Source organism: Onychostoma macrolepis, chromosome 19 (assembly GCF_012432095.1).
Source record: "Onychostoma macrolepis isolate SWU-2019 chromosome 19, ASM1243209v1, whole genome shotgun sequence".
Lineage (NCBI taxonomy): Eukaryota > Metazoa > Chordata > Actinopteri > Cypriniformes > Cyprinidae > Onychostoma > Onychostoma macrolepis.
The window spans coordinates 19,978,135-20,032,490 of NC_081173.1; the positions used below are offsets into that span (position 1 = coordinate 19,978,135).

General features: G+C 37.7%; 2 protein-coding genes and 1 non-coding gene across 12 annotated transcripts; 2 read left to right on the plus strand and 1 right to left on the minus strand.

Annotated features, from left to right (window-relative positions):
• Positions 1-10,359: 10,359 nt before the first annotated feature.
• Positions 10,360-10,431, minus strand: trnap-agg (transfer RNA proline (anticodon AGG)). The gene has a single exon. It is a non-coding gene; the product is annotated as a tRNA-Pro (tRNA).
• Positions 10,432-14,324: 3,893 nt separating this feature from the next.
• topaz1 (testis and ovary specific TOPAZ 1) lies at positions 14,325-33,506 on the plus strand. Of its 5 annotated transcripts, none has more exons than XM_058754135.1 (20): positions 14,325-14,445; positions 14,811-15,516; positions 16,324-18,715; positions 18,905-18,975; positions 19,194-19,243; positions 21,088-21,190; positions 21,357-21,409; positions 21,542-21,628; positions 25,118-25,181; positions 25,263-25,414; positions 25,506-25,598; positions 25,722-25,837; positions 25,930-25,996; positions 26,156-26,327; positions 27,401-27,501; positions 27,593-27,758; positions 27,837-27,989; positions 28,525-28,728; positions 31,948-32,125; positions 32,210-33,504. In XM_058754135.1, the coding sequence occupies exons 2-20, from the start codon at positions 15,090-15,092 to the stop codon at positions 32,418-32,420; spliced, it is 4,860 nt and encodes a 1,619-aa protein (XP_058610118.1). In that variant the 5' UTR covers positions 14,325-14,445; positions 14,811-15,089; the 3' UTR covers positions 32,421-33,504. The 5 variants fall into 5 exon arrangements, with proteins under 5 accessions (XP_058610118.1, XP_058610115.1, XP_058610116.1 ...); XM_058754133.1 differs by having other exon boundaries at positions 14,340-15,516; positions 16,324-16,749; positions 16,816-18,715; positions 32,210-33,506; XM_058754132.1 differs by having other exon boundaries at positions 14,335-15,516; positions 32,210-33,506.
• An 813-nt stretch (positions 33,507-34,319) lies between these two features.
• On the plus strand, positions 34,320-45,062 carry si:ch1073-376c22.1 (uncharacterized protein LOC100000126 homolog). Of its 6 annotated transcripts, XM_058754140.1 has the most exons (8): positions 36,407-36,531; positions 36,634-36,691; positions 38,236-38,348; positions 38,488-38,574; positions 42,769-43,051; positions 43,143-43,288; positions 43,370-43,694; positions 44,682-45,062. In XM_058754140.1, exons 4-8 carry the CDS (start codon positions 38,490-38,492, stop codon positions 44,833-44,835), a joined length of 993 nt encoding a protein of 330 aa, XP_058610123.1. In that variant the 5' UTR covers positions 36,407-36,531; positions 36,634-36,691; positions 38,236-38,348; positions 38,488-38,489; the 3' UTR covers positions 44,836-45,062. The 6 variants fall into 6 exon arrangements, with proteins under 6 accessions (XP_058610128.1, XP_058610123.1, XP_058610124.1 ...); XM_058754141.1 differs by having other exon boundaries at positions 36,432-36,691; XM_058754144.1 differs by lacking the exon at positions 38,236-38,348 and having other exon boundaries at positions 36,462-36,531.
• Positions 45,063-54,356: the final 9,294 nt, after the last annotated feature.

Here is a 54,356-nt window from a genome sequence, read left to right on the forward strand (position 1 = left end):
CTGATTTATTAATTTTACAGACTGATAAACAAAATATTTTCATAATCTGTTCAAATATAGCATGCAACTCTAAGCCTTCTGCTTGATGGCAAAAATGTATACAGGTGCTGGCCATATAATTAGAATATCATCAAAAAGTTGATTCATTTCACTAATTCCATTCAAAAAGTGAAACTTGTATATTATATTCATTCATTACACACAGACTGATATATTTCAAATGTTTATTTCTTTTAATTTTGATGATTAGAGCTTACAGCTCATGAAAGTAAAAAATCAGTATCTCAAAATATTAGAATATTACTTAAGACCGATACAAAGAAAGGATTTTTAGAAATCTTGGCCAAATGAAAAGTATGAAAATGAAAAGTATGAGCATGTACAGCACTCAATACTTAGTTGGGGCTCCTTTTGCCTGAATTACTGCAGCAATGCGGCGTGGCATGGAGTCGATCAGTCTGTGGCACTGCTCAGGTGTTATGAGAGCCCAGGTTGCTCTGATAGTGGCCTTCAGCTCATCTGCATTGTTGGGTCTGGTGTCTCTCATCTTCCTCTTGACAATACCCCATAGATTCTCTATGGGGTTCAGGTCAGGCGAGTTTGCTGGCCAATCAAGCACAGTAACACTATGGTCATTGAACCAGCTTTTGGTACCTTTGGCAGTGTGGGCAGGTGCCAAGTCCTGCTGGAAAATGAAAGCAGCATCTCCATAAAGCTTGTCAACAGAAGGAAGCATGAAGTGCTCTAAAATTTCCTGGTAGATGGCTGCGTTGACTGTGGACATCAGAAAACACAGTGGACCAGCAGATGACATGGCAGCCCAAATCATCACTGACTGTGGAAACTTTACACTGGACTTCAAGCAACATGGATTCTATGCCTCTCCACTCTTTCTTCAGACTCTGGGACCTTGATTTCCAAATGAAATGTAAAATTTACTTTCATCTGAAAAGAGGACTTTGGACCACTGAGCAACAGTCCAGTTCTTTTTCTCCACAGCCCAGTTAAGATGCTTCTGACGTTGTCTCTGGTTCAGAAGTGGCTTGGTAGCCCTTTTCCTGAAGACGTCTGAGCGTGGTGACTCTTGATGCACTGACTCCAGCTTCAGTTCTCTCCTTGTGAAGCTCTCCCAAGTGTTTGAATCGGCTTTGCTTGACTGTATTCTCAAGCTTGCGGTCATCCCTGTTGCTTGTGCACCTTTTCCTACCCAAATTCTTCATTCCAGTCAACTTTGCATTTAATATGCTTTGATACAGCACTCTGTAAACAGCCATAGCTTTCAGTAATGACCTTCTGTGACTTACCCTCTTTGTGGAGGGTGTCAATGTTCGTCTTCTGGATCATTGCCAAGTCAGCAGTCTTCCCCATTATTGTGGTTTCAAAGAACAAGAGATACCCAGAATTTATACTGTAGGGATGGTCATTTATTCAAACTCAAATGTAAATATTCTAATATTTTGAGATACTGATTTTTGACTTTCATGAGCTGTAAGCTCTAATCATCAAAATTAAAAGAAAAACATTTGAAATATATCAGTCTGTGTGTAATGAATGAATATAATTTACATTTACATTTAGTCATTTAGCAGACGCTTTTATCCAAAGCGACTTACAATTGGGGAATACATAGAGCGATTAATCTTGAAGAGGCAATCAGACATACGAAGTGCTTGCAACACCAAGTCTCAGGCATTGTTCAAATAAATACAAACTACCAAAGGAAGGAATAAGTAAAGATAATTTTTTTTTTTTTTTTTTTTAAGTTTAGGATGAAGTCAAGTGCTGTCGAAAGAGATGAGTTTTCAGTTGTTGCTTGAAGATTGACAGGGATCCAGCATTCCGGATAGAGGTGGGAAGATCGTTCCACCAGCCAGGAATGGTGAATGAGAATGATCTAGAGAGTGATTTTGCGCCTCTCTGTGATGGTATCACGAGGCGTCGCTCACTAGCAGATCTCAGATTTCTGTATAAATATACAAGTTTCACTTTTTGAATGGAATTAGTGAAATAAATCAACTTTTTGATGATATTCTAATTATATGACCAGCACCTGTATTCCTCATACAAAATGTGAGAAGAGTCAGGCATAATTTTTCCTGACAAGGTCAGCATTTTTTTTTTTTTCGTATGCTGATCTTGAAAACTTGGCTCAAGCACTTGGCCCACAATTTAACAACAACAAAAAATTAGAAACAAATAGATAGCAATCTAGCCTGCTTATTTAGATAGACAGCAATCTAGCCTGCTTACAGCCTGCTCAAGATCTGCTTATTTGCTCCAAATGACCTTAGTCTCTTAAGAAAATAAATACATTGTTGTACCTTACTACAAAGATAGTCTATATGTGCACTCCGTGATAAAGCAGCATCCACATACAGTAGACACCCAAAATGTTATACTTATAAGACACTTGTCTTTTTACATTTTAGGATTATACAGTGCATGTCACTGTGTTTTGGTGAAGCAATACCACTTTTACAGATAAGGAAAATAAACTTTGCAAGTTATTTCCTTGAACATGGAAATAGACATGAGACATGTTCAGTTGCGAAATTATGATTTTGACCTCAACTGATGAAATAGAGGTGGGCGTTATTTTCTAACTTGTTTAGAACAGAAGTGAGTCTTTTGAAATCATTTATCTGATTTTGCAACACAACCTCCACATGTACAAACACGAACACAGAGGAAACCACATATTCAATTACACTTTATTGTTGGAATTTTGTCTTGCATCTCACAGCGTCTACTGTCTCACATCAATTCACTTTCACACCAATTGCTAACCAAACAATACATTAAACACACCTTAATACAAAAAAGTATACTTGTTCAATCTGTATGTATATAACACAAGTACATACATGACGCGGGTGTCACAAACACTAGTGATTATCTGGAAAGGTCTTTTTAAAGCATTATCCCTCACTTTCAACTCAGGAAGTCCCTAAGTGACATACAATGAACACCCAGGTTCAGTCATGTGACAATGTGCGCATTTTTTGGAGCTCTGTATGCTCCATTAGCCCTGCACCTGTTACTCGTACTCCAGTCTATGCCTTCTCTCTGTGTCGGTATGTCATCTTGTGTTACGTCTTACCTTGCATATGTGGAGATCTCCTCTCTTCTAATCTTTTTGTACTGTGTCCAGGATCCTCAGGCGAGGATTAATTAACCCACTGGATAGCGTGTCCGGATTGGGAGCACTAGACTGAACTCCTTTCGGTCATTAATCCCAGCCCTGCGTCCTGTGGTGTGGGCACTGGGAGCCCAGTTTTTCTCCTGAACTTTGTGTTTCTGTTTTGGATGTGATCATCCAAAGTTTCTAATAAACTTCATTCCTCTGTTTTGCACAGCACTTGAGTCCTCCTGTCTTTTACACACAGAGCAGCGTGTCAGAACATACCGACCAGACATGGACTCAGCTGGAGACCTTGAGATCTGCCACACTCTCGCACAACAGGAGATCCTCCTCGGATGCCAACAGGAGATACAGGTGTCTCATCAAGCCTTGACCAGTCTATCTCAACAACTCACCGTTATTTCTCAATGACTCGACCAGATTCGGAGCGGTCCATCTATGGATCCCGCCGCTGCGGCACCTGATTTGGAGGAGACATCTCCTCCACGCCGATCCGAACCCCGCCTGAATCCGCCGGCTCCTTATTCTGGTGAACCCATATCATGTCGCTCATTTTTGTCACAGTGCTCCCTAACTTTCTCGTTACAGCCTTGTACAACAGGGTGATTGCGACGGTCACCTGGGAGGTGGAATCCAGGGTCCACGAGGCACTCGACGGCATTACCATCCCCGCGAGATGCCCAGAGGGTCTGTTATTTGTACCCGAGTCGGTTTGAACCAGCATCCTTCAGTGGGGCCACTCTTCTAAGCTAGCTTGCCACCCAGGAGTGGCTCAGACACTTGCAGCGATTCTGGTGGCCGTCGGTAACGCGGGACGTTGCGGGAGTTCGTGTTGGCCTGCCCGGTGTGCACGGTGGGTAAGGGCTCTAATCGACCCCCAGTAGGGCTTCTCCAACCGCTGCCTATCCCTTCGAGACCCTGGTCCCACATCGCCATGGACTTTGTCACAGGCCTACCCCCATCTAGTGGCAATACCGTGGTCCTCACTGTGGTAGACAGGTTCTCAAAGGCGGTTCATTTCATTCCCCTCCCCAAACTACCCTCAGCGAGGGAGACAGCAGTCATTGTCTTTGATCACGTCTTCCGCATCCATGGCCTCCCAGTAGACGTGGTTTCTGACAGGGGTCCCCAATTTACATCTAGATTTTGGACAGAGTTCTGTCGATTACTGGGGGCGACAGCGAGCCTATCCTCCGGTTACCATCCGCAGACTAACGGTCAGTCCGAGCTGGCCAATCAGGACTTAGAGAGGGTTCTGCGTTGCATGGCGTCAGCAGAGCCTTTGACTTGGAGTTCCAAATTAGTCATGGTTGAGTATGCGCTTAACTCCCCCCCCGGTCTTGTCTACGGGATTGTCACCCTTCCAGTGCTGTTTTGGCTACCAGCCCCCTTTATTTCCCTCACAAGAATTCGACGCCATTGTTCCATCTGCGCATGCATTTATTCAAAGATGCCTCCGGACATGGAGACTCGCCAGACAAGCCCTTATCCGGACTGGCGAGAGGAACAAAACGTCGGCGAACTGTCACCGTTCTAAGCCCCCACTTTATGTTTGTGGTCAGAAAGTTTGGTTGTCTACCCAAGACATCCCTCTCAAGCTGCCCGCACGTAAACTAGGACCTAAATTCATTGGACCGCACGTTATGGCTAAAGTGCTTAACCCGGTGATGCTTTCGACTCAACCTACCCACTATGCTTAAAAGAATTAATCCGGTATTTCATGTATCTAGAATCAAGCCCGTCATTCTCTCCCTCCTCCAACCCCAGACCTCGGCCCCTCCGCCTCCCAGACTCATCAAGGGGTTGCATGCCTACACTGTACGACGGCTCCTTGATGTGAGGCGAAGGGGTAGGGGTCAGCAATATCTGGTAGACTGGGAGGGTTATGGCCCAGAGGAGAGATAATGGATTCCAGCTCGTGACATACTGGATCGCGCTCTCATAGACCAATTCCATCGGTGTCATGGTGAGTCTTATGGAAATGCCAGGAGGCATCCCTGAGAGGAGGGATTCTGTCATGGTCGGCACCTCTATCCAACTCATTCCTGCTGTTCACCCGTGTTCTGTCTCTGTCAGCTACACGTGGTGGTTTGTTTTCATCCTGTCATCTGCTGCTGCACGTGGGGGAGCAATCAGCACTAACTCGCAGCGCTGTATGCTCCATTAGCCCCGCACCTGTTACTCGTTTCCCCCTTCCTATTTATTCTCGTCTATGCCTTCTCTCTGTGTCGGTATGTCATCTTGTGTTACATCTTACCTTGCATATGTGGAGATCTCCTCTCTTCTAATCTTTTTGTACTGTGTCCAGGATCCTCAGGCGAGGATTAATTAACCCACTGGATAGCGTGTCCGGATTGGGAGCGTTAGACTGAACTCCTTTCGGTCATTAATCCCAGCCCTGCGTCCTGTGGTGTGGGCACTGGGAGCCCAGTTTTTCTCATGAACTTTGTGTTTCTGTTTTGGATGTGATCATCCGAAGTTTCTAATAAACTTCATTCCTCTGTTTTGCACAGCACTTGAGTCCTCCTGTCTTTTACAAACAGCGCAGCGTGTCAATATATGTCACATCGGGCTATTAACCTTATAAAAGTAGGTGGAATTTTGATGTGACGTATTTGTCACATTAAGAAAAATGGTAAGAATGGTAATGAGCTGCTCAATTAATTTAGCTGATTCAATTATTTTAGTGTTATATATATTCTGCTGCTCATTTAAGTTATTTATTTTTATTCAGTTTGCACATTTTCGAGTTGTGAAAAAAATTAATCAAATAAATAAATCAAAATATGTATTTCTGGTTAAACCGTATACCAGATATGGAATTTTTATATGTTTCAAAAGAGTTGTTGTAAAATTTAATGGTCACAGTTATGTGGTTTTGAAATATGTTGTGGCAAAGCAAATAAAATGCAAAAACTGTATTACTTCTGAAAAAGGTTTTTGTTTTATCTTCTCAGAAAAGTAATCATTTTGATATATGTTGTGGAAAAGCAAATAAACAGAAAAAAAAATTATTTAGCAAAAAAAAATTATAAAATGTATTTTTTTCAATTGAGAAATAAACGCCCAATGTAACATACATGTAACATGAAACATTTATCATAAACGCCCAATGTCAAATATATGCAGTGTTGGGCAAGCTACTTGGAAAATGTAGTAAGCTAAGCTAACAGTTACTCTTCTTTAAATGAAGCTTAACTACACTAAAGCTACAGCCCTGAGAAATGTAGCAAGCTAAGCTACGGCAACATGGCAAAAGTAGTTTACTACATCCAAGCTATTTAAAAAAAAATTTAAAAAATTATATTGAACCAACATCATACCAAGTCAATGCTCTCTCAGTGATCAATAAAACTGTCAGTCAAGCTGATAGACAGGCATCAGTTTAATTGTTTATTCAACAGCTGTTCCAAACCAATTTGGCAACATAATCAGTATCAAATACAGGGCCGGATTGACCTCAAATTGTGACATAGGCAAAATAAATTTTTGCTGTCGGCCGAAAACCTCCTATTGGTAGTTGGTATTGTGGCTTTATTGTATGCAGATACATTTATATAAATGGTAATACTTCACAATAAGGTTCAGTAGTTAACATTAGTTAACTAGTTAACATTAGTTAACTAGTGTAGTTAACATGAACTAAGAATGAACAATACTTCTGCAGCATTTATCTTAATGTTAATTTCAACATTTACTAACGCATTATTAAAATCAAAAGTTAACATTTGTTAATGCACTGTGAACTAACATGAACTACCAATGAACGACTGTATTTTCATTAACTAACATTAACAAAGATTAATAAATACTGTAACAAATGTATTTTAATGAAATCGTATTGTATAGTGTTACCATATAGATGTTTAGGCCTACAGATAGGCTGTTTATTTGCATCGTTGCATGTTCCATTAGATATTAATATAAACATTTCACCAAAATCAAGCTCAAATACCAAGCTTTTGACCAGCGAAGTGTTTTTTCTTTTTCTTTCCTGACTCGTGTCCCGTTTTCCCGTTTTCTGTCATTATGTGGGCGTTCAGTTTTTTTCTGTTATTTGGCCAAAGTATCATATTATGAAAGATTCAGCGCTTCGCACGAGATAATTGACTGTGACTCGACAACAAATGCTAGAGAAACTCTTCTCCGCTCCTCAAACAAACAAACAAAAAAGCATTAGCCTTTATAAATAGTGTTTTTTGAGTAAAGAAACCGCTGTACTTATTCAATCAACAGTTCTTTATTTACCTTCAGACTGCAAACAAGCTGAGATGCTCTAAACTGCGCGTGACGAATGAGGCGGGAGAAATAATGCGGTTTGACTGACAGTTTGAGGAGCCAATGGCGTTACGAGCTTCAGTGTCTGTGGCGTCACTTACTGATCCAGGATCAGTGATCCGTATAGCTGTTATATTTCTCATTTGAGCTCGAGTTTCAGAATGCTTTCTTTGGAAATTGTAACGTTAGCTTTTGTTGACGCTACCGCGCTACTTGATCAAAAAAAGAGCTTAACTTACCGAAAAGCTATTTGATTCAGAAAGCAGTGACGCTACCGACACGCTACTGAGAAATGTAGTTAAACTAGTAGCGTCACTACTTGTAGCGACGCTACTGCCCATCACTGAATATATGTAACATTACAGATCTTTCACAAGGAGGGGTTGTATTTCAAAAACAACTGCAGAAACATGTTATAAGTGGTCCATTTCGTCCGTTTTATATGCCCCATAATTTTCCTATAAGGAGAAATTGGTCTGGGTTCTTATGGGTTAAATGACTACATGAGGATGAGAAACACAGTTAAACAATTCCTAAACGGTATGTCGTATTGTTATGTCTTAGATCATGATGGGTGCACTTGTGGGTCATTTTAACCACTTTAACGACTTTGTGGAGCCCCCCTACAGTTAAGTGAAATTCACTGTTATAAATATATCACTGTCAGATGTGTGCTATAAATAAGTAAATAAATTACTTAAATTAGCATGCCCTTGTAAGAAATATATAATATGCATTTTTGAATTTTCTTTTTCGGTCTCTGTGTGTATACCAATATTGCAAAAAAAATAATAATAATTACAATTTACATTTTGAATGTTCTCTGAACATTCTGACACAAGTAGTAACATTACGAAGGGGTCCTACTGACAAGACCATATCAATAGGAAAACAAAGCCAAAACCTGGGCATTTTAGTTAATTTAGAAATCCCGACCAGGACATTTCCAGCAAAAAGAGGATGTATGGTCACTATTTAAACATTTTATGTCTGGATGCAGAGGCAGCTCCACTTTCCCCAGTGAGAGTCCACTAGAAGCTTGAGCAAATTATATTTATAATAATACTGAATTTAGCAAAGCTTTTTGTACATGTAGGATGGCAACTATAATTGTTTATATAATCTTGAACAGGGAATCTTGCATCTGCAGGCAGAGCTGCGCAGCCCTTCACCTTCACTCAGTAAGAATGCAGTAGATGGCAGCAGAGAGCTATTTTGAGGACTCCGGCACTCACACTGCAGCTAAAAAGAACAGTGGATCTTACCGAAGTTCACAAAGTAACATTGGTTGCCATTACTAACTGCATGAAATTTTTTATAAATTTAAATAAATCTATCCATCATAATTAAAATATATTTTAGGGTGTATATTATCAATAATAATAATAATAATAATAACATTAATATCATTAATATTAACAACATGTACTATATCATATTTAATATTTTTTATTTATATATATATATATATATATATATATATATATATATATATATACACACATATGTAAAATATATTTTAGTTATGTTGAAAGCTTCTTATTTATAATATTTAACTTTGCAATGTATCATATTTAATAACTACAATATATTTTAGTTACTTTTAATTTTAAGGTATCCTTTTTACAGTGTAATTAGGCTATATATTGAGTAGTATTGAGTAATATTAATATTAACATTAATATTGGTAATATTAATATTATCAACATGTACTTATAGTGTTAGAATTAGTATTAGGATTTGATTTAGAGTTAATTGCATGTAATTATGCATTATTTACTGTTATTACTACCATAAGTACAGGTAACATGTAACTGTCACGTTACGCTGGGGACAAAGGGAATGAGGAGACGAGGAGTTCTTCTACAACACAGTCTTTATCAATCCAATAACACAAGGGAACGTAGGAGACACAGAACGACATTAACAACAGCGGATGCTGGAGAAAGGGAAACACAGGGCTTATAAACAGGGAACGTAATCCGGAAGAACTGAAACAGGTGGAGTAATTAATCAAAAACCATGGAAACTAATAAACACTAAACGAGGATAGGAACAGGAAAACCCAAATAAGGACATGAGGAAACACACAGACAGTCCATACTCCTGACAGTAACAAGGACACAGTAAAAAAATAATAATAATAATAAAAAGTGTTACTATATCTATTTGGCTGTATTAATTTTTTATTGTGTTGAATTTATATGTATGTATATAAATAATATTCAAAAGTTTGGATAAATTAAAAACAATGAGTGAAATTAATCTGTTTCTCATGACTGACAAAGAAACGGTATTTCTTATTTCTTATTTTGGGTGAATCAACAGAATCAACTTTTATACTTTTCAAATATACTGTTAAAATACAATTATATAAACAATGCCTTCAGGATTCAGTCATGTTTGACATTACATTATATGTGTTTATTAACAGGCAATATTTGCACCAGTTTATTTTAAGGGGCATTTTGTCTTCTCGTGTAAAAAAAAACACAGTATGCCAACCAATAATTTTAAATACTTTAAATGAATGAATCAGTGGAAGTATATTTTCACTATTAACAATTATGGTGGTCAATTGTTACAATACATGTGTTAAATACTAAATTATCTGCAAATAATACCAGATGTCTTAACACAAATTTTGCTCTACTGCTCTCTTTTAAAATTTTTATAGAATATAATTAGTTTTTGTTATCAAACAGGAAGAAAATGTTTAGAAGACAAACCAATTAATTAAACAAAGTAGCTAATACTGCTAATACTGCAAAGTAATATTGAGGATACAGCACAAACCTGATTACCAATTAAACCAGGTTTCTAAATATAACATGTTTTCAGGTTTCAGGCAATATTTTCGTCTATGATTACATTTGAGACAACTTATTCTGTGCCATTGTTGTGACAGTGATAAGCATTTGAAGCATCTGAAAAAGAAAGGGCTCGTCCGGGATTTGAACCCGGGACCTCTCGCACCCTAAGCGAGAATCATACCCCTAGACCAACGAGCCTCCTATCAGGAACTCTAGAACTATTTTCTTTCAGCACAAACATGCCACGTTTAATGTAAAAAGTGTATTTACGTGTGACTGTGAGACTCCGCCGTGTGCTTGTTACTGCCACCCAGCGGTCACACAGTAAACTGCGTGGAGCTTTTATTTTTTACAATTTGTGAATTGTATAGTGAATTATTTAGAAATACTGGAATTGTTCCTAAATAAAATACATGTTAACTTTTTTCGTTTATTTCATATAGCAGATGCATAACATATTTATTTGGTTAAGCACATTTGTAGAAAGCTATAATGTTTTTTTGTTTTTTTTTACCTCATTCCTTTCCTTCATAATTCTTTTCCAAGATATTTAAAATATCAGATACATTCTTATAAACCCTCACCCCCAATTCAACATTTAGATTCTACATCTTGAGCCAGCTCAAATAAAAGCAAATAATGGAATCCTGTTCATTTTAACCAATGCCCCACACTGATAATACTATTTAACCAGTTCTTATGAAACTTTTTTTTACATGTATTGAACCAATGGCAGATCCCTAAGAAAGTGAAAGTAAAGTAAAAACTTTTTCACTTTCCTAACTTTACTTTAAACGTGGTGCAACACATAACAAATGTGTTGCAATAATCGGATCAATTGTTTGCTTGGACCACTGCTGTTACAACACCTGTGATGAAATTGTAACCAAATAGACTGTTTTATAGCCTTTTAGCTTTGCTTGCACTATTTGTATATTAGGCCAGTTAACTGCAGCTAAAACAGACAAACAGAAACAATAATAAAGAAACATGCAACCTCATCGAATGTTATTCTAATACATGTTTAGTGCCACAACTAAGGAAATGCTAGATATGTTGTATTAAGTTTTCACTTTAAGAAAAATACAGTGCACTTACCCTGCTTTTTTTTTTTTTTTGGGGTTTGCTTCAGGGATGAGTGGACTGAGGCGTAACTTCATCTCGTTGCTCATCACTTAATCTGCCAATAAAATAGGAACATCATCAAGGCATCATTATTAATAACCAGTGTTGGGAAGGTTACTTTGGAAATGTAATAGGTTACAGATTACAAGTTACCCTACTTAAAATGTAATAAGTAGTGTAACTTTTCAATTACTTTATTAAAGTAATGTAACTGATTACATTTGATTACGTTTTGATTACTTTTCTAAATTTCTAATGTTTTCAACTGTTAATCGTTTTCAAACATGTAAACCAGGCAGGGTTAACCTTACAGTAGTACTCAACACTGATTGCTGTCAGACTTTGAAATCCTTCATCACTTGAACTAAGATTATAGTATTTTAATTTGAAAGGAGACATTGGATCTTCATTTGCATATAAATGTGTCAGCAGTGTGTGGGCGCAACCACCCTACAATGGTAAAAATTCACTCCTTTTTTTAATCCCCAAAAACCTAAACAGTCTCAATTATCAAGCCATTTTGATTTTGGAGTGAATACCAGCACTCTCTTCCACCTTCAATACTACGACCGAGGTGAGACCCTTGAGCAAGGCACCAAACTCCCAACTGGCTCACCACTCCTCAGTGTGTGTGTGTGTGTGCGCGCGGTGTGTGTGTTCACTGCTGTGTTTGTGCACTTGGATGGGTTAAATGCTGAGCACAAATTCTGAGTATGGGTCACCATACTTGGCCACATGTCACTTCCACTAAATTTGTTTATGTCTGGCTGCGCAAATCATGCTTTCTGAATGAGGGACAATTCAAGGCAGGTTTTGTTAAAAAGTTAAAACTCAAGGATGGATCAGCACCCGTTGTTCATGATCCAGCTGCACCTCCAGAAGAAGTAAGTCTCGCTTTTTATTTTTTATGATTATTTGCGAATCACCTTTGCTCTTCCGCAGAAGAGAGGGGCGGGGTGAGCAGAGCTCATTAGCATGTTAAGAGATATGCACCGAAACGAGTCGCTGTGAACAGAGCTGTTTTTGACAAGGGAAAAAGGGTGTTGTTTTTCAGGACCACTGAGAGCATTTCGAGAAAACACTAAAGAATCATACCAACTTGTGGAAAATGGGCATCCGATATCCCCTTTGAAGCACAGCCACCACAAAATCAGACTTACTTTAAAATCATGCTGAGGTTAAATACAGATTTAAAATCATAACAAGATATATTTTAATAGCTATGATACTGTTTTTGAAATCAAATCTTTGCATAGCTATGACAGGAAACATTGGAATATAACAATGCCTTAGAAAAAAAACAGTTAATCTTAAAAAAAATAAAGCATATAAACCCACATATAAAAGTTATCGGATAAGCATGTTATAAACTTCTGAAACATTGGTGTTTCATATTTTAGAGCAGTCACTGCAATTTATGAAAGAACTCAATTAAATCTGTATGAGGGAGTGTGTGTGAAAAAATCAGATGTAACCCCCTTTGTAATCATTAACATTTTCATAAGTAACTGTTTTTTTTATTTAATTACACATTTTTTCTTAGTAATTGTAACTGATTACAATTGCTTTTATTTTGTAATCAAATTACGTAATTCCGTTACATGTAGCTACTCCCCAACACTGATAATAACACATGCAGTAAACATGTGCATAAACAAACCACCTTCTATCTCCTTTTATCTCTCACCTGCAAACACCTCGACTTCACACAGAGTGAGTTTTTCCTGTTCCCAGGTAGAAAAATGTTGACATATCTCCCTTTAACAGGCTTAGAATCAAATGTTTTTTTGCCTCCAGATGGAATGAGCCCAACAGTTGCAGCATGAAGGGGAAAAGAAATAGAGATCACATGAGACATAGCAATCAAAAAGGCATGTAGCAAATTAAACATTCAAATTTGCATTCAGATGCATTCGGAATTATTTTCCAGGCTGTTGCCGATACAGACAAAAAATAAAATAAAAAACAAAACAGTTTTTAAAACAAAAAACAGTTATGCACAAATGAATAAGTACTTAAATACATTTTATTACAGATTCGTCTTTTCTCTCTTTCCTTTACCTGCAAATACCTGAACCTCACACAAGTAAGGTATTTCCCGTGCCCAGGCAGAAAAATGTTGACATATAGCCCTCTAAAGGCCTTAAACTCAAAGGTTCCTGTGACTCCAGCTGGAATGAGCTCAATGGTGTTAAAAAATTATGTCCCTGTTAAAAAACACAGGGTCAGAGCAATACAGAGAGACAGCAATCAAAAAGGCAAATAGCATACTACATACCGAATACTTTTGTCAAAGTGTGTGAAGATCAAAGATGTTGCATATCTTTTAAATATGCAGTTTCCACTATGTTCTTTCGTGAACTTGGGTGTTTCTACAGAAGAATGTTACAAAAATCAGATAAACTGTCTGTCTGTACCACTGCTGTTACAACACATGAGAAATAGTAATAGTAAAAATAGTACAGTTGTGGAATAATAACAAAATCGAATGTTTTCTTTGCTGAAAAGTAAGCTTTGTGTATTGTTAGGAATGTTTATTCCTAAATTCACACATAGAATTTAAATTGTACTTTTAAATTTAGTTCTACTTTTTAGGATGTTTGAGCTGTTTTGTGCCACATTGGTGTGTGTCGTTGCCTATGTTTGTTGTAGCATCATAGCCTATTTGTTCTTACATAGCACTGATTACAAATATGTCAATTTAGCCACGTGCATGTTTCGGAAATTTAAAAAGGTTTATTTGTTTTTATGGTTTGCCCAAACACCAGCCACGCGGCGGCAGTATTCATCGAACACTCTAAAATCAATTCTTCTTCTTCTTTTATTGGCAACCGCACTTAATAGTGCATTACCGCCATCCTCGGGTAAGTTAGCTTCGTTCAGAAACGTTTCCTAATTACGTCGAAATTGGAAGTGGGAGGGAGGTTTTTTTTGAATATTTTAGTAATAATCGGTCGGTGGCACGGACAGGTATTGAGGAGCTCATGTTTCATTAATACTGTCTTTAAAAAAAAAAAAAAAAAAAGGTTTCTAACATGTGTTATACAGTTTGTCGTGTTACGTTCTACCAGCTTTATCTCGGTTGATGTAAGTTACGTTGGATTCTAAGTTACGCGTTAAATGCGTTTGCTCTTGTGAATATTTTAATTAACAGTTTTTCTTAAATCAACAATTTGTGATCAGTATAAACTGCAATATGCTTATTTTCCAGTGCGTTGAGGAGAACTGAGCTCATTTATGAGGGATGCAAGTTTAGTTAACACACACATGCACGTTTTTGCTAACGTTAATCGCGGTTGGCTTCAGTAATGCTTCCGTGCAGCGGCGTATCGAGGATCAAATTGAAGAGGGATTCGTTTAAGCGCAATAACAAATTAGAGCCGAATAAACGCAGATGGACTGGACCTAAAACTGTGTCTGGTTTAAATCCACTTGCCGATCGTGGCATACAGGTACAAGACCAAGCCAGTTCTCCAGCTCCGGAGGCAGCAGGTGTCGTTTCCCCAGAAAGAAACGCCAAGGAAATCTGCGCCACAGCCGACCGCGAACCACCGTCCCAATTTGACGGGCAAGCGAGCTCCAAACAAGACGCTCATGCGGAACATGACGGCTGTGGAGAGGGTTATAATCCAGGTACTTTCCCATCCACAGTCAGTGGCTTTAGTAACTGTCAAGGGGGAGGAACTAAAGCTCAAAGTACCTGTTCTAGGAGTCAGCCACCGTCCAAAAAGATGCCGAAACGGTTGTCCGAACATAGAAAAGAGTTTTTCTACCGTTTGCGTTTAGCTTTATGCTTAAAGCGTCGAAATGGCGGGAAGCGTGTGCTACAGGGGCCGACAGAAGTGCAGTGCCACGCTGTGTCGTATATAAACAGTAACGTGTCGGTTGAGTCAGATAATATTTCTATTAAATCCACGATCTGTGGGGAATCAGTGGAACAAACTCCACCTGCCCAACTAGATCCGAAGCACGATCAAAACACTGGCGGCCCAGATTATTTGGGGCAAGAAAAGCCTCGTGCAGGAAGGGGAAGACCGAGGAAACTGTTTATTGATCATTTTGGTGGCCCTGATGGACGGGTGAAAACTACCATCAAGACGGACGCTCGGCGAGCCCGTGCAAGTAAAGCCAGGCGTGCTATTGCTGGACGAACACCAAGTAAGGGTCAAGACGTTTCTATACTTATAAATACTGGGGGTGATTTAGTGGAAAAACATGTTTACGTGGTATTTATTTCCAGACCTCATGTTTCACAGGCAGCGAAAAGTCAGTACAGGCCCTTCAAGAGGTAGAAGAGATAAGCAAGAGTTTATCATAAGGACATTTGCAAAATTGTATTGATATACTTTCCTAAAGTGATATTCCACCCAAATAAATGAAAGTTATCTTATCTTTAACCTTACCCTTATGTGACTTTCTTCAGATGAATATTTATAGAAAAACAATCCATGTCTGTGAGTCTAGGCTATATAATGCAAGTGGATTGAAACCCAAAAGTTGATGCTTGGAAAAACCACACAATGTGATTGTAATGGTAATCCATCTGACACCAATGAATGAATCAGTGGGCCAGAAGTGATGGTTCATAGTTTAAAATTAAGTGTATTCAAGCATTTTTCATTTGCCAATCATTTCAATTCAAAAGACGGTTCAATTCATTCACTGACATCATATAAGCAACATTGTGAACAAGGTTGGTGTTGTTTTTGAAGCATCAACTTTTGGGTCACTGTCCACTTGTATTGCCTCAGAGAGATGGATTTTCCTTCTAAAAATCTTCATTTGTGTTCATCTGAACAAAAAGGTGTATATCCAGACACATGAGAGACATCTTATCCCTTTAAGATAAGGTCACACTATTTAATGGAAATATCATGGTTTTGGGAGATAGTTATAGTGAGGCTCTTTATATTAGTATTGCATTTTTGCTCTCACCCTTCTCACCTTCTTTGTCTCTGATTGCAGATATCAGTTCAAAACTTGAGCTGAGACGACAACTTAGGTCAGACACAAGGAAAGACCGCAAACGATTGGTGAAAAATTCATGCTGTGCTTTGTGTGGTGATGTAAAATATACTCCTCCCCCTAGTAAGAATCTGGCCCCTTTACTCAGTCACAGATCTAGAGCTGACCACCCCAGCCAGACTGTGTGCCAGAAAGATGCTGGTCATATCGCAGAGTCCCCGACCGCGATGAATTTCTGCTTCGAGAAATACCCCATGGTGAATCTGTGCGATGTAGCCAGAGTGTTTGACCTAGCCTCTCGTGATTTCTCATGTGTCTTACCAGCAGTACTAAGACAAAAGAGGAAGTGCAAAAGAGTGCAGTGCTTAAGGAAAGAATTTGATTTTCTTGTGCATCCTCATCTCCACGGCATCAAGGAGTGTAAAAGTAAGATTGCCAACCAGTCCTGGGAAGTTTCCACACCAACCCATAGCTGTGCTTCTTTTTCATCAGGTGATCCATCATCTGGAGCTACAGGCAGCACGTACGTTTCAGACACAACTGAGACTCCTGATGGATCTGCCAAAGAATGGGATGCTTGTCTCACAAGGAATCCAGACTGCGAGAGTATGAGACAGACCGACGTCGAAGGAACTGACTCTGTACTCCCAGGGTGTGATGACAATGGTCCTGTTTTGCATTTCTGTGAGAAAGACAAGGCCTGTCCAATGACAAACCTCTCTGAAAGTCCTACCAGCCCAGCGCGTCGTATACCACCTCTAATACTCAGACGGGTTGCGGTAAATGGTTTTGGTTTCAGAGGTGGTGATGGGGAGAACAGTGGTCATTCACTGGATGAAGAGAAAGAGGAGGACAGTAGTAATGAGGATCCTGACGGCGAAGTGAACTCGCCTGAGAGCTTCTCCTGCCAGCGAGTGCAAGCCTACATATTTTTCCCTCAATCATCATGCGCTCGCACATACAAGACCTGGCCCTTCCCTAGAACCGGCCCTCCTAACCAACTCGGGTCACTGCTGGACACTGGACCCCGCTGGATTGTGACCACTTCATTTCCTGCCATCGTTCAAACTTCTCTCAGTGGAGCACCTGTATGCTTATCAGATAAAGACATTCAGAACGAACTGTCCAAACCCACAAAGCAAAGCAAAAGCAGTGATGAAACAAGAGAGGTACTGGAGGGGCAACCACTTTGTTCATTTGTGCCGGGTGAGACCACATTAGCAGTGTTGAAAAGAACTCAGAAAGGTCGAGCACAAAGTCTTAATCCAAGTTGTACTATGACACAGGATAGTTTTATTTCGAGACTTGCAGACCACGACAGTTGCAGTTTAGAAAGTAGAGACGTACTGGAGCAGCAGCCTTCTGCATCAGGCGAAATGCTGCCCACTTGCACACTTGAAAGGACTCCAAGGGGTTTAGTGCACAGTCCAAAAGTCATATTGACTCATGTTTCCAAACCTGCAGAGCCTGAGTCAAACCAAAGTCTGAAGAAAGCTTTGGAGGACGTTATCGAGTCCTCTGTACCTGTAGTGACTGAACAAGTTAACATCTGCAAATTGAATGGTCTTGGCTATGCAACATCATTAGATGAGTGTGGTCTTTTAAAAAATCATTGCCTGCTCAAGAAGTCCAATCAGAAAGTGATCTCAAGTGGGTCTGAAATTCAGGCTGATTTCATAAGGGAAGAAGATCAAAAATTGTCCAAAGATCTTTCGGATCTCGAGATCAGTACCCATCCTGTTAGCCAAACCTCAAGAGCTCAGTCAGTTGAGGATCAAGAGTGGGACGATAATAGTGACGGACAAACTCTCTATAACCCTGGGTCACTTTCGGAAATATGTCTTAAAGTAGAAATGCTAAAAGCACGGCATCCTTCTTTAGTGACCACAATTTCCGCAGTGGACCAGGATGCTGATAGTGATGCTCCAAATCCTGCCACACTGCATACAGCCGGAAGCAGTCCTGACTGTCCAGGAGAAGAGAAGCAAAAGCAAGAATTTGACAGCTGTGCAATCACAGACTCCTCTTCTGAAGATGAAAACGAACATGTCACTAGTCTGTTGTCAGATGACTCCCTGGAACACGATGCTGCTGTGAGCTCACAGTCTGATGGTGATGGGACAAGCCCGATGAATGATGAAGAACAAGGCTCCACCCCTCAACAATTTCCAGAAGATGCCGACAGCTTCCTGGATGTTTCTCGAGCATATGAAGAAGATGTCCTTGTACTGGATGTGATACAAGATGATCCAGAGTTGTTTGGGGCTGTTGTCAATGAAACTGTGAGTAAACAGGACATATCAGCAGAGGAGAATGGAAAGACACCGCCGAAGACAGAGAAACTACAAACGGGGAACCATTGCAAGATTGTCTGGGACCTAAATGCAGATGGGTAAGTCAATTAATATATAATAATTGCACATAATAATAGATCTTTTTAAATGCCTGAAGAAGGCCGTATGACCGAAAGATTGCTCTTTGCATGAATTTCTTCTTTTTTTTTTTTTTAATGATACGTGTAGCTTTAGCATTTGTTCTATTTCTTCAATTTGCCTTCATGTCATTTTTTTTTTTTTTAAAGCTCCAGTGAATCTTGCCCAACTGCTGCAGACATCAAGACTGATAGTGTGAAAGATGGCGGTTCTCTGACAGGTCTGACTGAAATCTTTTAAACCATGTTAATTAGATTTTTGTTTCTGTCCCAATGCTGATTTATTAGTTTAAATGGTGTGTGTGTGTGTGTGTGTGTGTGTGTGTGTGTGTGTGTGCAAAGTCCCATTGTCTTAGTGGATAATTTTTTTGTCCTTCAAATATTTGGAATATCTTATTTTTACAAAAAAAGTGAGACAATTTCTGTTTCTCACCTACAGTTAAGGAGACAGAGAATTACAGCGCTCAGCCTGTCCAGGAAAATTCAGAGGTCAGTTTGTATGTCTCTGAAACATTTTGTATTTGTAATATTGCTGACAATTTAACAGCATTGTGATAATTTGATGTGCTTTTTGTTTGGCCATTATGTTCCCAAAGGGTGTGTCGTTAGAGTAATTGTGTGGTTTCTCCTCAGGCAAAAGAGGCAGTAAGATTTCATGGGAAATCTGTTTGTTGCTGCTATAGAGTGGGGGAACTATGACGTCACTTTGTAGGCGGATCACCTGTTAGTATGAAACTGGTTCCCTCAATAAAAAGCCAATAGGATTTTTCCAAAGGCTTTTGGATTATCGCAAAAAATAAGCTCCGTGTTCAATCATAGTTCGTGAAACTTGCATGGTTCGTCCATCAAGATAATCTTCACAAAATAATGTAACTTTGAATTTTGAAGCCTAAATAAAAGCACCAGAACTTTAAAAGCTAAACTTAGGCTATAAAGGAACTACAGCGTGTTCAGTGAAAAGTATTTACTCTATATATGAATTTTAATCCACGCTACACCAACCTTTCCATATAAACTGGAATAAATGCAAAACTAGAGCCTAACTAAAACTGAAATGAGACATTAGTAATAAATAGTATAGTGAATAAATGAAATAATCATAACTAAAGGACATTTGAAAGCATGTAACGTTATTTCTGTACATTTTCTAAATAAGGTGAATTAAGTCAATAAATCCTTGATTAATATGAATATTTGGTAACACTTTAGAATAGGGAACACTTATTCGCTTTTAACTACAACTTTTCCCTCAATAAATTCCTAATTTGCTGCTTATTAATAGTTAGTAAGGTAGTTAAGTTTAGGTATTGGGTAGGATTAGGGATGTAGAATAAGGTCATGTAGAATAAGGCATTAATTAGTACTAATAAATGGCTAATATTCAAGTAATATGCATGCTAATAAGCAACTAGATCCTAAAATAAAGTGTTACAGAATATTTTAATTAAAAACGTATCCCCACGAACTATTCAATAAAATTCTAGTGCATTTCATCTATTAAATAACAGCGAGTTTTGGGATATGGTAAGAATAAACTTATTTTAGTGAATAAAGTACCACATTTGAGCTATAATTTTGTTAGGGTGGGTACACAAAATGTTATTTTATCCTTGCTTCTAGGAAATCCTCAATCTACATGCTTTCTAACAGCTTCATGTAGTATTTAATTTCAACGTGGCTTTAAGCACTATGCATCAAAGTTTCACTTTAACCACGTAAAGCCGGTAAATGTGGTGTTTACGTGTAATAATCGTAATATGAGTTTACCTTATGGTCCGAACCCAGAGTCTCTGTATCAGTAGGAAAGTGATAAAATGAGCATCTTCCATCCGAAAACTTGTTGCATTGCAGGGGAATGCAAAGCAAAAAAACATTGTTGAACAAAAATATAAAATGCGGGAAACTATTAATTGGTTATTCTACAATTAATTGTATTACAAATTATACAACAATTGGAAAATACTGTAAATTGATCAACTGTTCAGCGTGATGACGTTGAATGTCTCCGTAACAGTTTTAAAAAATCACGAGTGGGGTGTAACTGGTGTGTTTTATGTCGTAGAATAAAACGTGAAAGTATCTTGAGCCTGTCTGAACCACGGACCTTATTTAAGGGATTTAACCAAAATCCCGTTCAGAAAAAACATTGACTCTGGGACGATGGAAGCGGAAGTGCTAAAATGCTAACTCTCTTCCGGGTTTTTGCCTACAAAGTGACATAGTTCCACCACTCTATTAGCACAGAAATTAAACTGTACTTTTTTAACAATTATATGATTTGTTCTGAACTCATTGTCATGAGCTGAGGGTTGATATTTGATATCTTCTTGCAGAATGCCTCAGACTGCAATAACAATCAAGAGATGAGACAAACAAATGGAATTGCAGTAATAAACACAACAGCAGCAAGACTCATGATGGACACATGCAGTAACGGTAGGTCAAAAACAAACATCAGCTGGTTCTGTGGCACTTTAAATACAGAAAATCTGAGATTAATCTACCTGAAATATTCATAATTTCACTTAAGAATTGAGTGTATCTGTATATATGTGGTCAAATTAATCTAAGCAAAACTGTCACATTCTGTTTTATGTCCAAGGGTATGAAGTAACACCAAAAGAGACTTCCACTTTGAGAACTTTAAACAGTAATGTGAGTATACTCCATCTGTGACATGGATGGATGAGAGAGCTATTCTATTCATTCTTCCATGACTTTACTGTTTTTGAATGCATTATCTACATATTAGCACATTTCCAACCAAACTTCTCTCTGTGTCTTCAGTATTGTTGGTTCTACTTTAGTGAATACAACTCCTGCATGCGAAGTGTCTGTTGGTTCCTGCACGTACCAAGAGATGGAGATGAAAAGGTGTGTGTGTTAACTTCATTCTGGTTCAGTGTTTTTTGATACAAGTGCTAGGGCTGTGACGGTCGCCATAACAACCGCGTCCACTGCCACTGGCGGTAATGCGTGTGAAGTCACACACTATAACAAGCATAAAATACAAAGTTTTGGACACAAGTGCAATAATAGTAACAGTTGCAATAGAATTTGGTATTTATAGCATATACCATTTAGCTGTAAATTTGCTTTTAGACTGTTAATCCACAAAATTCACAATTACCTCAAACGCCATGGCTTTTCGTTCTACACCGGACACGAGAGGCGTTGCGCGGCACGACAAAATACAATGAATTATAATCGATACATTATAATAACAATACATTATAATCAGTGATGCTGTCTATACAGGATGCGGTGCGGCACGACTGCCTCGTTTTATGACGTGCTGACACAGTTCAGATGATTTTTAATGCTCGCTTTGTCATGTTAAGTGTTAAATGGGCGAACACTTCATATCTCAAGAGCCATTTCCAGTTGCTATTTGTGAGAGGAGCGAAGACCTGCTTGCTTGGTGGTGGAATAATGAGACAAGATACCTGGCCACGGTTGCTTAAAATGCATTTGCGCAACAAGCACACCATTCAGTGCGGCTTGAAACATCGTAACATCAATGAGGTCCTCCCTTAAACCGGACAATATCAACATGTTTGTTTTTCTGTCAAAGAATTTTAAATCTAACATTATCCTACATAAAAGCCAAGGTAGGCTTAAGCATTAGTGTTTACATTCTAATTGTTATTAAGCCAACGCAGATTTTCCAGGATGTGATTGAAGTTAAGAATTATTTAGGCTACTTTCTTATTTAACTGTATTATTTCTTTGATTGCCTAGAGTTTTGCAGGCTGCGTGTTGCTGTGTTCACTGACGGAAGTGCTAAAATAAACACGTACATTTAACCCTATAAAACCGACGGGAGCGCCCGCGCTCCGGTTTGCGTGTCTCTGTTTAAAAGTCAATAGAAACCGAAACCAAAAGGGTAGCGCAATAATTCTTTTTGCATTCAAAATCAGAGACGTTACACAGTCAGATCAAGTCTACAACATGCTCCTGTTGCATTGTTTTCACCCTCTAACGAGTACACAAATTGCATAAAATGCCTATACAACAAAATACACTAAAAATAACATTGCACGTCTTTGCACACGTTCTATAGATCTGAGGTTGCTAGCGGTTGCTAGATACCTTTTACTACGTCTACTATGACGTAATCACGTTCTGTGCACTATGACCCCAAGGTGTGTCTCATGTGGTGACGTCACAAGCCGCGACATTTGACTTTCATTTGCTGTACGTATGTATTACTGCTGCTGCTGCGTTCTATTCATCACTCTTATTTATTTATCATTGCAATCTGTTGCTTTTTTTCTTTTTCACACATGCACACAAATGCACCTTTACAAATGCAAGCACAATCACACACTCATGTGCATAATGTTACGACTGCATGAAAACATAAGTACATGCACGCGGAGGTTTTGGCGCTACTAACGTTACTCGCGTGCGATGACAAGTAACTCTCCGACTGCTCATCTGCTCCAGAATCTGTTTCTAGTGGGGTTTATTTTATGTCTCAGAACCTTTCACACTTCCACCAGGTTCTGTTTCCTTAAACTAGTTTGTCATGCATTTATTTTTCAACACATTTACAGGTAAATCCTAGTATTTTAAATTTGTGATTTAATCATGATTAATCGCAGTCCACGACTGTGATTTAACACGATTTTAAATTGTTTAATCGATTGACAGCACTTATATACAGTGGCGTGCACAAGGGGCGGGCCAGGGGGGCTCGAGCCCCTGCCCCTTTGAGGTCCGACGGTAAAGTGCCCTTGCGGTCCGGTGCCCCCAGTCTGCGATTTAGGTGTTCGATATGACGATTTTTGATCGTGGACTATAAAAATGTCTCCACAATCTGCTTTTTTGAAGAAATATCGTAGTATTGTACTTCAGCGCGCATTCTATCAGCTGCAGTTCTGGCGCCGCCGTCTCTATATACTGTACAACGCCACATACATTCACATCAGTGTTAACTCGGCGGTAGAGTTACTCTCACGGGACACTGCACTTATTCGCAGTCACCAAAAGTACATTATCTGCATCTGCTTCAAAGACTTATTGGTTAAATGTTTCACTCAGTGTGCTGTTCTGACGAGCGCCTTTTCTGAGCACATACACCCAAAGCGCGTGCTCTAAAAAGCCCGTCAAACAGCGCCTGATTACTGAACTAAGTTATGTTTTGTGCTAATACTGTCGAAACACACCAGGTTTATGTATAGACTCAGTTGGTTATGTCTAAAATGAAGGTAAACAGCTGAGAGAAACGCATGCGTGCCTGTATATTAGATGCGTGCAGGTCTTAAAGGGACAGTACTAAACATGCTACCGACTGTAATTAAAGGGATAGTTCACCCTAAAATTGTAATTCTGTCATTATTTACTCACTCACATGTTGTCCCAAAACTGTATTAATTTCTTTCTTGTGCTGAACACAAAAGATATTTTGAAGAATGCGGGTAACCAAACAGTTGCTGGTTCACATTGGCTTTCACAGTAGGAAAAAAAAAATACTATGGAAGTCACTGTAGACCAGCAACTGTTTGGTTTTCCACATTCTTCAAAATAGCATTTATTTTCAGCAGAAGAAACTCGTTCAGGTTTAAAACAACTTTTGAGTGAGTAAATGAAGGTATAAAAATCAAACACTAGTCTATTTTAATTTTGGGGTGAATCATTCCTTTAATGTTAATAAAACACCAAACACAAAGAGAAAAATCACTCACTACTCTTGACTGAAAAACTTTAATACAGTTGCTTTAATAGGAATCAATCTATATAGTGTTTTATTTTTATATTTGTTCATTCAATTTCTTGAATGCTGCTGCTAAATACACCTATTGTAGACTACCTGAAAATAAAACGGTTTATTTTATTTGTATATTATGTGTATTTGTAATGTGTATCTTTGCTCTCAACGATTTTTATCTTCACCCACTTTGGCCTAAATATCCGCCATACTTTTTAATATTTTGTTACCTTGAAAGGCTTTGTCTTTATAATAGGGAAATTAGTCTGGCTGTACTGCTCAAACAGCTTGCAAAATTGAAAATCCAACATGACAAACAATCGTGATAATATTGTGAATCGTGATATTTCTAAAAAAAAAAAAAATTGTGATATTTTTGCCATATTGCCCACCCCTAGCTGAGGGGGACCAAACCCATACAAACACATTTTGCCCCTGCCCCTCCGGAGGTCTGTGCACGCCACTGCTTATATATATAAATAAACACTGCGTCACCGCCGGTAGTTGGTCCATTACCACCGCGGTGGTAAAAATCTGCCACCGTCACAGCCCTAACGAGTGCCCCCTTCTGGTTAAATTCAGATTAAGTTGCGCCTGAGTCATGTGTTTGTAGGCAATGATTGTCTTAAAGCTTGTTTTTTATGTTTCAGTTCTGCATGGATACAGTGAAGAAGTTCTGTCATACTGGGAAACACGCTCTTATTCTACGAGCAGGTAAAAGGACTTTATTAAAGCAATTATGCTGATGAATAATCCCAGGTTGACTGAATGGCTTTTCTGTCTTCCTATGTGAAGTGGAGGTGTTTATGGGATATTACAGCAGTTGTTCTCCCAGTGTGAGTTTCAGCCAGGAGATTGTCAATTCTCTGCTGTCGTCTCTCCTTAATTTTTGTTTGCTGGGAGAATTTGAGGCAGTAATAAACTTGCTTCTCAAACACAAGAGGCTGGTGAGTGTGGTTGCTTGGATTAATTTGCTTTTTTGGAATATAATTTTAGATATATTGATATAATATTTTTTTTTTTTTCCCCTTATGTCAGCCTCCACCTGAGATTATATTAGCCGTTTTTAAACTTGTGATGGAAAGAGGGCTGATTAACTCTGTACCTGAGCTCATTCACCTCACCTCAAAGGTAATGCTCCCATTCAAAGCATCGGATCTTAGTATTATATATATGGAGTTAAGAGATGGTGCCCTATTGCATCTTATTTAAGATTACCTTCAATGTCCATTTAATGTGTGTTTGTATGTTCAGATTGTTGAGGCAGGATGTGTATTCAGTGTGGATCAGTGTGAGGTCATGCAGAGTCATCTCCAAATGATGCAGGTTCCTAGACAGCAGATGGACATTTTCCTTGCTGTTAAATGCAGGTATGCACCCTCCCACAGCAGATCACTTGCATTATTGGACTCTGATGTTTTATCATATTACATGATGTCACACAAACATGTTATATTTGTAGAGCTCTGGTAACTAATCCCCATACCTCCGAGCTGTCAGATCTGGCCCAGGCTGTTGTTAGAGTTGAGGTAAGATCACTACTTCATTTTCCATAATACTTCTGCAGACGTATACACACTTTTTGCTCCATTTTCATTTCTATATACTGCCATTAACATAAAAATGCAATTTTTTTTGGTATAATTCATTTGCGCAGAGGTTTTACGTTTGTGTGTGTGTGTGGCCAGATTCTGAAGTATCAGGAAGACTGGGCTGGACTGGCTCTAGTATTCTGCAATGTTTGTGTGGGGTCACACAGTCAAATGGAACTTCTCAGGTTTTGCTGCTGCGTTACCATGGCACTGCTGAAGGAGCCCAAAGGCAAACTCACCCTACCGTATGAGCTGTTTGCTGAATCAGGTACACATTGTGAAGTAATTCATATATACAGTAGCACTCAAAAAGTTTGGAGTTAGAAAGATTTTTAAAAATCTTTTTTGAATGAATGAATGATTTTTCTGTATTTAAACAAAAAAACATTAACAACATTTTTGAAATGTTATTATAATTTAAAATAGTTGCATTTAAAATATACACTATACTCAACATTTGAAGTGGATCAAAACCTGGGTTTCTGCTGTGTGCATGTACGTGTGTGTGTATATATATATATATATATATATGTATATATTAGTAGAAACTTAATTCCCTGTAAAGTTGCTTTGCAATGATTGTATCGTAAAAAGCGCTATACACAACTTGAATTGAATTGAAAAAACCCAACTCATCTCATTGGTTCTTGTCTTAGGACAACTTTGATTAACTTATTAGATCCACTTCAAATGTTGACTACTGTATTTTAAAAATGTGATTTATTCAGTATAACGTGGTCAATGTTGAAAAGTTTTACATACTTTTTGTGTGTGGAAACTGAAATTTTTTCAGGATTTGTTGATGAATGGAAAGCTCAAAAGAACAGCATTTATTTAAAAGAAAAATCTTTTTTAACTTTATAAATGTCTAATACTGTCACTTTTGAACTATTAATTACAGTCCTACTGAATAAGTGTTAAATTTATTAAAAAAAATAAAAAAACGTACTGACCCCAAACTTTTGAATGGTACTGTAGGCTTTAATTTGTCTACCATACTACTTTTTTTTATTTTTGTTTGTTTTAAGTATAGGCCTTTACATCAGAGTGTGCCACGGTTATTAATAAATAATAATAGATAAAAATGATTAAAATAAATAAAATCTAAAGTCGTTTAAATATAGACAGTTTCTATTACATGAAATGTCCTAGGTTTGCTATGTTTTTAAACCATTCATCAATTGGAAATTGAGTATTCAGTTTCTGAATGATCTGCTAAATCTTGTCTCTGAATAAATTCAGTTATCTGAATGAAATCCTGACGGGATTCTTAAAATGAATTGTTTGAAAGGTTCGGGAACCCTCATGTTATAAGTGGATTGTCATGTCTGTTTCTGTCAGTATGTCAGCAAGTCTTGTCCAATGACATGATAAAAACCATCCTGGGGAGAATTGGAGTCTCTCTGATCTTCAGGTACCACAGGACACGAGATTGGAATAAGGTGGGAGTTTGTCCTGTTTGTGGAAGTGTTCTGTACAGCAGTGAACCTTTGACTGACTGCTGTGTGTACTGTATGTCTTGCATGTGCTCAGGGAGTGAAGCTGGTCAGTGTGATGTTCAGACTGCACATTGAGTTCATCACTCTGAAAGGGCTTATGGGAAATGAGAACAGGGTGTCTCGCTGTCAGCTGGTCACTATGGCAATGGAGTTCTTCCTCCATAGCGGGAGTATTGAGGGAGCTTTGAAAATGCTGAGAGGTAAAGGGGAGATTTTGTGTGTGCTGTTCAGAATCCGTAAATAAGGGATCATTTGTGTATGGGTTTCTGTTCCTTCAGCTGATGGTTGGTTTGTGAGCTCCAGCATGTGGCCTTGTGAGCAGGCTGACATCGAAAATCGAAAACATGTCCTGACGCTCTTAGCCGAGAAGACATCACACAGAGACACCTATGAGATTCTTACCAACTTACCTGGAATCAGACAACCGATAAGTGAGTTATTGGTAATCATCATCTCTCATTGCGATATACTACCGTTTGAGATCAGTAAGATATTTTTTATTTTTAAGAATTTTCTTATGCTAGCCAAGGTTGCATTTAGTTACAGTAAAATGTTTTAAAATGTATAAACCTTTTTTTTTTTTCTATCCTATTTCTAACAGTATTTATTTGAAATGTATATAAATACAATTTTTTTTAATGTTACTTTTGGTCAATTTAATGCATGTTTACTGAAAAAAAAAGTATTAATTTCTTACAAAACACCACAGACTTTTCCACAAACAAAAATATATGCACTACCATTTAAAAGTAAGATTTTTTTTTTTTTTTTTTCAGAGAAATTAACTTATTCAGCAAGGATGTTCTATGCATGTATGTTTTTACCTCAGAAACATTATTCATTGTAGTTTAGTCTATTATAATTAGGACTGTCAGTCACTTTATTGAATTAATTTCTTAATATGCTGACTAATTAATTGAATTGAATTATATTGCATATGAATTCAACTTGAATTCACATTTTCAGATGGTGTGCAGATAAACGAATATGCTGACACATTCAATGCTCATCTGCGTCTGTGCTTGGTAAAGCAGACATTACCAGTCGCTGCAGATATCCTTGAGTTCATGCTATTACATGGTATGGTGCCTGAAACCCTCCAGCTACAGAATCTCATCCATAAACTGGGCAAACAGAACAACTGGAGCCGTGCCAGGGCTCTTTTTAAACGTGAGTAAGATAACTTCACAACACCTCAAAATCAACAGTTGCTGTTGCGTCACCTGAACTGATCATACCAGAGTAATTTTTAGTGAAGTGTTTAGTCACGCGTTCCGTCCAACTGTCAGTAAGTTAATTATTTTGTAACACTTTATTTCGATAGTCCACTTTAGACATTCTGCTAACAGTAAGTAGGGCTGGGTATTGAGTTCGATACTTTTTAGGCACCGACCGAATTGCCTCGATACCAAATTTCGGTACCTAAGGGGTTAATCTCATCAACGTCAGTGAGCCAATAATCCTGCAGCACTAGGTTTGTTCGACTACAAGCGACACGGTGCATTTTGATCAGTGTTTGACATCCGCGAGAGCGATTCGAAAGCATACGGAGCAGTCTGCTGTCTATATCGCACGTGACGCTCGCGGTAGGGCTGCACGATTATGACAAAAATCATAATTGTCAATTATTCCCTCAATTTTAATTGCAATTATTAATAACGATTATTTTGAACATTTATGCCATTGTTTGAAGCTGCATGCCATGTTTTTATATAAATGTGTATAAAAAAAGGCTGAAAACACTCTTCCTGAACTTTTATTGCTTTTCTATAGCACTGAGCCTCAAATGTCAACTATACATTGGTTTGGTTTCTTCTTCAAACAAAAAAAGGTAAAATTATGTATGGTATAATAGTTGTACTAAAACTAAAATTAAAAAAAAGGAAAAATGGTTTACCAAAGCTATATATTTCATTTACAATTAAACAGACGAAACTTCAAATTACAGTAACATTTTACAGTACAATTTATATTATCAGGACTCCAGACTAACATTCAAAAGCAGTGACACCAGCACCTGATTTGGCAGCACTGAACATGTAATAATAATAATATTATAATAAGTTTTGTCTCTTAGAAATGCACATTAGAACAGGAGCTTGAGTTCAGAGTAGCAGGAGCTTGAGTTGGGATGCAGATGTACATTTATTTTTATTAACAAAAAAGGTACCATTGTGAAAACTTTAACAGACTCATCTTTTATACATTTGTAGGTCATAACCAAAAGTACAGCACCTCATTACCATGGTAAAAAAGTAGCCTAACTATATGGTTTCCATGGTGTTTGCATTGAAAAACAGTAGCCTAAAGACATTCAGTCAATTACAAATCCACATCAACTGACAGAATAATTAACAAAATAATGGAATTATATTCCATTACACCTTTAACATATTTAGTATTAATATAATAATACTCAATATGAATATCCTACTTTTCTGCCACCATACCATTGTTACCGTTAGTGTTACTACAGTAAAACTGGTAAATGTGGGTGATTTGTGGATTGAAATGTCTTCTAACTGGATCGTTGTTGCACTGTTTCTGAGGCTTTCTGCATCAGTGTTGATAAGAATAACAGCTCCGATTTATTTAGCTTTAAACTAGTTTAAATGAAAGAGACGTGATTTGTACTGGAGAACTCTGCACTGAACTCAAGCGCTTCTTACTGGATTTCACAGCGTTGTTTAGCGCGTGATCACGACTGGTCGCTGTAATAAATGGTCGCTGCGCTGTTTTCTTTTGAGGCGAGCGGATAAAAGGTCTGTGTGGCGCGCAGTTCAAACGAGTACCGCTATTTTGTCGATTTTGACATGTTTGGCGTTTAACATATCTATCATGCGCAACAGAGTGACAGCGACTATCAGTTAGACAAAATGTCTTTTATCCAGTGTGTTCGAGTTAGTTAAACCCCGCGCTGCAAACACCTCTTAAGCACACAAAATAATGCAAGTGGGCATTTTTAATTGTTTATTTATTTTTGTAATTGCGGCTTTGAACAATTATGTAATCGTGGCATCCATAATTGTAATCGCGATTAGAAATTCGATTAATTGTGCAGCCCTAATAACTCGGTGATTTCAGCGTCTGCCTTATCACTAAATGAGGACATAAACACATGAACATCTCCAAAACTGCTCTGAGAGTCACTTCATGAGCATTTTACCTTTTGATTTGAATAAAACTAGCGTCATATCATATACACACAGAACTGTAAAAGGTATTCACGGCAAATCGTCAAAATAAAAGTTTGGTTTAACTTGAAAGACACTGCAGCAGAAATATATTAATATTCTTCAGCAGAATGTACATACTGTTGTTATTAGTCTACTATTAAAGTTGTCTACACACAACATTTCTTCCATGTTTTAATTTTAATAGTAAACCCCCTTTGTTTGCCAAATTAAATAAAGTTAGATTTTTAATCATTTAAAGAGAAATTAAATTAATGTTTTATGCCTTCATTTGAAAACCAGATGCAGAACACAGAATTTCTGAGGAAAAAGAAAACATTTCATAAGGCTGTTTTAAGAATAAATTTGAATAAACTAGACCCACTACAACACAGAATTTAATAACAAAGCATATGGTGAAAGAAATGACAGTGGATAAAGATTTTCAATTTCTTTAACAACCTAGAATAAATGAATAGAAATGATGATTCTGTCTGAGCTATGCATTTTCAAACGAACACGCACTAGTGTAAACGTAGCCTAACAGATGTGTAAACTTAAATCAGTGCAAATAGTTTTAACAAAGTTCAAATAGTTTTTGCCGGATATATTTCGTTCCTTTGTGCAGTGGCTCAGGAGATGAGGCTTTGAGTCTGAATAAATGTCAACAAGCTGAAAAAATAAAACCAAAGTTTTTTTGTAATCTTGTTAAAACTGATTTCATAAAATTGGTATCGAAAAAAAGTATCGTTCAGGAACTGGTATCGGTATTGATATCAAAACATTTTGAACGATACCCAGCCCTAACAGTAAGTAACTTTGCAACTACATGTCAACTAGCAGTCATTAGAGTATTAGTAGACTTTTTGCTTAATTCTTCTAACATTTTTTTGATGGGTCCCCACAACATACTGAGTATGAGAAACTTTGCAAGTATATGTCAACTTGTTCTACTAACCCTAAACCTACCCTACTGAGAGTTAGTAGACATGCAGTTGCAAATTAATGCAAATTAGTTGGCATGTAGTTACTTGTAGTTAGTAGAATGTCTAAAGTGGACTATCGAAATAGTGTAACCAATTAGTTTAATTTAAAAAAAAAAAATTTCACCTGATTTTATTTGTAAAATGTGAGATGTTTTTGATGCAGCATTCAGTATTGTCCAGCATGACACCAACACACAGAATATCCTGTATACTGATTGTGTGTGTTCCAGGTGCTCAGTCAGCAGGGTTTTACTTTGCAGTGGTGTGTGAAAGAGACTCTCTGTTTCTGCCATGTAATCTCAGTGAAATTGAAATGACGTTGGCATTTGAGATGTTCATGACCTTTATTAATACTAAACTACTGGCCCCTGCTGGAGCCTCCCAACCACTTCTCATTACACTCAGACGGTAAGTGTGTATAATAGACAAATGAGCTTGCAAGCACTTTAATATTTAGTCATGATTTGTGAGTATGTGATTTGTCTGGTTTAGGCATGCCGATATTGAGGATGTAACGGAGAGCGTGTACTTGGCGGCTGGTTGTCGGCTTCTCTCTGCGGCTCTCATACCAAACCCCAAATTGAGCATCCGCTACACAGCTGTCAATAAAAGCAAAGAACAACTCTTTCACCTGGACCGTGCATCTGCCCACAAATGGTTTTTGCAGAACGAGCGGTGGGCACGAGAGATTTGGGCAAGCTAACATACACACGCACACATACATGCTTGTGAACAGTCCCAAAAGTAACAAACGTCTCAGTCTAATCAAAGGTTAATTTATGTTACAGACTGTTGAAACTGGTTGCACAATTTTTTTGTGGTGTTTGTTTTATATATTTCTTTGTTAAAACATTATTGAAGGACAAGACTGCTTAGGTTTTGAGTTGTAAAAAGAAAGGTTTTGTAATATTTAGTTTCATGTTCTTAACAATTTCAGCTTTCAGAGATTTACATCGGCATCTGCAAATTAAGTCGTTCATGTGGAAAGAAAAAAAAACAATTAACAACCACAAAAAAAAAAACTTGCCACAAATATATAAATATAAAATAAAAAACGTTTAAAATAGTTTTGACTTTTTGAAACATTTTTTCTACTAAAGGCTTTGATAAAGATTTGACAACAGAGTTAATTTCATTGTTACCATTTGCCTTACCTATAAGAAATTGTCCAATTCGTTTGGTGATTAAACTGCAAAAACATGGTAGCTCTGAAAAAGGCACTTATGTACATTCATATGAAAGACATTCCATCATCGGATACAATTTTGTCTAGTTCTGCAGTGTGCACATTTCAGTTTGTTCAGTTTAACTGAAAATAATTACAAATAAATTTCAAATCAATACCAATCTGAAGTCAGCTTTTTATTGTATTTTGTCCACAGGGAGACAACACCATGTTTTTGTTTTTCAAGTGCCATCTCTATGCATGTCTGTCTTTAAAAAATGAGAATATGTTGCTGTATGTATGACACTTTGTCAGACCCCTATATTTAGTCATGGCCAGTGGAAGTCTGTGTGGACAAGGAGAAGCTTTCTTTTCACTGTTGACACTGATTTGGTAAAAATGGCTCTTAAATATGGACAGCCAATGAATAAGATAAATGTTTTTTGAAATCGCTTTGAAAATGGAATGTAAATCCTATTTGGAATTCACTCATTTGCACTGGAAAATAACTCCCGTTTTGAAGGACTATATGTGAATGGTCTTAAAAGAGAAATTTGTTTTGTAGTTTAATAAGCAAAATGTTACATTTAAGCAGTGTTAAATTCAACTATAGTGGACAATGTAAGATTTAAGAATGTTTAACAATATTTTAAGATTTACACAATTTGTGTGTCTGTATGAAAATTTAATTTCTCATTTAATTTTATGTAGATTCAAAAATGGATAACCAATACAAAAAACAAATCCTTTTTGCCTCGCTCTCATTCTTGGATAAGAAATTTTACCTCAAAAGTAACTAATCCAGATAGTTCACATGAAAATAGAATTTTTATATTGGAGTATATGGATTTACCATCAATCCCATTGTTTTCGGATGTGCTCTTAATATTTTATTATTGGCCATAAATAATTAACGCAAACTTTTTTTTTTTCTTTTTTTCTTGAGCGAGGAAAAAGCGTAAACACACGAGAGTTTAAAATTAAAATGATACTATTGATTTTTTTTTTTTGTTATGTTTCCAAAAACACAACTTTATGTAGCGCATTCTGTGTTGAAAACGAGGCAGTAATGGCTCCTTAGAGGTTTTAGGTGGCACATTCTCAGGCTCAGACCTCCAGACTTTGCGGCAGCCCCTGCTATTCTCCATCATCACCATCCCCTCATCCTCCCGTGTCAACGAGATCTGCTGCCGTCATTGTTTAGGGCTGCTCAACCTCTGGTGCCCCTCATGCGAACAGTCCTTACTCATGTCTGTGGCTGGAGTTGGTGTATTTTCCTCCACAGATCTGCTTCTCAGTGGATTGCTGGATGAGGTTGTGGCTGCAAAAAAATGGAGAAGGCTATTCCAACCCATAGTGCAGCTCATGTGACGAGGGGAACCTTGCGGGCTTCTACTGTCTGGTCTGTCAACTCTGTGGTGACTGCATGTGAATCGCCAAAGATCAGCTCATCACGGTGAGATGATGTGAATCCGGTACTCCCAAACTCTACCGCTTCATTATTACCCTATCCTCAGGACCGGGCTTACTTAAGCCAACAGCATGAAAATAAGGTGAGTTCGGGGAGAGGGTGGACCCAGGCTAGTTGTCACCCTTTATATGCCTGTAAATCTTTCTCTTTGTCTAGGTTTAATGTAAAGTCCATTTTTAGACGGTAATAACCATTTGCATTCATTTATAGTTCATCGAAGCCCTGCACTCTGAGACCACATATCCCAGTAAGAGGAACATACAATGGCAAGATTATTAAATATCTAGATTCTTTACCAATTTGTTTGAAGATTCAAGGTCACTTCATCCATATGTTCTTTTTATAGAAAAATGTTTGTACAGCATTAAAACTGAAATTACCTTCTTTTTTTTTAATTTTCCCTTTAATTCATTTACTTGGACTTAAAGGGATAGTTCACCCAAAAATGAAAATTTGATGTTTATCTGCTTACCCCCAGGGCATCCAAGATGTAGGTGACTTAGTTTCTTCAGTAGAACACAAACAAAGATTTTTTTTTTTACTCAAACCGTTGCAGTCTGTTAGTCCTATAATGCCAGTCAATGGGCACACAATCTTTGAGAGTAAAAAAAAACATGCAGAGACAAATCCAAATTAAACCCTGCGGCTCATGTCGATACATTGATGTCCCAAGACATGTTTGTGCGATAAACTGAACCGTATTTTTATCATTTTTTTACCTCTAATACACCACTATGTCCAACTGCCCTGAGCACATGCACAGCATCCGGTGCGTGACATCTATATGTGCTCTGGTGTAGTTTACGCAATTTGAAAAGTCAACACTCTCGGATGAGTTTGCGCTAGCAAACGTAATCTTTTAGGTTTAAGTCGGTTTGAACAATCAGGATAAGCGCAAGTAATTACCATTTTGATTAGCCGTCATACCCACAATCTCTGTGCACTGTGAAAACAATGAGTGACGTATGCACGTGACAGATCACTTGTGTAAACTACGCCAGAGCACATACAGACGTCACGCACCGGATACCGTGCACACGCTCAGGGGTGCGTTTCCCGAACAACTTTGTAACTCGCTGATTAACCACCATAGTAAGATGCATTGTTTTGGAAACGAACTAGCTGGTCACGACTGTTTCCCGAACATGGTGGCATCTCCGTCGTTTGAACCACATTAGTTCAACAATATAGGACCATTGTTAATGACGTCACACGCATGTGTTGGATGAATAACTTCTGCTATTTAACTGATTAGAGATCTCTAAGATGCTGCTGTATTGAACATGGCACCTACTGACTAATTTACTATTTTTTTGTTCCCTGTCATTTTGCTTTATTTGATGTTTGATTCATCGCCAGTTCCCTCTTACGTCACACTCCGGGGTTCCCTTAGGCATTTATGCACATGCGCACAAAACGGCACTTACAAAAATACATAATTAAAATGCATTTTATATTTAGATGGAATGGAAGATACAGATAGTACTGCATGTTAGCTTGCTTGTTGTGCCCAAGAGCATATTTATTTAAGCCCATATATCTTATTAACAAGAAACTATGCTTCTAACCACAGGTCGAGAGCTGCAGTTCCAACCACGAAAGTTGGTGACGCTGATTGCGAACGTTCGTTTGAACTATGGTTTCGGGAAACACCGAATCGTTGAACTATGCTGGTAACGATGGAACTTGCGACCATAGTTGGCTAACGATGCTTTTGGGAAATGCACCCCAGGGCAGTTGGACATAGTGGTGTATTAGAGGTAAAAAATGATAAAAATACTGTTCAGTTTCTCGCACAAACCGATCGTTTCGTGTCTTAGGACATCAATGTATCGTCACGAGCCGCAGAGTTTAATTTGGATTTGTCTGTGCATGTTTTTTTTACTATCAAAGATTGTGTGCCCATTGACTGGCATTATAGGACTGACAGACTGCAACGGTTTCAGTTAAAAATCTTTGTTTGTGTTCTACTGAAGAAACAAAGTCACCTACATCTTGGATGCCCTGGGGGTAAGCAGATAAACATCAAATTTTCATTTTTGGGTGAATTATCCCTTTAAGGCACCTGTTTTTCTATTATTGATACACAGGGATTTTGATTCATTTGGTACACATTGAGTTACGGGAAAGCATTGTTTCCAGGGCAACCCCACTTCCCTCAAGCTGGGTTTAATCAAGGTGAGAGGATGTGGGTCATATTGTTGAGCATCAGCTGCTTTTAACTGTCATTTGTTAGTCTGTTCTGTAAGGTTACATTTAATGACAGCTATATTTAACCAGGAACATTCCTTTTGAAGAAAAAACCTGAAAGTTAAAGAGGACATCACATCAGTAACAGGTTGGTGTTTCTACAAGATGCTGTGCAAGATTCTCAATCACTTACTTTCCAAGAATCTGTCCCGACACATGCAACCATTGGGTTCATCTCTGCCTCGAATGGCTCTCTTCTCAAGTGTGCTTTCAAAGAAGTACACTGAAAACACTTTGACTCCACTGATGCAAAAGTAATGGACTTTGCTTTGCATTTTGCATTGCTAGCAAATCACTTTCTTAATCTCTTATTTTGTGGTGTGTTTTGAGTAAAACTATTTTGAGCTCTTGCGCTGCTAGCACCAGCTCTGGATAAGCCACAATCATAGATGGTCAGAAACCAAAAAAACAAACAAATCACAAACACCAAAGCTTTGATTAACAAACATTTGCTCATTTAATGAATCTGATAATGGTTCCGTATTATCTAACTACAAAGGCAGTTATATATTTCAATATATCAAGTTAATATTTCTATGGTGCCCAAGACACTGTTTAAAAGTGTGTAGACAAGTTGCCATTTAGAGATAAGAAAAAAAAATTAAGTTTTGTCTATGCGGTACTTTCATTTTGATAAGTCTAGGAGCTGGAACAATGGCGTTTTGAAGTTTAAAGGTTTTTGTGTGTGTGTGAGAGAGAGAAGCTGGAATACTGGTGTCTCTTACCTAAATAAGGCAGTGGAAACTATATAATATTGCTTATATCTCTCACCATCTGTGGACTTCAAACAGTTCATATGCATTTTTATGTGACTATTTACATTTACACAAAAAAAGTACAATAAAAATGAACTTAACTGGTTTTCACTTCACGCTTTAGTGATTGGCTTTACAAATTAAATTTAATTTAAATCTCAGATGCTCCGATGTGTCCAAACTAGATACACATGAACTGATTTTTAGCAAGTATAAGACCAATGGAATAACAGTCAGCACGTTAAAGCGTCCTCTGCTGGTGATTCAGTCTTATGCTTTCATGTATTGACTTGTTTGTAAAATTGCAGTAATATTCCAGATTTAAGTTGTAATTAAATACAGTCATGCCTCAGTTTGTAAAAACAATCTAAACAAAATGAGTTACTATTTTTGGCTAAAAAGATTTTTCCCTGCACATATTTCACACAGTCTTGTATGTGTAAATGAAAGAGAAGCAGAAACATGCCCTTATGTTCTTTTATAGTTGCACAAATGAAATGATTTAAAATGTGATCACAATGGGGTACTGTTCATCACTGTTCTCACACATCAGTGTGTGTTTATGTGCCTGAGAAAAAGAGGAAACATGAGATGGCATGGGTGCTTGCAAAAAGCAAAAAAATGCTTGCAAGATATCTTCAGTTAACCGGACATATGCAACTCTTATCTTGATGAAATGCATCAATGGTTTCAGCTCTAAAAAGTTTTGAGCATAAACGCTGAACCTCCCAATTCTTATCCAGTTCATTTCATTTGACATGATTGATTTAACCTGATGCTGCACCAAAACTCTACTGTGGCATTCTAATCTTTTTTTTTTTTTTTTTTTTTAAATGCATGATTTGCATAATAATAGTGACTTGTGATGTGTATCTAGTAGACACACCCTTGGTGTTGTGGTACCACAAAACCCCTTGATCTCAGCCACATCTCAGGGAAACGGATCAGATCTGCAACAACTAAACAACAGTAGAGAGGACACAAATCTCAGTGGGTGCTGCACACTTGTTCGGAAATTACATAGAAAATCTATTACTGGTAGTTTAGTTGGACATCTTCAAGTGTGTATTGCTGGCAAAATAACAAGAAGAATTTGCAAGTATTGAGTTTTTCCATCTTTGTTTTGTAGGTATGGCAGAGCTCCAGCTTCAGATGATCACCATGGCTGGGATGGTACTCATCTCTGTGGGAACTTGTATGGCCTTTCGGATCACAGGTAAACAATGTTTAAGTGTGTTTAGTTTTGTCATTCGTCTAATTAGGGTAACCATCCTAATCCATCCCAAAAAATCTCTTTCCTGGGCATGTCCTGGCTGGGATTTATAAAATGTCAAGCCTTTATTTTCCTGTCGTTTCATAAAGGTAGTAACTGAAAAGTAGTTTGACCAATAACATGCAGGTGTTGTACATAATCAACCACTCATTAGATGTGTTCGACTTGAAGCGGCGCTGCGCAGAATGATCAGTGCATGACATCAAAGTACAACGAGAGCGATTAAGAGAGCAGATGGATCCTTATGCTTTCATAACGCTCTCGCGGTACTTTAATGCATGGGCGTAACCACCATATACTTTTGATATGCCCTCCTTTTATGAACCCTGGTTGTAGCCTAGTGGATCTGTTGTTATTTCCGATTTACTTTCAATTTAGGAAAAACAAGGGAAACAAATCTGTGTGACCCCCCCCCCCCTCGATTGTACACATGGTTGAGCCTGTAAACGTCGGTTTGCGGCATCGTTTGAAAAAACCGCTCAGTCCGACTGTCGCTGGTGCCTTTTTTTCAGACGGTAACAGAGGCGCGGGAAGTGGGGGTGCTGAGGGTGCTGCAGCACCCCCTGTTTTTTTCTGTGGGCAACTGTTTAATTGTTGGGAATATAAAAAATAAAAAATCGGAGTGTCTAAGTGCAAATGGCCATGTTGTTGGCAGAGGCTATTTACACTAATTCCACCCACAAACGTATTATTGCGATAGTCACATTAGCAAAAGACGATTATCACTCATTAGATTCAGTGGCCCCGGGGGTAAAGCGTGTGTTACGTTTCTTTAGACACAATCGACCGGGGTTCGAATCTGCATTTTGGCGAACTTTTTTTTTTCTCCCTTTTTAAATTTCAAATCGCATCAGAAAAGCATTCATTTTTCAATAAAAATGAAGGAAATAATCAAAAAGTTGAACATAAAGTATCGGGTAGGTGTAGGGAGGGCTTTTGTCCTAATAATTTGAAATAAAATTAAAAAATTACACTCAATAAGTTATTGCATACTATTTTATAATGTATTACAATGCAGAGGTGCAGATAAGTGCCACTATTTGCAATAAGTAATGTTTTTCTCTAATAATGTTTTTCGCCACAATTAATCATCACATTCACATTTGGACCCCCAAACGCATAAAGCATGCTGAATTCCACAAATCGAAAAAAGCATGCATTGCAATTAACAGTGCTTGCATTTTAATGCCTTGTATTTCCAGGGCTTACATTTTTAGGTTCTAAAATTTTATGTAGTTTGTTTAAGCTGTGAATATTTCAATTCAAAATATTTCACACACATTTTCATAATTAAAAATTCAATAATTCATATTCACCTTCCAGTATTCACTTCCAAAATATTCAATCGGTTTAAAAATATGATGTATAATATTCGTCAGGCAAATTTCTGTCATTTTATTTCACTTTCCAAATTCGCAGCCACAAGTTCAGTGGTTAAAATTCGGCAGAAAATTCAGCATTGCACATCCGGGAATAGCAGTAGAGCACCGATGCATGATCTCCAGCTGCTGATGAAGGCCATATGTGGATGAAGTCAGTTTTCTTCAACTTATTTAAACCGTTAATGGATAATTAATTGGAGGAGCATGGGAGCCTCTCTCTGTATAGCGCATATAATTGTGTTCGATTTGAGTAGATCAGTCAGCATCTGACTTGAAGCAGTATAGCCTATCTAGGCTACAGCATGAGCGATTCGCGAGCAGATGCAAGTTACGGTCATCGCAGTTTCTCCAGCGCAGCTGGCTGCATGAGCTCTGATGACGACATCTAATTCACAATTTACCAGACTCACTCACTGTTTCATCCTGTGCTTTAATAGTGTTACAAACTCTTTTCATGTTATATTAATGCTATAGCGTATTGTCATGTTTATCGAAATAAAACCGATTTTAAAAAAAATGAATTTGCGCACAAACCGGGGGTGGAGGGGGTTCATCCCTTTCTATCCTCTCCCCTCCTTGCTGAACGTGTTCAAAAATGAAATCGGAAAAATAGCACGCATAAGAAAGGAATTGCATGTTTTCGCGAGCAACTGCACGCGATCACAATCAATCACCCCACCCCACCCCTGGCTCAATGTGATTTGTGCCCCCCCTACAAATTTAAATGCCCCTCTGACTGAGGAGCCCTGGCTCCGGCCCTGCATGTAGGCTACGGGAAACAGCAAAGATGTTGAATTAAACATACACACAATCAGCGTTTCCACATGTTTATACTGGCCCCGATAATTAAAACTTCTACTTAGCGCTTGCTCCATTTCTGCAAATCAGTTTTTGTAAATGAATGACATGATCCACATATGGCCTTCATCAACCGCCGCTTGTGCCACCTGCTGGTGAGCGGTGGACAGCAGCGGGAGATCATGCATCGGTGTTCTCCTGCGATTCCTGGATGTGCAACGCTGAATTTTCTGTCGAATTTTAACCACTGAATTTGTGGCTGCGAATTTGGAAAGTGAAGGGATGGGAAATTTGCCTGACGAATATTATACATCGTATTTTTTAAACGGATTGAATATTTTGGAAGTGAATTCTGGAAGGTGAATATGAATGATTGAATTTTTAATTATGAAACTTTATGTACTCTGTGTATAATTTCAATTCAAAATATTTCACACAAAGAACCATGTTAAATTTCAGGACCTAAAAATGCAAGCCCTGGAAATACAAGGCATTATAATGCAAGCACTGTTAATTTTTTTTTTTTTTCGATTTGTGGAATTCCGCATGCTTTGTGTTTCAAAAACTATTGTCATTATTCTGCTTCCATAGTTGGATCTACAGAGAACAGTATATATATATATATATATATATATATATATATATGTGTATATGTATATGTATGTATGTGTATATATAAATTAAGACTGTAAAGAGTCAATAGGAAAACAAAGCCAAAACCCAGACAATTTAGAAATCCTGGCCAGAACATGTCCGGGAAAAAGAGGATGTATGGTCACTATATTTTAAATGACTACTAAATTCAAAATCATCAATGCAAAAATGTTATACATTCTATCTGTTGTGACCTAAGGCTTGCAGTGTTGAAGTTTATTTAACGCACAAGTTGCCTCAGTGATTAAAGATCTGGACTAGTATTTTAAAGGTTCAAATCCCTTAAAAGCATAATGCATGAGTTACTATAATTTGTGTCACAGCCTCAGGTTGCTCCAGGGTGTCTGTTTTTGTAATAAAAATCTACTGTAAATCACTTTGAATAAGAATAGCAGAGAATAAAGCCTATAATTGCATATAGAAAAGTGATGTCACCTAAGTCAGTTATTCAGTTGGGTGAAAATTACAACATCAGAGATACAGATAGAGATTATTTTTGGCAAACAAATAGTATTCTTAAAGACAGTTTTTCTTTGACTCTATTGCTGCTGCTGAATCTATGGCACCATGGCAAAATCATCATTTAATAAAATAAAAATTCTGCATACCATGAAAAATTTGCAGGAAATGGCATTCTAAGAACAAACATAAAACGTGACCAGTGTGTTCAGATTCAAAAACAAAACTCTTTGGGTTGTACAGTGTAAAGTGATGCACATTGTAATTAGTGCAGAGATGAGTATGTGTATGTTTTGTAAAACTTTGCAACTATTTTTGATCACTTAATTAGAAGCACCACAATTATTAATTGTGCTGTCTGTTACATAAGGACTATAGCATGCATTTAGAAGTTTGTTTTCAGATACAAAGAATTGAAAATCAAAGTGTAAAGAGCTCTGTAAAAACTTTTATAAAAATTTTACGTCGTAAGTTTTGTGTCCCATTGAGTATTCAAACGTTCTATACAATAGTTACATACTGAAAACATACTGAGGACTGTAATGAAGCAGACTATTTTAATGAATGGTTACAAAACCAAAAACACTGCTGTCTGAAACACCGCCATGTGTATTTTACAGAGAGAAAATTAATGGATGTGCAAGCAAAGATGACATTAGTAAAGGAAAATCAAATCAGGAAATCTGTAATGATATTGTACCCTGCATTTTGTTAATACAAGTCATTTATTTTGTGTTCACATACTTTTCCTGCAACTGAATCTATATATAAAGTTTCTTGTATTTTTCATATATGTAATCCATTTATTTTCCATTAATATTCTCTGTTGTGCAAACATTTACAGGAAATGTTGCTTTGAATGGTGTGACCCACCAATCCGTTGACTTGTTGAGCAAAAACACGGCTTTCAAAGCTGTTGATGGAAACAGAGCAACAAATTTAGCAAATGATTCCTGCACTTACATAACTGCAAAAAGAAACCCCTGGTGGAGTGTAACCCTGCAACAGCCGTACAAAATTGTCATGGTTTCCATCACCAACCGGGGCGACTGTTGTGCTGATAGGATCAGTGGAGCTGAGATTCGTATTGGGACCAGCCTTGTCAATGACGGCAACCAGAATCAGCTGTGAGAGACTCTCTAAAGCTGTTGCTATTGCTCAAATTATACTAAAAAAGAATTCCAGAATGTGAGATCAGTCATTTGTATATTTCTTTAGGGTTGCAAAAGTGTATTCCATGCTGCCTGGGAAAACACAGAAGTTCAAGTTCAGCCCCGTAGAGGGACAGCATGTAAATGTGCTCCTACCAGGAGTGGACCGCGTTCTGACATTATGTGAAGTAGAGGTGTACGCAGTCTCTGAAGGTAAAACGGTCACAAATGTTATGTTTGTGAGTTGAGTTTCACAGCACTGTCTATAAATTTTCATACTTCATTATATCTCAGACATGGTAGCAATGATACAGTCCAAGCGGATCAACGTGGCACCAAGTGGACGGGCCACCCAGTCCAGCGTGAATCGAGGTTCTACAGCGTGCCTGAGTCTTGCACAAAATGCCATTGATGGGAATCGGCAGTATGACCTATTGAAAGGCTCCTGCATGCAAACGGATACAGAAAGTAATCCCTGGTGGAGAGTGGATCTGATGAAGGCATATAAAATTGCATCAGTGGCTCTTACCAACCGCGGCGACTGTTGCTCTGAACAACTGAGCGGAGCGGTGATTCACATCGGAGATTCACTAGAGTCTGAGGGCCGTGCAAACCCAGTGTAAGGAGTGCTATTGTTTGAATGCACGAGTAAAGACTTTGTAGGACATATATGTATTTATTATTATTATTATTATTATTTAAGCAATATTACATGAGGAAGTGTGCTGTGTTCAGACAAACAGTATGCGATATTGCCTTAGTTCAACCGTTAAATAAAGAGTGTAGTATAGCCTAGTAAAACTTAATATTGAGGTACTGTCAATTTAGACACACTGTTGCTTGTTTTAGTCTATTAAATGGCTCCTCCAAGGTCAATGATAAAAATAAGAAGTTTAAAAAATCGTTCTAAACTTATAGTTTAAAGAATAGTGAAGTCCTCACCACAACTATACCGATAACAGCACATAAGCTTTAAAATGCTTTTAGAACAATTTTTTTATTTTTTTCCCCCCTAGTTGATGAATAATAAAATCATTAACAGCCAATCAGAATCCACTCGACTTTTAAAGGCTTGGGCATTTCATATAGCAGACGACAAAACTACAGCATGTTATTGTCTGTTATGGATGATACTGTAGTTATTGTTATACTTCTTGTCCTTGGTGTGAACAACCTTAATGCTGTTTCATTTGCCATTTAATATTCAGTTCAACAATTTAATGACTCCAAGGGTAAACTGGGGTTTTGGCCTTTGAAGGGCACTGTGAGAGGGGACACCACATGAGGGGTCGTTCCAAACCAGTGAGCAACTTAAGAGAAAGCCATTAGAGAATGGAAATATGTGATGGTAATTTCAAGAAAGTAATTTGACCAGTTATGATCACGTGAACTAGAATCAGTTTTACACAGTCAGTGTATTGCACACAGTTTCATTGTCTTAATATGTAGCTTAAATAAGAACTAGTTTTTAGCAAATTAGGTTATCTTTGGAAGAGTCGCTGAACTGTATGGCCTGTGCCACTCAGCCATATACGTACACACTATATATGATTCCAATGGCATAATTTAATTTCTGCTCTCTCTTCCTTAACTCTCTCTTATTCAGGTGTGTTAAAGTGTCCTTCATCCCTGCGGGAGGAACGGGGACGTTCAAGTGTGGCGGTGCACTTCAAGGCCGTTATGTGACTGTGGCTCTTCCCGGGAAAAACAGGACATTGAGCTTGTGTGAAGTGGAGGTATTCGGGATTCCATTAGAATAATATAGATTACAACGACTTTTAAAGCAGGCAAATAACAACCCACCTAATGCCTACACCCTCTTTATCTAAACCTGTTCCAAGTATTTGCATGGGAAACAAACAAAACCATTGTCTAAAATGCTCAAAGTAACATGAAAATTTCTGACTTCCAGTTAAATATACAAGCTAATGTGAATGTTATGCCATTTATATCAGCCTGTTTGAATAAAACTTGTGCATTCATACCAGCCACTTGATGTCACTATTGCTTAACTTCACTTGGAGGAAATATAAGCAACTTCCTGAGAGCTGAAAATATGCAATTACATTAATACTATGCAAAGACTTCTGCTTGATTCTTTCACCTTGAACGGAGTTAAACCTAGCTTAACCGTTTCTGTTGATCCCAAACCAAAAGCTAACGTCACTAAATCAGAAGTGACCATTTCTTATAAGATCAATATTGATTCAATAGCTATGCAAGATATGTGTTCAAAACTGTGCTGACGTTTGGGATCATTCACTGTTGTTTTGTAAACAGGAATCAGCCTGTTTCTTTTCCGCAGTGAATTGAGAATGACAACTTTTCATCATCATAATTGAATTTGGAGCAGCTGTATGCTTTGAAACAAGGTTGTCCTTCTGAGAGACCATCTGTGCTTAATTCTCCAAAGCACTTGGATAGGTTTTTTTTTTTTTTTACAAGCTGTCCGTCAATGTACAGTTTTATGGACAAAATACTGTTGTGGGAAAGGATAAAACGTGAATCTGATTATTTTAATATCTCTGCAAGCACAGCTCTACAGTTTTGGCATTTCACTGCATTGTCAAAGATGCCAAATTAACAGTTGTGCCAGTCAAGAACATGAAAATCATATACTATACAAAATATGCTACTATTAAATACAGATTTTTAGATTCACTCTGACAGATTGAAAAGACGTTACACTATTCAAGGTTAAAAGGGCTGAAATAAGTAAAAAGGAATAATTGGATGCGATAAAGCTTTGTGATAAGAATTTGACTATCTCTGAAGTTTTTAATTTTATATTAAGAACTCGCTCTAAACAAATATTTTTTTTTTCTTTTGAAGTTGTTAAAGATTATTGAATTATGTTTTACAAGACAAAATCAGGACCATAATACTAACCAGCCAACCCTTTACGTTAGATAAATGAAATGACACACAAATGCAATCAAACAAACTAGCAGGGCTTTCTGACCCTCAGTGTAAGAAAATAAATCATTCAAGTAGCAAAGGCAGGAAGCATATTGATTTGGCAGGAGCTCCAGATGTGTAATTCGGCAAAATACTGAAAGAGTAATTGAGTCTCTTTTCTTCATGGCATTATCTGACTGGGTCAATTTGCACTCTGCCTGATCAGGTCAGCACTCAGGGCAGATGAGACTTCCACACTGCCACTGAGACCAGCTCAAGTGTGCATAATGTATAGAGAACCACAGCCTATAAATTACATCTGACTTAACAAGTTGGTAGAAGAGCTGTCTGCATAAACCTCACAGAGTAACAGCAGAATTGCAGTCGTTTAGCAGTTCTGATGGGGATTCAAACAGAGAGTCTTCAATATTATTACTTAACTTAATTATAAATTAACCAATGACTTGTTACAGCTTGCCCTTATCTAAAAATGGCTTGGTTAATAACACTTTATCTTAGAACTAAAGAAAGAAAAGACAACTTATCATCTGTTTCTTGGAACATACACCTGTCTTTTTTTTTTTCCTCAAGGACAGTTTGCCCCATCATTTGTCTGTGCCCACTCTGTAAGCTCCAGTGCCTCAGGCTGGATAGGTTTGCTTCATGCCTCTAGCTTCACTTATTTCATCAGTTTCTTTTTTTTTTCATTTTCACTAGCCTGAGGTAACTTCCTGCAAGGGCCAGTTTAGTGTTTAGTAACTTGAAGCTGCACCACCCTTGTTCTAGAAAAGGCGTAAAGGCACATGGATAACTTGCATCCAAGATAATTAATACTACAATTAGTATGGTTATATTCTGGGCAAGAACTCCTCATCCATCCATTCAGCACCATTAATGATATCTGTAACATTATGTTCTTTATGATAATGACAATATCTGCTGATTTGACCTTGACTTTATGACCAAACCAAAACTGACACTATACACTTGATTGCCTTATTAATGCAACAATAGTAATAGTTTAATGCACAATGCACTCACATTGGCTGTTTCATTTATGGCATGGATATTTAACATGGATATTGAAACAATTGAACAAGTAGACTTTTGAGCAAGTTAAGAAAAGTTCAAAGTTTACATGTGTGAATGTTTTTGTGCTGTTTTCTCATTTTGATTTTGTCACAATTTTACAAAAAGGGAAAAAAAGTAACGGCTGTTTTTAGAGTGGAGAAAATAAGGATCCAGCATAAAGAAGGCAACCAAGCATGTATTTACAATAACTGTTCATAAATGTGGATAAGATATTAGTTTTACTGATTTTTAAATGTCTCTTTAGATTTTAAAGTTTACTCAAATATGTATTTTATCAACCGTAGTTTCAGGCCAGTTGATGGAGCTGTTACTTGCCAGTTGGGCCAGTGCTTACATTCTACGTTCCAATGTTTTGTTGATCATGTGTTTTGTGCCTGGTAAACATTTGTTTTGTGTTGTATTGAATATTTTAGTTGTGATTACTGATTGAAATATCACCAAGGTTATCTAGCTGGCTGACACAGACAAGAGGTTTTATTGAAGTGTGAATCAAAAAAAAAAAACAATTATTTTTGTCCTAGAATTACATTATAAACTTCCAAACATACAAAATTAAACACTTTTTTGGCATTAATTGCTCCGTTATTGTGTTTAATATATTCTACATTTACAAGTGAATTTATTAACAAATGTTTTTTAAATATATTTTACAAATATATTTCTATCAGTAAAAATGTTGCTAAATATGATGTAATATAAATGGTTTTAATTTATGGCTAGTGAGTTAATTCATTCATTACATTCGTTAAATTCCTGTTAATCCCTGCTATAGCATGGATCTGCCCATGTTCATATGGACTTGTCCAACAAGTTGTTGAGCAGAAGGAAATGTGATTTAGTGAGAGGAAAAGTCTGAAAGTGCGTTTAAGGAAAGAATGAGAGAGAGGGGAATAAACCTCAGTTCCTCAAAAGCTCCACTTTGATTCAACGACGAGGTCGATATGGAGGAATCTGCTTTGCAAATGTGTCCCAGCAGGAGTTTACTGTGGTGTTGAACCCCACGGCAGTAACACAAACTGAGGAAAACAGCCTCGGGGTTGAAAATAATTCCTGTAGAGATCAGCGAGTTCCCAACTCTCTGCCCCACCAGTCACAGAAGCCACGCAGAGCAGGTGCACAGGCGCTGGGGCTCATTTCCCTTATTTAACTTTTGTGACGCGCTTCTCCACAGCTATAACTCTTGGTGTCACTTCAGTAATGTGTGTGAATCTAGGAGTATGTCAAGTCCTTCAAATGCTCCTGTAGGGAGCTTCAAATTTAACTGCTGGCAGAGGAATTTCGTAAGAATTGCCGCAGGCACTGAGGTAAGCAGTTATTTATACTATATATAGTCAAAGACTGAAGCTGGTTATCAGAGGGGAGATTGTTACCACTACAGCCCAGTAACTTTGTGCGATTGGCAGAGCTCTTCAACCTGGGATATTATCTTTTAAAAATGCAAAGTAAAGTTCAACTTCTAACACAGGAATATAAATCTAAACCATGCATTGTGTATCCAGAAGTATTTACTATGTAATGACCAATTGTTTAGCAGCAACAATCAATCATAAACTCAACAGCGCTTGCTTCACTGAAACTTTAACACACTGTATGTGTGAATAGTATCATTTAAAGCAGGGGTATCAAACTCAGTTCCTGGAGGGCCACAGCCCTGCACAGTTTAGATGCAACCCTAATTAAACACCTGATCCAGCTAATCAAGTCATTAAGGCTTATTTGAAAACTACATGGTATTTGAGTTGGAGCAGGGTTGGAAGTAAACTGCAGGGCTTCGGCCCTCCAGGAACTGAATTTGACCCTCCCGATTTATACTAAAATTCCAGCATCACTTTTGTTTTATATACTCTATGCAATTCTATACAATGTAACAACACTTATTTGTAAGTACCTTTGACGTTTCACTGTTTTCTGAACAGTTTTAAGTTTCAAAAGCTATTTTCCGCAAAACTAAAATAATAATAATAATAAAAAAAAAGTTTAATAAACTGTTTAATGGCAAGTTCCCACTGTGGCCACTTACCCAAGATGCTCTGTTATTAGGGTATGTTGTTACAAAATGACAACAGGAGTCTTTTTTTCTCTGTAAGAACTTTTTCTTTTCTTTTTTTTTTTAAGAGACTTGCAAAAATTAAATGTACTCTGAGCACTACAGTAAAAACGAACCCCTTTCTCCCATTTCAACCAAATATTCCAAAGAATATTGATTAGGCATTTGCTGTACGTCAGATTTTCAGACCCTCAGACCTGCAGATGGTATATCCAAACTAGTGTTGTCAAAAGTACCGACCGCGATACCATTCGGTACTGAAACTTTAAAATTGTCTATTTCCCGCTAAAATTTGAGCGGATTCTTAAACAGCGCTCAAATCTTAGTGGGAAATTGACTTTAAAATTACAGTACCGAATGCTTTGACAACACTAATCCAAACATAAATAAATACATTTCTAAACTTTCTCTTTCAGATTGTTCAGTAAGTGCTGGAGTGACAGTACAGTTTCACTAATAAGGCTTCAGTTTTTCCCCAACACATTTACCTTCACAACATCATGTACAAACACGGGGCCAACAATGTCCAGATAAGCACAGTCTGCTTAAAAAACAAACAAACAAACACCTCTACTATCAATTACATCTGTTGTCCATCAGTTTTACCCCTTAGTGTCTGTGAAAGAATGTCTTGGACAAACTCAGGGACAAAGACATCAAATATTTACAAAGAGCGACATTAAAAATGTATAAGCTTAAACAACCATATGTCTCTCTCGTACTCCTCAGTGTGAAATCCTCATGAGAATATTTTCTCAGATTTACGATGTGGACAGTATTTGCTGTTTTCTCTCGTGTCTCGTCCCCAGTGCCTTCACAGAAATCAGCTGTGATTTATATTAAACTCTTGTCAGAATCCTTTGAAATACTTCAGCAATATGCTACGACTTCAATGACAGATACCGATATAATCAACAGTTTGCTGTTTTTTGGCTTCTATATAATAGCAATCAAAGTATATCAAATGGAATTATAAACATAATTCCTTACAGGTGCGACATCCACATTTCCTATAATCTTTCCACTGTCCAAATTGGGCAACAATGGAGCCGTATGTGAAGGGGTAACATTTGTAACATTTGAAATGCAAATACTGGCCTCTCTCAGGCTTCTACAGAAGTTCTGAATGAAGACCCTAATTAAAGCCTGAGGGACACATGGCAAAACCAACTCTCTCCCTGTGACACGTCAGACACGAGAATGATGAATAAATTACCATGAGAAGATGGAAAAAAGGGTTCATTTCTCAAAAGTTGAAAAATCTGCACTTGTTTGGGGCCAGATAACAAAAAGACTACAGTATTTTGATGTTCGCGAACACTTTTTTGAGATACATTGGTAATCAAACCCATAGCTACATTCTAATTTGGAATTTTGGGCAGTTTGCGATGACCTAATGACAGGTTTTCCCACTCTGGTATACAATATTAATGGTGAGCGAGCGTTAATAGGCATGTTAATGGACCATACGCAGAGCCACACCCTCATATAGATCATATATTCACTCCTCTAACCAAGATCTCTTCCATTTCCTCTTGTCCGCTCTTGTTAAGTGATGTTTAAATGGTGAGAAAGAGTGCTGAGAGGTCCACAGCATGAATGTGAGAGCTGATGTCTCAAAAGCCCGTAGTAATTAGCCTTTTTCTACACTGACATCAAGAATCCGCTGAGAAGACTGTCAGTCAGCCTCCTACACACTAATATTCCAATATTCACCACAGAAATAACCATTATTAATGTTTCAAAGCTCACTCTTCAACTCTTCAAGGCATCACCCTGTGAAGTCTTTGCTCTTGTGGGCTCGTTGCTGTAGCTGCCCTGAGATGAAGTTTCTCTAGTGGAACTGTAAAAGAAGGGTCTAAACATGTCAAGTTGATGCAAGTTAAAGTGCAAATAGAAAACTTTTATCTATCACTGTCTCTTTCTTTCTCTTTCTATCATTCTCTCCTCTTTGTGTAGCAGCGGTATCTTAGATGTCTTTGTTTAGTGTACAAAGTCAAATCTTTGAGCAAAGTTGAAAGACAGAATGTGGGCGATACCGCCTTTCGAAATTTTGGACCACAAAGAAACACTCAATATTTAAGACATCCATCCATCCATAGCCATCATTTCTTCTTTCCTTCCATCCTTCCATCATTTATCTCTCCATGTAAGTGCCAGTAGAATGAATACGTAACATGATGTAATCATACTTCTAAATTCAACTTGGCCAAAGACAAACTCGCTGAGCACTTGTTGTAGGCATATATGATACTTGTAAAGGTATTTCAACCAAAAGCTTTATTTTGTTACAGTCGTTTACACATAAGTGCTAGTGAAAGTTAAAAAAAGGTTAAAATACACACTGAAAAGAAAACATAATCTTTCTTACATAATTTGACAATCTGTTTTATTCATGTCAAATATACATTGTGTAAACTATACATTTTACTATAGACCTTTTTCTGAACGCGGAAGTCCCCCCCGATTAGAACGGTGCTTTACATTTCCGGTTTCTAGTCACATTTATATTTTCAGAGCCGATAATATAATGTGAAACCTATTAAAGTCATTTTAAAAAATCATGTGGAGCCATTGTTTCATCACTTTACAGTGTCGCAATGACCGTCTTTTTGCAGTAAAGGACCAGTCATAGTTCAATGAATGGGAAGATAACATGAAGCGACGCGAGGTTATTGCATTGAAAACAGATGAGTGCACATACAGCTCCCAATCGGGGTGTAGTTCATGGGATTTTGTACACAGAATGATAAGAACAAACATTATTTTAACATATATTATTATTTCACACTCAGTATTTTAACTTAAGCGCTTCAAGCCATATACAGTGCCTGACAAGACAGATTTTCTGATACGCAAAACAAGTACTTTAAAGGAATTCCTTAGCTTATACTGCCCTTACTGTGGCAGCCAACAACAGCACAGCAACCCTCTGCACATTTTTATATGTAGTTATATTGAAAAAGTTTCAATTCAGTCTATCTTTTTTTTTACCCCGTTTTAATGGATTTCTATGGAGACCGGAACACGAGAGCACCCAAACGGAAGTTAGAATCCATCATGGCGCCGCTCATCGGTTATTCAGGAAAAAGGTCTATAGTTACTCTGTTATTCTCGCAGGTCATTCATTTTTTTCTGTTTTATGGGAGAAGTGGATGAATTTTTATGTTAATCTGACAGACTCCCTGACTGTGTTGATGCATGAACAAACACGATCCATGGCTCATTCTGACTTGACTTATTCAACTAATGTGATCATTATACAGCTACTTAAAAGACAAAATACATTAGAATCCCAAAATCAAATATTTCACGATCTATGAACCAATTTTTTAACGTTTTGAATGAGAATAAAACAAATAACACCGATACATCAGTCTTACAGCACTATTGTGCTGCTTCATTATACAACTCGAATTCCGGAAATGTTGGGACGTTTTTTTAAATTTTAATAAAATGAAAACTAAAAGACTTTCAAATCATCCAAACATGAGCCAATTTTATTCACAATAGAATTTTATTCACAATAGAACATAGAGAACATAAATGTTTCAATGGAGAAATGTTATACTTTTATCCACTAAATGAGCTTAATTTCAAATTTGATGCCTGCTACAGGCACGGGGGCAACAAAGGGCTGAAAAAGCAAGAAATTTTGAAAAGATTCAGCTGGGAGAACATCTAGCAACTAATTGAGTTAATTGACATCAGGTCTGTAACATGATTAGCTATAAAAGAGATGTCTTAGAGAGGCAGAGTCTCTCAGAAGTAAAGATGGGCAGAGGCTCTCCAATCTGTGAGAGAGTGCATAAAAAGATTGTGGAATACTTTAAAAACAACGTTTCTCAACATCAAATTGCAATGGCTTTGCAAATCTCATCATCTACAGTGCATAACATCATCAAAAGATTCAGAGAAACTGAAGAAATCTCTGAGCGTAAGGGACAAGGCCGAAGAGCTTTGTTGGATGCCCGTGGTCTTCGGGCCCTCAGACAACACTGCATCACTCATCGGCATGATTCTGTCATTGACATTACTAAATGGGCCCAGGAATACTTCCAGAAACCACTGTTGGTAAACACAATCGGCCGTGCATCTGCAGATGCCATCTAAAGCTCTATCATGCAAAAAGGAAGCCATGTGTGAACATGTTCCAGAAGCGCCGTCGTGTCCTGTGGGCCAAAGCTCATTTAAAATGGACTGTTTCAAAGTGGAAAAGTGTTCTATGGTCAGACGAGTCCAAATTTGACATTCTTGTTGGAAATCACGGACGCCGTGTCTTCCGGGCTAAAGAGGAGGGAGACCTTCCAGCGTGTTATCAGTGTTCAGTTTAAAAGCCAGCATCTCTGATGGTATGGGGGTGCATAAGTGCATACAGTATGGGCAGCTTGCATGTTTTGGAAGGCATTATGAATGCTGAAAGGTATATTAAGGTTTTAGAGCAACATATGCTCCCCTCCAGACGACGTGTATTTCAGCAGGACAATGCAAAACCACATACTACAGCTATTACAACAGCATGGCTTCGTAGTAGAAGAGTCCGGGTGCTGAACTGGCCTGCCAGCAGTCCAGATCTTTCACCTACAGAGAACATTAAACAATAAATAATTGTGACAACTAGCCCCGGTCATAAGTGTGACATTGATGATCACAAACAGCTCCTCACTGCTGTATAATGAAGTATTTGTTTTTATTTTTCTAAATCACTTTAATCTTACAAACAGAACAATGGGGTGCTCTTACATCTGTTACTAATACTATGAAATGTCACTATGTACTCATGCATGACGTGTTCATGCATTTCTTCCTGTTTCCTGTGTGCTTAATGATTATTCAGTTAATCCACCCTCTGTGTATCACAGGTGATTAATGACTAAGAAATATGTCACATGTTGACTTTACCTGATAGGTCTGAGTCTTTATGTCAGCGTGAAAACAACATCTTGAACCCCCAGTCGATACTGTTCTGTGACAAAATCTCCGGCGGTTCATCCACCCAGCCAATCAGACGCATGCACTCCGAGTCTGATAACTTCATATGAGTCAATCCGGCACTGTTTATTGATTAGTCCATTTCTACATTTGCTTTTCTGATCATTAATCTAATTTGTTGATAAAGAAAGGGTGGATAGGAGATGGTGATGATGGAAAAGAGGACATTCCACTGAAAACGCTGAGAGATGGAAAGATTAAGGGAATTTCAGATGCTCCAGGCATGGCTTAATTAAATACGTGTGGTGAGGG

Bases quoted from the DNA above. Each gene is read 5' to 3' on its own strand.
- topaz1 (XM_058754132.1), top strand. From the start codon at position 14,667: ATGCTTCCGTGCAGCGGCGTATCGAGGATCAAATTGAAGAGGGATTCG. The intron at 21,191-21,356 runs GTAGGTCAAAAA...TTTATGTCCAAG, and splicing joins GATGGACACATGCAGTAACG to GGTATGAAGTAACACCAAAA. The intron at 25,182-25,262 runs GTAAAAGGACTT...TCCTATGTGAAG, and splicing joins CGCTCTTATTCTACGAGCAG to TGGAGGTGTTTATGGGATAT.
- si:ch1073-376c22.1 (XM_058754145.1), top strand. From the start codon at position 38,490: ATGGCAGAGCTCCAGCTTCAGATGATCACCATGGCTGGGATGGTACTC. The intron at 43,289-43,369 runs GTAAAACGGTCA...ATTATATCTCAG, and splicing joins GGTGTACGCAGTCTCTGAAG to ACATGGTAGCAATGATACAG. The intron at 43,695-44,681 runs GTAAGGAGTGCT...TCTCTTATTCAG, and splicing joins GAGGGCCGTGCAAACCCAGT to GTGTGTTAAAGTGTCCTTCA.